The 72,089-nt window shown below is 47.4% G+C and overlaps 1 protein-coding gene across 5 annotated transcripts; it reads right to left on the bottom strand.

Annotated features, from left to right (window-relative positions):
- Window positions 1–20,201: 20,201 nt before the first annotated feature.
- On the bottom strand, window positions 20,202–55,462 carry ppargc1a (peroxisome proliferator-activated receptor gamma, coactivator 1 alpha). 5 transcript variants are annotated; one of them, XM_048971019.1, is made up of 14 exons: window positions 55,260–55,462; window positions 51,854–52,033; window positions 40,856–41,050; window positions 39,642–39,764; window positions 38,501–38,843; window positions 37,598–38,395; window positions 36,767–36,812; window positions 36,494–36,567; window positions 31,516–32,428; window positions 29,130–29,204; window positions 27,605–27,725; window positions 25,808–25,929; window positions 25,274–25,425; window positions 20,202–23,041 (listed from the first exon to the last, which is right to left on the bottom strand). In XM_048971019.1, exons 1-14 carry the CDS (start codon window positions 55,305–55,307, stop codon window positions 22,938–22,940), a joined length of 3,294 nt encoding a protein of 1,097 aa, XP_048826976.1. In that variant the 5' UTR covers window positions 55,308–55,462; the 3' UTR covers window positions 20,202–22,937. The 5 variants fall into 5 exon arrangements, with proteins under 5 accessions (XP_048826976.1, XP_048826977.1, XP_048826974.1 ...); XM_048971020.1 differs by having other exon boundaries at window positions 37,598–37,687; window positions 55,260–55,459; XM_048971017.1 differs by having other exon boundaries at window positions 37,598–38,843.
- Window positions 55,463–72,089: the final 16,627 nt, after the last annotated feature.

The following is a 72,089-nucleotide window of genomic DNA, read 5'->3' as shown; positions in this document are numbered from 1 at the left end:
GATTCAGTAATACATGATCGATGTTTTCTATACCACAAAACATAAGCTGACTTTAGTGGAATTTGACTCAAAAAGACAACGATAAATGTTCAATTTTTCATTTTAACAAAAGAATATGTGGATAAAAAATATACAAAATGTCTCGAAAACACAAAAATGTCTGTAGAGGAAACCTTCTGTCTTATATTCATATTTTAACAGCAAATACCAATTTCTGGTCATGTAGCGCTTACTCTCTGAAAACATAGGAACATAGAAGTACTACACTACACAGAGTTTACTGTAATGTATTGGTTTCTACTCTGTACTAAAGCAAATCTCTAGATTGCTTTGCGTGAGATATATTCCACATATTTTTTTTTCAGCAGCGTTTTAACATATTGTCATAGTTTAATGATATGGATCGATGATTTAATCATATCGTGGGCTTAACAAATCAATATATCAATTAATATAGATACATTGTTGCATGCCTAGTTGGGTGAGAGTCAGTTGGCCACACTCAGTCTTTGAATTACCTCTCCCTTAATATAGGCTGGCTGTGCATCAAACCCTAGGATGTCCATTCTGAGGTAGGGCTTAAATTATAAGTTCGGTAGGGGGTGGCATGGAGGAGCGGCTTTTTCTTAGTCTAGCTCCTTGCCAAAACCCCATTTGATCCCCCATACTGGAAGCTCAGGCTCCCATAGCTTGTCTCTGAAGATCACGTACCTGGAAGATAGACAAGGTAGATTCCGGAGTGTCGGCGGCCTTCTCTCTTTCGAGCGTCAATGGGAAAGTCATTGCCATGTAACATCACCTTCTGTTCTGGAATTTTGCCACTGCACCTAATACTAATAAAATAACTGGTACCTGCAGGTAGCCTGCAGGCTCTTTCAAATGAAAATTTCAGTGCATTATGCTGCAAGGTGAAGGCAGGATCCTAAGTCACAGCTTTTATGTTAAACAGAAAAATCTGTTTCGTTACACCAGCACACAGCAGCGCATACAGAGAAGTGTAATAAGCTGATTTAACACGATGAATTGCTACACAGTGCTAGTGCACAGAGATAACATGTTTGTTAATACCCAATGCTACTCCCCGCACGCGGGCTTTTCAGAAAGCACTGCGCCCAGCTGTCTGTCTGTTAAATCCGCGACCGCTGCTTAGGCCCGATACAGAGAGAGTGCGGCAGCCCAGAACCACTGCATTCGTTTAGGGACCTCGCTCCTGAGAATGATCACCACGGAATCCTAGCACCGAGCGTCTCTCATTGGGCTGCTCTTCTTCCACAGTCTGTCGTACCGACATCCAGCAGGTCTCATGCACAGCCTCCCGCAGAGCGTGCCTGCGGTCGCTATACCCACAAGGCAACAGGCCTGAGGAGGTAGGGCAGTCGATGCGATCAAAGGGCTATTTGTGAACACATTCCACAAAAGCCCGTAGATTATCTCTCCAATTGATTTTGATGTTCCAAATATTTTTAGAAGCCATTGATTTTATTGTCAAGTGCTTTCCCGTAAGCATTAAAAACATTTCCCACCGAACACTGCAAAGGGCTACGTATATATTTACATCAGAGATAGAGCAGATACCTGATCTTCGAAGACTGGCGATTTGTCTTTGTGAATCAGTTACTCCAGCCATGAATCTCCCTTCCTGGGACTAATATTAAACCCTCTTGTTTTTAGAATGACCCTTTTGAGGGACAGAAACAACAACAACACAAACCAAAAAAAGTAGTTTAATTACATGCCATTTAAACCAAAGCCATTGCTGTTGTGATATAGCCTTAAGCGAGTCACAAAGTCCAAATGGCATCAGAAAACATCTAAACATACACATGGGTGTATCCAGGGAAAATAAGAAGTAGGCAGGTCACTTTGGATAAAAATACGCTCTGAGCAATTAAAAAAATAAATAAAATAGAATGGAGTGTCCCAGCCTGTGCACCCCAGCTGCTAGTCACACCTGTGAAAACACCAGGCATCTCGCTAGACAGCCTCGGGGGCCTCAGACACTGTAACACACTCTTCAATCATTATGGCAGCATCTAGCCCCCCTGTCTAAAAGCTGTTAAATGGTGCAAATGGATACTTTCAGAAATGGATTTTTTTGTATCAAAATCTGCGTATCTTTTAATGAAAGTATGTGGAATTCTAACAAAATGTCTATATGATGCAGAAATAATGGATTATCATAACACCCCATACAATATAGATCATAAGATATGGTATATGTGAGTTACACCACGCAGCTGGTAATCTTGGAAATGAAGTGGTCTTGATGGTGGTGATAGATGTTGTGCTTTGGTGAAATACCTAAAGTTAATTTCAAAGTATATGTGTACGAACAGATTATCTTCTTGTAGTTCTGTAAGATGACATTTGAAGTTTCTCGGAGATACTGAGATGTCCCTTAGGATTCCTGCCCCCAAATCCCAGTAACGTCCGAAGTACAATCCTTTAGCTCAAAAACATGTTGGATAAACTTCCATACCATTAAAAACATTTAGCTCCCAATTTGCATTAGGTAATTAATAACACAGAAAGCAAAAGGAACCTATGACTGTTTCTCAGTACCAAGAATGCAAAAATCATACTTGCTGGCCTTGGCAAGACCGGTCTTGCTAACTTGCCTCCCAAGAACAAACTAGGGGCGCAGTGAGTCATGGGATTGGTTGGGTTCGGCGAGGATGCAACTGATAAATCCTTGATATTTGAGGCGGGACACAAATGACATCCAGGGATTTTTTACTGTCCTCTGTGCTTCTGTTCTGAGTATTGGAGCTGGTCTTTGGCAACGGAAGATGACGTAAAACAGGTATATGAGGACACAAGTAGGGTCAAGTACACATGTTGAGAAGCACCCTAAGTTTCACCCACTCAGCAGATGATGAGGCAAATATTCTACATCTAATTAAAGCTCATCTGCTTTTGTAGATTCAGACACGTCAGGTATCAGCCTCTGTACTGCAGAGCGGTCGTCCTTGCAGAGTACAGTACAGCAAACATAAAAATCAAAGAAGGCACTGTTCAGAATAATGCCTGGCGTAGAAAATTAAGATGCAACACAATCTCTAACAAACTGTAACTAATTTTTGTAAGAAAAATATTTTAACGTTTCCAAAGATGTATTTTCATGTACCTGATATACCCTCAGACATATGAACTGTATTTCATAACTACTGCAGCGCTAAGTTAATTGCTTAATATTCCCCGGGATATTGGTGTGCCAAAACCTGGGAGGGGGGGGCAGCCAAAATTAAAAACAACAAAATGGCCTAATTTAATTTCCTCAGAATGTGATCCAGTTTCATATAAACCAATGGTTACTGGAATAACGGTCTAGATAAAGAAAGCATTTATGCCACAATCGAAACCACTTGCCCCTCCCTCTGTGGGTCTTATTTTTTTTCGTTCAGTGCACATTTGTTTTTAAGTCAGCAAGAATTTTATCTGAAATAAAACCAGAGGGCTGTAGGATCAAAAGAAACATTTTAATCAGAATTCTATTTGTCACACAAGCAACAAACCAGAGGCACTGACTCCATTTACACAAAAAAAAAATAAATAAAAATCAAAAAGCTGTAAATTTCTGTTAAAATAAACCTGAAAATACTCCAGAAAGCATCAAAATTCACTCTATTTCTCAACTTGACATATGTGGAAAAATGATCAAATTCTATAATTTCTGGGCGATGTCATCTTTAATAACCGACAGTCACTTTGCAGCTTTACAGTACGTGCCATCATACACTCCCCGTTCATATTCAGTTAACTGAAAGTTGTGACCCTGCCCGGGACAAACAGCTGGAAGATGTATGGGTGAAGGAAACCTGCATGAAATACAGCTAACTGGCACCCTGGCTTTGAAATAAGCCATTAATTAAAGTTTTATATGAAGCACGTCTAGGAGGCTGATGACGTGGGCAGGGTGCACTTACACTCCATTGTAAACCCAAAATAACTATGCAAGGCATAAAGATGGAGCAGAGAAAATTACACGGCTTATACGACTGGTACATTTCTGTTTTTAAGTGGATTTATGAATAATTCATCAATGATATGTCTTTTGCAAACAATAATGGAAATTGTGCATATACAGTATGCCAAAAATACAATTCTCTTTGTTGCTTTTATATTTCAATGGGAGACAGTCATTGTGAAAATAAACCAGTGTAAATAAATTGAATTAAGGTGTGTATTTCTTATGCGAAAGGGCTTACGGAAATACTACTGAACATGTTTCTGGTTGTGGTACGTGCAACTTCAGATTTCAGAGAGTATTCAGAGAGTGTATAGAAGTCTAGGCACGCAATACATAACAGGAGATCGGAATATTTTATCAGATTTCTTTGACAATTAATTTTGAAAAAGACAATAGCGTTTGATGTGCACCTTTATGGAAATCTATCTGGGCCCTGACAATTGGAAGAGTGACCCTGTATGTAGTCTTTAACCACAGAACCTGCTCTCTGCTCTCAGGGTACACAGCATCTCATTGTCCTTGTGTGTTAGTGTATACTGTACATTGTATATTATGGTATATCGTGTGAATGGCATTGTTTCTCATCCTGGTGTTCGGGGAACCCCCAGACAGTCCATGTTTTTGAGGAGGGAGCAAAAATGTGGCCTGTCTGGCAGGGAGCGGGGAGGGACCAAAAGGCATGAACTGTCTGGAGGTCTTCAAAGATCAGGGGGAAACACCTACAGACACAGACCAAAACATGAAAAAAAGTGCACAGATAAGTCTGACTGTCATTATGAAGAATCAAATCACATGCCATTAAGAATCAAATAGATGCCGTTAAGTACAAGATATTTCTCTAGTTTTTGCAGTTGCGAATGTAAAAAAAAACAAACACAATTATTGGGAACTTGCGTAATGAAAAATCGTCATTAGTACTGTCCTTTAAAACATGCATCGCCTTTGTATGCTACTCCATTACAAACAGCACCGTGTAATACAATCAAATGGACTAATGTTAAATTAATTTATTTTCCAAAAGACAGACAAATTATTGAAAATTGTTCCCTTGAGCTTACTTTTACTTTATTGGTATTTTTCTTGCCAGTGTTCAGGTATTAACATTAAATATTACAAGGTGCCATGGAAAGAGCCTTAACGAAGCCGATTGTGATGGCTCTGTCACAAAGATTAGGCTTCAGTACTGAACACTGAAGCTGCTTTCCGCACACTGAACACAGCTTGCAGCCTGCAAATCATTTTGAAATCGTCGTTTTCACACGATACAACAGGCATAAATACTCAAACTTCTAATAAGAGCAGGCCTGCTGTCATAAGTAACATTGTCTTCGCAGGGATCTAGCTGACCAACATTGGTAATGGATACACTTGGGTGTCTAGTCCTTTGAAGTTTAGGTATTGCGAGATGACGAGGACCCATGGAAATGGAATGAAATGATAGAAGTTACAAGACAAACATGACAGATATATTCTACACCGCTTGTGCTACAAAGACACTCTGAGGAACCTGGCATCTTCCTACCTACATCATCTACAAGACTTACTGGTAGCTCTGGAGAAAGCTGACAAAAAACATCTACAGAAAGGCAAATGTTGTTTATTAGCTTGTCCTCAAAGCATACATTTAACAATAATTGGTATCCTTTAACTCTTATTAACAAAACTTAATAAACATGTATTTGCGTTCATATTTTACCTTTTACGAAGACAGCTGATTTGTTAGAGAGGTGATGCATGACTACCTTGTGGACCTGGTTATAAATATGAGGTAACACACATTCCAGATCCCCTCAGTTATCCATCAACACCATATAAGACCAGACAATACACAAATGAAATGAGACAAAAGGTTGCTGACCGACATAAAACAAGCAATGGCTATTAAAAAATAGCTGCACTCTTGAAATGCCAATTTCCTCGATTACAGCAATAATTAAGTCTTCTCAAACAACTGGAATTGTAATGAATCTGCCTGGGAGGGGGAGGGGGGGCAGGTCTGTTTTGCCTCCACTCACAATGATGAGGACATGCAGAATCTTCTGCAAGGTTCAGGGACTATGGAGGATCTGGAGAGATTTTGCATGGAAGAATGGCCTGTAAATGAGGTTCTCCCGTCTAATTCAGCATTATAACAGAAGATTCAGTGCTACTATCATGCTACAGGGATGGTTCACAAAGTACTAAATGCAGGGCTGCCAATAATTGTGACACATATGAGGATTAATTTTCCATCCATCCATTTTCTGAAACCGAGGGGTCTGGAGCCTATGGACACAAGGCAGGGAACAACCTAGGATGGGGCACCAACTCATCGCAGGGCACACTCACATACCAGTCACTCACACACACGCCTACAGGCAACCTGGTAACTCTAAGCAGTCAGTACATTGGACTGTGAGGGGAAACCGGAGTACCTGATGATGACGTGGGAGAACATGCAAACTCCACACACATGGAACCTTGGTAGTGACTTGAACCCGGGTCCCAGCGGTGTGAAGCAACAGGCATTTCTCTCCCTTGAGTCAATTTACCTCAATGAAAGGAAAAATCTCTCATAATTTGAGTGAAAGATCAGGGTAATTAAAAAATGAAGACACTTTTTTCATAGCCTTTATTGACCGTTTTTACTCAGGGTACCAATAATTTTGGAGGGCATCCATCCATCCAACCTCCTACCCTGCTAACACAGATTATTTAATCTCAATGATTACACAGAACACAAGCAGAAAAAGTTTGGAAAAAATTTTTGAAAACCACGCTGTACAATGGGTATCTAAAAATGCTCATTAATTAGCTTCTTCTTAATATGCAAACTAACTTGAACTTTGACCTCAGGGAAACACAGGGCTATTTTCAGAGAACAAAAGAAATGAAGCCAATTCGACAGACATACTTCCCTCATCCCTCCTTTACAGCCTTGACCTCATTGCAGCTCAGCAGTCATATCGTAAAATGCACCCTCCAAATTGCAAGGGAAATGAAATTACCTCCAAAAAAAATATATAAATACTCGTGCCTTATTGAAATATCCGAGTCGTTAAGTGATTCCATTAGGTTTTCAAAACACTCCAAAGGGTGCGATTTCCATCACCTTTGACAGGCAAGGTAAGCAAATGAATTCTCCATTCCTGGGAGTTAGTTACATCTCTTTCGGGTTGCAGCACCTGATCAGAGCAGCTCCTGGGCCCCCAAACTTCCTGTCCTTCATTTCCAGGTTGATTAACAGCGCCTCCGCACAGCTGGCCCACGCCTCCAGCCCCCCAGAGACCACCGCTCGCTGCCTGATGTTATTGGGGAGCAGGGCAAGGGACAGATCTGTCATGACACAGATCCCCCTCATCAGCATGCCACCCCAATACTATTCTATTACAAGGAATAATGCTTGCAATTTATCAAGCAAATTATCAGCAGGCAAGTCGCTTTTTGAGCCCAAGCAGTGTCTGATTCACATCCAATATTAATATGGGTCACACGGAATCCGTTTTCTCCAGCATAATTCCACGCCCTCCCCCCCTGCCTCGCTCCCAAAACCCTTGATGAAAGCATTGTCACCTGTAAAGTCATGATGTTCGGGAATATTACCAAACCCCAGGGGCTGTTTATGGAGCATAAAATCCGGGCAACTTGATTCATGCTCCCCTTGGATGCTTGAGGAGTTCTGCCTCGTGGTGGTGGGTGGGATGGAGATGGAGGAAACGGAGCCCACAGTAGCATATGCAATTGATTCGCAAAATGTGTTTTTCTTAAGCAACATATTTGAATTAGCCTGGATTTGGGCTATGCTGACTCACTAATACTGCCAAGTCACCAACTGTAAAAACTGCTGAACACATCTTTGTTCTATAGTTGTAAACATTAAAAAGTTTGTTTTTTTTTGTACATTAAAGAAACATTAAGTATAATCTTTGCTTCTGTTCACATTTATACAGCTCAGTTTTTATTCACACCCATGGAAAATATAAAGAAAAGGTATTATTTTTAAAAAATACTGACCTATTTCTTCTTCTCAAAAAAATATACATCGACTAAAACATTCTGTGACTTTACAAGTATGTGTACTTTTTTCTCTGGGAAATACAGAAATTTCACCCCTAAGATGTTGGTACTTGAGCCAAATGGATTTTACAGAAAGACAAGATGCTACACAACAAGATCAACCAGGAACCATTTGATCGTAAACACTCTGAAATGTCCTTTGTAAATCAAGTGACAGAATAGTTTCGAGCTGACATGAATCACTCCACTTTTGGAAATGGAATGGTCTAAAGGTAGGTAGGTAAGGAGCATGCACTGATTACAGGTCTAAAGACTGTAGAATAATTCGCAAGGAAGGAATTTCACTAGAGCGGCATGGTGTTGTAGCACTATTGCCTCACTCTTCTGGGACCAGCGTTCGAGTTTCCGCCATGACTCAATGTGTGTGGAGTTTGCACATTCTCCTTGTGTTTTTATGGGTTTTCCTGTGGGTACTCTGGTTTCCCCTCCCCCTAGTCCAAAATGTGCTGAAGGTTATGGCAGTTACCAAATTGCCCATGTGAGTGAATGGTGAGTGTGAGTAACTGGCGTGTGAGTGAATGGTGTGTGAGTGAATGGCATGTGAGTGAATGATGTGTGAGTGAATGGTGTGTAATTAACAAGCGTGTGAGTGACTGGTGTGTCAGTGAATGGCGTGTGAGTGAATGGCGTGTGAGTGAATGATGTGTGAGTGAATGGTGTGTAATTAACAAGCGTGTGAGTGACTGGCGTGTGAGTGACTGGTGTGTCAGTGAATGGTGCGTGAGTGAATGAAGTGTGAGTGACAGGCGTGTGAGTGAATGAAGTGTGAGTGACAGGCGTGTGAATGAATGGCGTGTGAGTGAATAGTGTGTGAGTGACTGGTGTGTCAGTGAATGGCGTGTGAGTGACAGGCGTGTGAATGAATGACGTGTGAGTGAATGGTGTGTGAATGTGCCCTGCACTGGGTGGGTGCCAGGGTTATTTCCTGCCTTGTGCCCATACGCTCTGGACCCCCTGTGACCCAGAATAGAACAAGCGGTTACAGAAGATGGATGGAATTCCACCAAAAAAGATCCGTGTCCTCAGTGAATCACCACTGAATATGACTTAGTGAAAAATAAGGAGTACTGACCGCATACAAAAATATTGATTTTTCCCCATCTGTCCTGCATTTGATATTTTGATGTAATAAAAAAGTTGCATGTTTGATGCCATTGTGTTATTATAAAAGTGGTACATGTTTTTCCCAATTTTATAGCAGAATAATGCCTCAGTAGATCTTTTTATCATTTTGTGTTTTCTAAGCATGCAATTGCACATAAAATACAAGTTAATATCGTCATGACGCTACCGCTGGGCCTGGCACGCGCTTGCATGACCTGCAGCACCACGGACAGCGGCCACCAGTCAGATTCGGCACTGGACCTCCGCCCCCGTTACTGCACCCACTGCAGCCACACACCTGGCATCCGCACTGCTCATAAACCCGCCCCCCTGCCAAGTCAGTCCCTGGTCACTGCATTGGGTGTTACCTCCTGCCAATTCATTGCTGCAGATGATCTCCTACTAATTTCTCTGTTTTCAGGCAAAATCACCACTTCATACCTCCTGTCTCCATCCCCCTATGCTCTAGGTGAACAAGGCACCATGTGAGGATGCCAGCAGCTGTCTCCAGCCACCCTGCGATCCCCATCTCCGCCTTGGAAGCCATTCCCCATACGTATTCCACCTCGCTCTTCCCTGCAACCCCCTGGTTGTGTGGAATAAAACTCACCTCTGTGGGGCCCATTCTCCTGATACCATGGCTGCATGTGTGCATTTACCCTCAGCACCCCCAACCAGCACTACCGGCACAATATTTATTACAGTACTCTGCCTTTTGAACCAGATTTTGATAGATTTTTATTGTCTTGGCACCGTGAAAAGATTGGGCTTGTAGATCCAACATTTATCTTTTACAGAACAGTGCAATAAAAGTAGAATCAGACCACCGCTGTACATTATGGTATTTCAGTGTATCCAAATAACTCCGCACAAACTAGGTCAGTCGCAAGGGGGGAAACAGTCATAACAGATTCAAGGAGTCTACCTTGACAGCTTGTCGAGATGCAATTTATTTCCAAGCATCTTAAAATTCCTCACTAAATCCAAAACATGACGCGGTGAGCACACAGATGATAGACGCGAAACGAGGTATGGCGTGCTTTTCCGAATCGCAGCTAAAAACTTGTCATTTGACTCGTAGAACTGGTGGGGCCATGAGGGAAGATATGTTTGATATATATCACAATCTTGGCTTCATGGTTCGGTAATTATTTTGGTATCCTAGTCAATAAACTCAGGCACAGCTGGGGAAAATTACACCGTAATTCATGATGTCAGCCCCTTTGACAGTGATTCCATCAATTACCGCATCAAAAATGTAAAGTTCAGTTTAAAATTAAACAGCACATTCTCTGATTACAGGTCTTCTCGTTTTACTAAGTCACTGAATACGTCCTGAACATTGCCCTCCACCAAATGTCCTTGGATTTTGTTTGGTCTGTATGGATGACTTGGTTTTAATAGTACAAGCTGTAGTGGGAAAAGCTAGAATTAATTGTCCCTGCATCAATACAACATACATTAATTTTAGATAACCATCAAGGCTTCTTCTGTGTTATATCAATGGTTCCCAAATGTATTTTTGTACCCCCAGCACTTTCATTAAACCTCTAGTACCCCCTCCCCCAAACCAGACCAATATAATCATAACAGTATTTTAATCCATCCATCCGTCCAATCATCCACTTGTCCAGTTCAGTGTTGTGGGGGGTCATGAGCCTACCCTGGAGGCTATGAGTGCAAGGCAGGGAGCAACCCAGGATGGGGCCATAACGTTATTTAATAATTACATGTATATTATTACACTTTTATCCAATAGAGCAACATTGTTACAGCGGCAGGTAGCTTCACCTCGCTTTGCTTTGACTTTGACCTGAATTCAGACATATTTGCATCGGAGAGACGCGCCCGTAGGGGGTCCGCTGTTCGGGTGGCCGGGAGCTGTCCCTTAGCATTTAGCACTTCGTTAGCACTGCAGGAAAAAAGTGCATATCCGCATTTTTGCAGCTACTTGAAGCGGCAGCAGCGCACCTGTCGGCAGCACAATATGTAGATTGATCAGCGTAATACGCTACACTGCAATAATGCCGGTTGTCATTATTTTTCCAGTTGGAATTAAGCGCAATTTGCCTTTGACAACAGGCTTCCTTAGGATTTATTTCGCCAGTAATTTCCGCATTTCTGTAATTGAATTCCACACTCTTTCCATATACCCCCGTTAAATAGTCACCCCCTCCGTTTGGGAATCACCGAGTTATTCATTCCTTCGTTCACAGGGTTGCCAACTCTCACGCACCTGGCGCGACAGACGCGCTTTCAGACTCTGACACTCATGCAAGAAATCTTACGGCAAATCTATATTATTCCATTATAAACCTAAGATTGGCTACATAAGAAGCGCTAGGGTAGTTAGCAAAACCTACACCCTATTTACGGTAAGGTAATAAAACTTAAATACATGTAAATGCATTTGTCTTGAATTGAAAATTGAATTGAAAAGCCAGCCAGCACGCCTAAGTTGGCAACCCATTGTTCATTCATTCATTCATTCATTCATTCATTTATTCATTCATTCAGTTCTTAAAGGGCAACAGTACCAAAATCACCCGCAATATTTCAAATATGTACATGCTGGAATACTACTGCAATTTCCAACCATTTCAGTTAATAAGTGGAACTCTTTTCATATTAAATAAATACAAAGGAAACATCCCAGCCCACATCACACAAAATGCTGGGTGAAAGATGTTTGCATCAGAAAGCATGTTGTACATATTTGATAATTCTTATCTTACATCAGTGTCGTGCCCTAGTGCTTTTGAACTGTAACTTTCTTTACTTAAAAGCAATTCTTTTATTGTTCCGGGGTCAAAGTTCAAGTAACATTTGCCTTGACTGTAATATAATTTTACGCGATACTGCCAGTGTGGCGTCGCTCAGTAGGTGTCAGACAATAGCCTGGCCCTCAGCGCGAGTTAAGCGATGCAGAGTGCAAGAGTGCTTCACTCAGTCGGCGACATCCTGTGCGTCAAGATGCCATGAAAAGGCCTGGAATAGACGCCAGCAAGGATCCTCACGACAAGAGGCAATCGATCAAGTCAGAAACACAACCGTGATCCGTTTGACAGCTCGCCAGGTGGGTCTGAATCATCTTGCGCCGGTTCTCATTTCAATACTCAAAATATTAAACTTTTTGATATGAATCCTTTACAGTTTTCCAACTGTAGACTTTTAGAACTTTAATCACCACCTTCCAGTATGTATCGAGACATTTGCAGGTGAGAGTTAAATAGTACTCAAACATAACTTTGCAGAACTTACCACAGGTGCTGTACATTGCAATCAGATACAACAAAATTGGGGCAGAGACAGATAAAGGAAGGTTTAAAGTCACTTTATAACAATTTTTTTTTCATATGCTAATTCTACCATCTATTTATAGACTCATTCCGAAATATATCAACAGTAATCGCTAAATCTCCGCTGAGAAGCGCCTGGTTCCCAACAACCAGAACCGGACGCATAGTACCTTGCCTAATAAGAAGTGGCATGTTTGTAAATTTGCATCCCTGAAATGTGCAGAAAGGTTCAAGGTTCATTAATTAAACTCTTATCGTTAGTGGAGTCCACCAGCAGCCTTCAGAATTTCTGAAAGATATTGGAAAAGGCCGATTGTGAGGTGATGTTCCCAGCTGTCCGGCACAGCAACTAGGTCAGCCAGAAGTGGTATGTTTGAAACGGAAACAGCAAGTTGCGTTCTCTGGGTAGTGGTCACCGGGGAAACCTCAGCGTGGCTGGTATTAAGCATTCGGCCGCACTTTCCTGTTAACGCTTTTTAAGTCTTTACACAAACGTCACTGCCATTAGGGTATAACTGCAGTCGTATACATGTTTACATTTTTTCTTTTGAGCAAACGCTTTTATCCAAAGCCATGTGCATTCGAGGCGGCAGGATCAGTCAGTCCCTGGAATAACTGCGGGGTTAAGGGCCTCGCTCAGGGGCCCTGACGTGAAATCACTCTGCCGACCCTGCGATTTGAACCGGCGGCCTTTCCGATCACAGGGACACACACGCCTCTATGTTCAGACACACGCCGCAGGAGTTTAGCTTACTCTCATCCTATGTGCACATGACAGCCATATCCGCACGTTCTCAAACGTCCTTAGGAACGTCAACAGAGCAAAGGTCGGTATTGCCGCAAACAGGCGCCGCTGTCATTCACGCTTTATGACACCCTGGGAAACCTGAGATTGCAGGGGGCTCTAACATCATGCCGTCACCTGCGTAATTTCTGACTGGCGTCCAAGCGATGCGCGCGATCCCAATCAGGTGCTCTTGGCGCAGGGAGAGCCTCAGAAGGTTACCTTCCCCTACTAGCGGCCGCCATAATGCAGGGTCGCCACTGAGCGAGTGATCAAAGGACAGGTTTTATATGGAAACCTCTTAAAATGCTTTTGATGCTCAGCGCAGCTCCCGCTGCGAGAAGAAGTGGCACAGGTGTGGTATTTAGCAGGTAAAAGGGTGGGTCACAGTCAGGCGGGGGGGCTTGGCGACCTTGCATTCCTTATGTGATTGTTTGCATAATTCTCCCCTTTCAGCATGTTTTAAAAATAAACTAACAGAAAGAGACACCCTAGGGGGAGTGAGCTAGCACGCACCCCTGAACACCACCGGCGTCTTACCAAACCGTGCCGCAAAGTTGTGGCCGCTTAAGCGTGCCATCTCACAGGCATTCCATTTCCGCATAAGCCTCTTCAGTCACCACTCTCCCCCAGTACGTGCCGGGAACAACGCGCTTGAACGTGGGGGCCGTGAAGATGGGGCTGGGGGGGGGGTTTGCTGGGGATGAGGCGTCCTTCACACTGCCTGATCTGCTCGAGAACGGCGTTCGCTGCTAATGCTAATTCCGACGACACGTGGAATCCTTGGCTCGCTTCCAGGAGACCCAGTTGGCGGGGCCAGCCCAGGGTGGTCCTTGGGGAACAGAAGGCTCGCGGGGGTTAGCAGGCCTAACGTCAGGAAGCTGGGGGAGATGAGGCCGGGCCCGTCAGGTGTGCTGGCCGAAAATGCTCTTTTGTATCATTTTAAGTGATACAGCAAAAAATCCGCAAGGCGGGGCGTGCGTTTAAGTGTAACAGCTTGTGCTCCTCAGCACGAGTCGTGCATTCGAGATATTTTTAGATGCGGGCGCCGTCATTTCTGCTTGCGCTGATAATGAATGAGCCCTCAGTGGGATATCTCACTCTCCGCACCATCTATATGATGTGACCCGTAGGCACGTTATGCTCCGTTACGATAAACAACCGATGGCCGCACATTTCGGAAACAAATTACCTCCGATGCATAATTACTCTGAGTGAAGTAAGTTTTTAGCAAATTGGCCTTCTAGAACGAGTTAAAACAAATGTTAAAATAGGGTTAATTGAATTTTAAGCCTTGTCACAGCAGATTATGAAGCCCATAAAACAGAGCTTTAATTATGTGATTACCATGTGGATTAATGCGTAGCGTTTTTTAAGAGTAATTACAGTCCGGATGCTGGTGTATTTTGAAGTTATCGTCTGAATTTGCATTATTATGGTTTTAGTCTTCAGGCTTTCGAAAGGCCAAACAAAACAGGGTTCGGCCTGTATTCTTTTAGGGTTACGTTTGTTTCCTACATGCCGCAGAGCATTTTCTGGCTCGGTTCATTGAGTGTTATCTGACCCTAGAAGCACCGACTTCGGGACCAAATTATCAGCGCAACAAATACGAGAGCGGAGGAGCCCTGGGCGGCCTTGACACTGGGCTTTTCTCATTTCATTTGCATTTGTTTAGATTAAAAAGTTACATGAATTACTTTAATGCCATTCTGTAGGTATTCCTCGTCAGTCCTTTAATGGGAGCATGCATAAAAACAGCAATATCAACTCCAGCTGACTGTATATAAGGTGAGATTAGATTACAGCACATACCCAAAGTCCTTTTGATAAATGGTACACTTGCCTTTCTCATTCCTGATATTTTGACATCTTAGAGGTGTGACAAGACCCACTGCACTCGTAGCAGAGTCACCGTGTCTGAGGTCAAGGGTCACACAGAACAACACCGTCTGATCCAGGGTAACCTGCCTCATAAACATTCCTTCTCCCAAAGCCTAAAAACAGATGCCGTGTGAGCTGTCAAGAAGCCTGAGAAGGAGAGTTTAAAACCTCCTCAGAAGGTCCCACACTCATGATCAACATGTAGCCCAGGAAAAAAATCTGAAAGAAGAAATCAGCTTACTGCATTGACTGCGGGTTTAGGATGTAGACTTTTATTTAGACAGTAACCAGCAGCGCATTTCCATTTATGGAAGCAAATCGCAGCGACGAGTCACGACAGACTCTGTACCAGAGGTACTGGCTGTGGTCTCTAAACCCACTGGAAGGCCAAAAAATTTCGGATACCAGTTACAAATAGGTAAAAATAGCTTCGGGATTAACAGCTACCGAGTGTAGGCTTTTACATTCTGCGTGTCCGAGATCTTCAGACTCGCAGCACGCATCTCCTTCCCAGTTGGTTCTGGAATAAAAACTAACAGAGTAAAATCATTGTCAGAAATCCAGCAGTGACAGATGTATGCTGACATTTGGTGACAGCCATAGGTGTCCCTCTTCCGGCTCTGAAAACAAACCCAAAAATTTCAATAATTTTTAAGTTTTACACCATTTTTTATTTTCATGTTGTATATACTGCAATGGACTGGCATCCCCTACAAGGCTGTCCCCAGCTTGGTACCCTGTTTCCTTAGATAAACTACAGGATCACTGTAACCCCTTACAGGAGAAATGCTAACGGGAGATGTATACCAGGCTGGATGTTGTGTATATTTACTAAACATGCCACTGTGTTGGCATAGTTGCCTCAGAAACTCTTTCTTTTAACATCCAGTCCTGATTCTGTATCCACCCAGAACATCACCGATGGCTGCTTTCCTTGTTTACTCCTGTGGGTTGAAATCGTACACTAGAACACCATTGGACTCATGGTACCAAGAAAAGGAAACATTTTCCATCTCACCATTAAGCAGCTGATGATTCATTGCAGGCTGCAATTTGTTTTAAAGGGCTAAAATGTACCATTTTTACAGGCCTCTACTGCATGTACTTAAGCATTCCCCCAGAAGCCAAAAACTCGGTTTATCATAACAGAACGACCATGCGTAAATTTCAATGCAACTTCAATAGGGCTATTTGCCCAATACCTCAGACTAATTAGCTATGCATTCGGCAGGAATAAAAACCAGCATGTGTCTAGTGATGGTCAGATCCAGAGCCCACGTCCCCCACTCTGGGTTATCTTCACCAGGAGCGCAATGCATGCTGGGGTCTGCTGCAAAGCGGAGATAAAACCAGGTGGACGTTTTTAAATGTTTGGCTAGTCAGCTCGGTCCTATGAGTCCCATACAACAGGAGAACATGACAGTGCTTTACTGTACATCCGGTTAGAACAAACTCAGTCGGAACATTCCGACAGGTCACCAGCCCCCCCCCCCCCCCCCCACATGGTTTGGACAATCTGTGACCTACTGACAACTTCGCTCTCTTAAAACTGCCTTTCCGTAATAACACGAAAACTTTGAACTCATCCTAATTAGTTTTCAACGGACACATACTATCGACATGTCGAATTTGTTCACGAGCTCTAAATGTCTCGCTGTCATGGAGCCAAAGCACAGTTATGTACGAGGCTCGTGGCAATTGTCAAGTTAGAAGAAAAAAAAATTGTTAAATCATGTAAGTTTCCATTTCTTTTCCTTGGGGCTTTTCGAGAGCAGAAGAAGTTCGGTCGTGTAGTTACACCCCCTGTCAGCCCGAGTCCCCAGAGACCCAGCCCTGGAGTGACGAGTTTGGGCCTGACAGCATCATCTAAGCAAAACCAGTTTTCAGCTAAAGTTCATTTATTTACTCTTATCCCCCCCCCCCCCCCCCCCATGCCTAATTCGTTTGATCCCGACATTCCTTTGTTTTCCTTTCTTCTTCCTTCAGAAAGGTACGAATGTCTTTGGCACGTACAGAGTAATTAGCGTTGCATTTTTGCTGTGGACGCACAGCAGATGGTGATTGAGAGTAGAGGGATGACTTGCTCAATCAGCCGCCGTTCATCTATAGCCATTAATTATCTAGAAGAACACGTTCCGTAACAAAGTTGATGGTTTAAGGAAAAAAATAATGCCATCCTTCTGTTCCTCATTACTCTTAAAAAACGTAAATAAAAGATTGCCGCAGTACAAGTGATAAACATTTGTTTATAATGACTTGATCGTTATCTACAGCGGACAGTCGGAAAGTCCTTCAACTGAGACTCAGTAGCAGACTGAATTCCTGCTACACATGTAAGGATTAGAGTTTAACCCTTGCCTGAGGTCACATGGTGGAGAGCATGTTATCACTTCAATGTGAGCTACACTATTAATTGCTCTTTTCTTTACACCCTTCCCTTCGCTGATCTTCAATCAACAATCCAGCATCACTTGAGACGGTTGATATTTGCATTAACGCACACGCTGCATAATACTCATTGTGTCACAAATGCGGTCACTCTCGTTCTATTTTTGCTGTTTGCCCAGCAACGATGGCTGTCTATGATATTTCAGGGATGAAGTTCAAATTAAAATAAGAACCACGGATGATATTTTAGCTATGAAGTTCACATAACGATGCCTGCCAGGGAGGGTGACACACGCCGTCCTCTGTGACACCTCTGGGCAGCGTAACGGGGGCTGGTGGCTGGCTGGCTATGTGGTCACAGATCTCAGAAACGGGATTCGGCACACCGGCTGGAAAGCAATTGCCTTTTCTATCGGATCATCTGCAGCACTCCGAGAAAAAGTGAAGAGGAAGGAGGCATGTTTTAGATGACGCGTGGAGCTCACAAATCAAAGGATGCAAAGGAGTTCATCAGCAGACCTTCCATCCCCTCTCCGTGTTCCATAAGTAGTCTGCTACTGTCAGAGGCTCCTCATGCTTGTTCTTGGCATTCAATAATCCATGTACTCATCCCCATTACCTAGATCTAATTGTATCATTTAACTTTAATTATTCAGATGGAATTATACAGACCAGTGGCTTTACTAGAGAAAGACGGTCACACACTGTCAGTGAAAAAAACACACCTCTTCCCGGGTAGATCTTCTCCAATAAAACTTCCCCATCCCCAGGAAAAAAAAAATGTTCCTAAAACTAAATTACTGGTAGCTGTGCACATGTTATGCCTCAGAACTTTCAATTAATTAGTCTTGCATAGGCTAATCTTATTATCGCAGTTTTTTTTTTTAACGACAGTCTTCGTGATCAGCATATATCAACATGTAACAAAAACTTTGGGGTAACGGAGATGCGCTGTCAGTAGACACGCCCCCCCCCCACACACATACACACTCCGCCACAGGTGCAACGAGCTTAGACTGATCACGGAAAAGCAGACAACTGGCATCTCGGAACGACAACAGAACCGCCGAAGCCAGAATGCCGCTGAGGGAGTCTCACACATTGCCCGACATACCGAGACGCTAAGAGAGATTTGCCGGAGCACAGAGACGTCACGGCTGCCTCGGTGCACAGGTGACGGCTGGCAGCGCAGCTTATCTCGTTTACAAAAACAGCGAGCTGTGTCCGGCTAAATTTCAAGAAGCCTTACGACAGACACTAGGTGGTTTTAACGAAACCGAAGCCAATTAAAAAATTATCAATAACGATTTAGATATTTTTTTTTATTTCGCAGTAATGATCCCTGAACACAACATAGCTCAAAACGTGATGGGGATCGATAACGCAGATTTTTTTGTACCGTTCTTTTTGTGAAGTTTGCTTTGTTGAGGGAACAGATACAGATCGAACAGACCAAAAGCAGATTTATGGGAGACAGGGAATATACTCCCCTCCCCAGTGCACAGACTGTTAAATTACATGCACTGGGGAGGGGGGGGGGCGGCGGAGCCAAGGCATTAGTTTCCACATAGAACTGACATATGCACACATGCCACTGGTGAACAAAAATAATAAAGGAAGGGCCAGTTAGGTAACGTCTTCAGGAAAAGAAGACTGGCATGGCGTTTCATTCGTGAAGAAGGGCAGGCTTCTCGAGACCTTTTCCTGTAAATGTGCTACAGCCGAAATGAAAGCGGGGGTCTTCCTCCAGGGCTAAAAAAAAACACAATCAGACCAACCCCCCAGCCTTAAAATTTAATGCACATTCCCTCGCGCAAAGAAACAAACCGTTGGTCCAGCAAGGACAATGGTGCAATAATGATTAATAACAGTAATAACAACAATAATTAAAGGAAAATTTGACACTGCACTCTGCAAAATGGCACTGCCACATATTAAACTGTTCCCATGAACTCAGCTCCCGCGCCTCGCTGAGGCTTCTAAAGTCGTTCCAGGCTCTTACTAAATGATTGTGACAGTCTGAGACTATCAGTCATTTGCCTCTTTATGCAGAGTTTGCAGCAACATCAGTACTTGCCAAAAATAACTGCATCCATAAACAGGCCATGGCTGAAAATGTGCATGTTTACTGCACTGGGTGCTGGCAGCTCCTCTGTATCTGGGAAGGTAAGTTAAAACCAGCGACAGAGGAGAAAAGAACCAGCAAGTGAAAGCACCAAATGTAAATACAGGACACCAACAGTGAATTAAATCACATCAAAGGAAAGTGTCCAGAAGATCGTTATTCAGAAACTGTAATTAAGGCTGATATTCTTCAAAATAAAAGTGTACTCGCACATACAAATGAAGCAAACTGTTTATTCTCTATTTGGTTATAGATAATGACAATGCTTAGCCCTGGGAGTTTCCCATTGACAGTTAATGCAGCAAGTTCTTCCATCAAATCCAATGATGCAACGTTTATCATTTTCAAAATTCCAAGCATCAGAGGCGTGTTTGATAAGGCACATGTGGAGTTATATCCCATTGAGACATCTTCTACTGTGCTTTCAGTTTTCCATCCATCCATCCATCCATCCATCCATCCATCCATCCATCCAACTGGTTATCCTGGTCAGAGTAATTTTGTTTTTCCATCAGAGATGACCCTATTTGTGTGTGTGTGTGTGTGTGTGTGTGTGTGTGCGTGTGCGCATGACAGACAGAGAAGAGGAGGCACTTTGTTGTTTAAAACATTTTTTCCTTTATTGGCTTGGTGAGGCTGATGAGAAAATGCACATCAAAAATAAAATTCACAAGAAATTCGTAAGATAGGTAGAACCACAAAGGCATTGGCAAGGAGATGGCAGAAGGCAACGTGGATAGGACACAAACAGAGCCCCCCACCCCCCTGCATACATACAAACAGACAGACAGACACACACACACATTCACCCCCACTTTCTATATTGTCCTTCCAAAAGAAACATGATCACCCACAAACCTCAAAGCAGCGCCTTATTCCTCAGTAATTCACATTATTAAAAAGTTCAAACGTTGAATCATCAGGTGTTATATTATATTGCTACTCTAGGCGATTTACAAAGCAGATTTTATATTACAATGATCAAAGCCACATCTACCAAATGGGACATGACGACATTACCCAACCTCTACACAGAGGGAAAAAATATATATATAAAAACAGGTAAGGATTTTTCACGAGAATAAGCAGTTTCATTTTCACACTCATCCCTCATGTAAGGTGAACTGCGATCAACAAGCAGAAATACAAAGAACTCCAGTTCCTCTGATGTGACTGGATTTTCACATTCCCTGCTGCTCTATGTAAACAGGACACAGACTGAATCCCGAATCACAAGGTTACCTTCTGCGTCACGTTCAGCTGATGCCTCAACCCCACTGCAAGGGCAGCTGCAGGATGTTCCGCAACACGTAGCGACTATGATGTCAAGTCGCTTGGTTGTGCCACAGAACACGGTACCGCTACAGCCAAAAAAGTACTCGGGATTCTCAAAATTAAAAATATCTGTGGGATTTTTTTGAGTCTTGGGTGCAACACAGATGTTACGTACGCGGGATTTTCTTTGAGTCACACTCCAGAGTGTGAGTAATTACACTGAGTGAATAATTACACTGGAATATTTAGTCAGCATGTGGTAAAGTCATACAAGCCAACGCACATGCACACACACAATGGAAGGGCAAACAGCACAATGGGAAACATTGTTTTTCGGCTGAGGTCAAAGCTCACGTGTTCCGTAAGCAGCTGGGTAATGAGTCCCGTCTCAAACCACACAATGTTATGAGCTAAAATATGATACAAAAAAATAATTTATTGCTTCTTTTTTAAACATTTTCATAGAATTATTATTTTGTCTTTTTATCATCATAATAGTTATTCATAGCGACCATAATATCTTCTCTTTTTTTTTTTCTTCTTTTATATTTACAACAAATGCAAGATTTAAAAAATATTTCCAGGAAAAATAAGACAGTGTAAACCTCAGTTTGGCATTCGCATGAAGCGTGAAGAGCGTATGGAGCCGAGAGAAAGATCACCGGAGTACCGCATAGTACCGCTGAAATTATTTTATTGCTTTATGACTAGTGAGTTATACAGGGGGAGGTATCTCGGGAGACAGCCGTTTGTGAAACCCACGGACGGCGCATTTGCAAGACACAGTCACCACTAACCAGGAGCAACACATTCTACACGCCACGTGAAGGTTATTAGATGTACTTCATGGCTTCTGGAAGGCGTTAGAAAGGATGATACTCAAAATATGTATTTATTGTATACCTGCCCCTGCTAATAGCATTTTTTTTTTTTAAAAAAGAATAAATACTTAAATTTGCAAGCGTCTCCATACTCAGTGGGGACTGCATATTATTTTTTCCCCCCCCAAAATAAATACATAAATAAAGGACTGGCAAGATAATGGGACCAGTGATCCTCAACAGTGGCTGACAGAACTGCCCGTTCTAGACAAAAGTGGTCAGTCGATTATCAAAACAATCACAGAGCAACGATGAGTTACAGAAACAAAAATCGCAAGCATAAATGTTGCCTATAAATGGTTTTAGAAGTAAGAAAATGTGAACGGAAGTTCTTACAAAAAACACATTAGAAATGTATTTTACATTGGTTGTATAAGTAAAACACTGATTGAGAACTTTTAAAAACAGATAAAATTATACATGGGCAACAACGCCCACTAAAATAAATTAAAAAAATCTTGTCAGGTTCTCCGCTATAAGTCAGCTCCGTCCTTTATGTCGTTACAATCGTATCATGTCTTCTGAATTTCATGATGGGGCACAATGATTTATATCATCGCACGACTTTAGAGATGACATTCTTAATTAAGAAAATTTCAATATCGTTTTTAAAAAGAAGGCGGCATTTTACAGTGCATAGCTGTAACAAATAAAGAGTTTAGTCTGATATGTACACAAAATAAAAATACTCCATTTATCAACGTCTTTAAATACGCTGCTACATTTTCTCCGAATGTAGACAGCAATGTTATCTCAGATGCCCTGGAGAGATCCCCTATCCCCTCAAACTCTCAATAATAATATATCACCACCAAATCCAAATATCAAGTAAAAACAACAACAAAATAAAACAAAAAAAGAAACTGAACAAGCTGCACATTTTCACCAGTAACAGAACTGTTGTTGCTGTCAGACATCGAGTATTTTTTTGAGTTTAGTTCCTCTTGTGTTTACAGTGTATAGTAAATCAGAAAGGCCTGTACACAGGGTGTGATGGTGGACTGGCTATCCCCACTAAAAATGTCTCTTCTCTGTTCATTAGCAGCTACGTTCATGTAAACATTGTTTTTGTCATATATTCATATGTAGTGTATTTTTAATACATAAAGTGTAAAACTTGGTAGGCCTTGAGGTCAAGGGACAGAAGCCTCTTTGACCTGGGGAGAGTCTCCCGTTACCTCTTCAGGCTGCGCTGGGCCTCTCGCAGCAAGCTGTCGAAGTCCATGGAGTCGTACTTGCTCTTGGCGGAGGCGGGGTCAAAGTCATCGCAGTGCGATTCTGCGTGGGACAGGCACGTACAGGCATTAACGCCGGTGCAGGTCTTCCTCATGCAAGCTGTCACAGTTGCACAGCTGTCTTCTAAAGACCTTGACCTAAAGAATGTTCTGCTTGGGACAGACTTCCATTTATATGGACAACTGCATCCCTTCCTGGAGTGAGCCAACCTCCAAACCCACTCGGTAAAAGATCTGGAACATTCCACCACAGCCTAGACAAGTGTGCCCCATGCAGTAAGAGATCATTCATATTTGTATTGGATTGTAATCCCCCCAATAATCAGAGCCGGCTAATACAACCCCCCCCCCAATATTCAATTAAAAGTTATGCCATTGGGGGAGACATTCCTGGTTCCCAACCGAACTGTGTTCTCAGGTTCTCACACATTCACTTCACATTCACCCCCAATGGATGCTGCAGGAGAGCTTGGCTGGTTCTATCTGGTGCTACAAATGGCATTTTTACAAATAAATCCAAAAGCAACAATATGCATTTATGGTGAACATAATTCACAATAAAAACACCGGTACGCTGAAAAAGATTCACCCCGGCTTAATTGTTTAAAAATCCTTGTGTGGCGCGGACGGCGTTACTTATACTCTGCACATTTCAGAGGTGCAGGGGGGGAAATGGAGCTTTCTGCGGCAGACAGGTGACAAAACGGGAAACAAACGCGCAGCGTATATTTTGATCCACGAGGCGATAATAAACGGGGGCGCCTTATCTTCCGTCGGCAGACAGATTCACAAATGGGCCCCACATGCATGCGGCATGAGCGATGGGGGCGACCGTGGCGGGTGCGACGCGCCAGCTGTGATCTAGCGCAACGACGGCGGGGTGGAAAGCCACACCTTGACAGATGAAAAACACTCCGGCACAGTGTAAGGATAGATGGACAGAGTCTGGCTAAGCGAGAGCCAAAAAAAACTAAAGGCTACAGAGGGAGAACCAAAGCCACGGTGGCCTTGTTTCCAGGGGCTTCCATTAAACGCGACACTTCCCTCCACCTCTAAAAAAATCATCAGCAACAGACGTCGACTTTGTAGTTTTCACTTTACGTTCCTCGGTTTCTTTTTTCTTTTTACTAGAAAACCGCGTCAAACTTTGAGGTCAGCACACGTACATGGAAATTATAGTCGCAATTATGTTTTATTTATGTCACCAGAACGTATTTGAATTTAACCCGTGCCCTTACGTTATTATTATAGGATGTCCTGATTATTTCAGGACAGATCATTTCCCCAGAGTAGCTGGTTATCTTCTTGCCAGTACGTAGCGCCTCCACTCAAAGGCATTGTCTCGTACGTGAATAACCACCAATAGCTGCAAACAGACGAACAACTGAAAACCAACCGTCAGTGGGAGTCCCTGAGCCCCGCCCCGATCCGAGTCACCCGGCTCCCCCTGCTGGCATGCTAAATCAATGCGGCGCCCCCCATTAACCCCTCCCATCCTCTCTCAATGACCCTCCCCACCAAGCACCTGGAGACAAGACCAATCGCTCCACAGGGGGGCTAACGTTGTGAAAATCTTAAGCATGGTCAGACCTGAATTATTTATCATATACACCCTGCACTGAACTTTAGCTACTGCTCTGCTATCCCGGAGTGTCGCCGCTGTTTGCACGGCAAGAGCCGTTCCGTCCTTGTCTGAGGACCGCGTTCTTCTGTGTACTTTCATTCATATTAATACCGTGATGGATTCCACAAGGTTCCTCCGCAGCTTGTGGGAGCACGTCTCTCGCACACTCGAGCGGGAGGCTCGATAGCTTATGATAATAGCTTTAAAAAAAAAAAAAAAAAAGTGTGGCCTTTTTTTAAGTGTTAATTATGCGTCCATCAGACCTTCATTGTCAGTTCTGGCTACTGCCCCAGCTTACCACGCTGCCAGGGAGGTGTCACAGCGAGGTCCAACCTCCGCTTGATATCCCAGCAGCTGGCAGCAGATGGAGGCGCACTTGGAGAGGAGGCACTGATGGGACTCGACCTTGGTGCCCCCCCCCCCCCCCCCCCCAGGGGAACTTAGTCACTGTACCTATATGGTACTCGTGTGCGGCCGATCTATACTCCTGCTGCTTTCTGCTTGTGAGACAATCTTCTTTCCATCCTTTGCATCGGGAGCATATTGGTGAGCGACATGAATCTATGTGAATACGCAAGATCTGAGTCCATTCGCTAGAGGTACAACGGTGAGATAACGGAATAAATGTGGACACAAAAATTAGCGCCTCACCCAACTCCGTGTAGCTCGACCTGCAGAATTGCTTTCGGCCTCCAAAGCAGAGCTCGAACGGAGGCTCGTTGGGCTGGAGGAGTGTGTGTCCGTTCTCAAGGGCGGTGAAGGCGTCACAACTGTAGCGGTAGGTGATAAACCCGAAAGTGTCTCTGGTGAGAAATAGAGAAGTTGTGTCAGTCCATTGTTAATCATTAAAAAAAAAAAAAAATTGCTATAAAATAAAAATGCTATAAAAATCAGACAAATACGTAGTAACCGGATATCTTTCACCAATGAACGGTGCAATTAAAAGGTACTTTTGAGGAGATGCAATTGAAATTGTAAAGCTCTCCTTGGCCTTGTGTCTGTCGGCTTTCACTCGCCGGAATGAAAGCATCGCTCCAAGGTTAATTACCAGCCAGTAGGGAGAGATATATAAATGAACGGGTCTGGAAGGTTCCTATTATTTCACCCGCTACAGGGTGATTGTTCACCTTGCCGCCCGGCCTGCCCTCCACCCCACGTGGGCGCGCGTCACCTCTGAGCCATTACCCGTCATCGCGCAGGCTGACCACACACTCTTCGATTTCGCCAAAGACCTCGAAGCGCCGCCGTAGCTCGGCCCTGCCACCGTCGGGCCTGAGTCTCCCCACGCAGAGCGTCCGCCGCTCCTCCTGAAAAGACCATAGGCGGGATGTGATCAGGTCGTGCCTCAACCTCCATCTCAAGACCACGACTGCAAGGACAGACGAAGAAGTTAACCCAACCACTACTGTCAGTCTTAGCCTCCCATCCACCTTAGATCACATACCATCAACCTTGGTTTTTATTCTACACAAGATCTTGGACCTACTTGATAACCTTGGACCATATTTTCCTACTTCTATGAAGGACAATCAGAATTTTCAGACTGCATGGACTAAGAGGAGTACAAACAGCCAACAGGAAGTCATTGCATGTTGGGTATAGTCATAATTAAATATTTTAGGACTTGCAAACAAAAAGTTTCCAGTGTAGGGGTGGGGGGGTGCCAAGGATTATACCCTTAAGAAAGGAACATACCCTGAATTCTTAAGCAGAAAATATCCGAGTACATAAATGACCTTGATGTTTTTTTTTAACGATAAGCACATGCACATTGCTGTTGGGTGAAAGCATTCCCTAAACAAGTAAACTATAAAACAGAAACGGAAAACGAACAATTAAATCAAAGCAAAAAAACAAAAACAAAAACAAAGGGCTTTTAGGCTAAGATGAACAAAACAAAAACGGAAGAGAGGAAGAGATCTCCTTGAACTACACAAAGCATTAAGGTCATGACAAGCTTGTTAGTGAGTAGCAGTCATATTGTTAGGCTGTGATTATATTTTTGGAAAACAATCTAATTTTGTTTGCTAATTATTTAACACAAAACGAACCCCAGGGTGTTTTGTATCGCTAGCATTGTTTATTCCTTCATTCATTTAGTTGCCATTACCCGCATTAGGTCTACTGAGATACAGTCAAATTCCACAGGGTATCCTGAGGGCATGAGAAACTTATACATACAAATTAAATTGCCTCATGCCCGACGCAAAGTTCAGCCCTTTACAGAGAAGTCAGCAGAAGGGTAAGGCCCCGATGAAGTATTTCTTGAGGAAAAAGGAAGACGTAAAGCAGAGAAGACCGGAGCATTTAATTAATCCGTTTCGTCATTCTTTTCTAAGCACGCTTTGATGCACGAGTGCTAGCTAAATATAACATGGGGGGGATGGGGGGGTTTATGTAAGCCAGCAAGCCTCGCAAAACACGCCGAGTCCTCTCAGAGGCCCCTCGCTGAGAGCGCCGTGCGCGGGACCACAAGCGCCACTCGGCCCGGAAGCCGGTGCGGACCCGGACAGCTGAGTCATTCGCTGCGAGCGCGTATTACGCAGAGGACTGCGCTGGAAATGAGACCGTTCTGTTCATTTCACAGCGCGCCGAGAGGGGTGGAGTTTGGGGAACTGAATCTCATCTCACTTAATTCTACTTCCACCCACAAAATACATTAAGAGCTGGGATGACACAACACGGCACTCAATTATAGCATATATATTTTTTTTTCCTGACTAGTACCGTAATATTTACAAGTCGGTGCCATCAATTTCATGTGACACGGTGTTCAGTACAAATGGCTGCATCCGCAGGTAATATCCAGCTTGTGCGGGGGGCTGTGATGGAGCTGGGCTTCTGACCAAAGAGGTCACCTAAGGTTGCACCTTTGATCGAGGCAGTTAACGAGAATCCCCTCCATAAATCATCTGGCGCTGTAAATTTGCTTCGATGAAAGCGCTATGCCGAGAACTTCCAGCAGGGCGGCCGGACACTCACAACTGCTTTCTTGCGCTGCCCCTCCCACTGCTGGACCCTGTCGGACTCGCAGTGCTCGTGGTCCCGCCGGTGGTCGTCCCTCCGCAGACACGCGTGCTGGTGCTCCTCGTAGCTGTCACACCTATGGGGGGGGGGGGGGTTGAGGCAAATGTAACCATCAGTGTCTGGGACCCACCCTCCCTCCTGGCAGCCCCACCCCCTCCCTCCTGGCAGCCCCACCCCCTCCCTCCTGGCAGCCCCCCCCCTCAGGATCTGAACAAATAAACCCGTTAATGGGACCTTCCCTCATCGCAAAGGTTAGGGTTCCCACAGGAAGGGGTGGCTGCAGCTGCTTCCATCAGCATGGTTTCACATGTCGTTCCTTTCTGCTTAGATCGGAGGCTGGGGGGAGGGGGATCTGATTGGAGAAAAGCCAGACTCTCCACCAAAGTTCTGGTCATTAGGCACGGCGCCGCTCTCGCCGTTACCTGCGACTGCCATATTCAAAACAATCCTACGTCTTAAAGGAGCCCGGCCGTGTGACCCTGTGACCCCGTGGAGGGAAAGAGGAAGCGAGATGGAAAAGCGAAGTCACATGGCACACGGGGGCCTGTTACGCAACGCGAACACACACACGTGCGTCTGTGTGTCACCCAGCGACACAGCAAAGGCACACAGACAAGAAACGAAGACCCAAAGAGGTTGCCACTGATTGACAGATGGCTATTGTAACACTGTTATTGTTATGGTTATAGTAACAAGCGTAAGACATTGCTATGCCCTGTATAATCCACGCTTTGTGTGAACCATATTCAGTACGAACCACAGTCTGTAAGAACCACGCTCTGTACAAACCACTATGCACTACGCTCTGTGTAAACTACACTCTGTACGAACCACGTTCTATATGAACTACGCTCTGTATGTACTACGCTCTGTGTGAATCATGTTCAGTCTGAACCATGCTGTATATGCACTATAATGTGTGAACTCTGCTCTGTACAACCCACACTCTATGTGAGCTACACTCTGTACGAACCACGCTCTGTACGAACTACGCTCTGCATGCACTACGCTCTGTGTGAACTACGCTCTGTATGCACTACGCTCTGTATGCACTACGCTCTGTATGCACTACGCTTTGCGAACCATACTCTGCGTGAACCATATTCTGTACGATCCACGCTCTGTCTGACCCATATTCAGTATGAACCACTCTCTGTATACCATGCTGCTCTCTGTGCAAACTATGCTCTGTAGGATCCATGCTCTGTGTGAACTACACTCTGTACGAACAATGCCCCATATGCACTATGCTCTATGTGAATCATACTATTTCAACAATGCTGCGTGTACGAGCCACACTATATGTGCACAACGCTGTGTGCTCAATGTTCAGCGCTAAACACACTCTGTATACACAATGCACTACGTTTTGTATGCACTACGCTTCGTTTGCACTACAATCTGTGTGAACTAAGCTCTGTGTCCACTATGTTCTGTGTGAACTATGCTCCTTGAACCGTATCCATTCAGAGACACTAACCTTGGCCTGCTTTGCGTCTGCGGGCTCCTCTGGGTCCGAGATTTGCACGTGCCGGTGTCTGCATGATGACGGGACCTGTGTGAAACACAGCGGCTGGTTAACGACTCAGCAGAGAATCGGGGGCCTTGATGAACGGTGCTGACATTTAGCTTTATACCATCGTTATAAATGTAAGCGGCTGAGCAACTCTAATTAGCAGCGTGAGGAGATAACGAATGCGGGGCAAAACCGCAAGGCAGGACAGTAACATAAAACATGCTCATCTGATCAAATATATGACTGCAGGCAGGGGCCACTCAGCCACTACAGCCAAGCACTGGAAGGGCTCGGTCCGGCACCCACGACACCGGCTCTCGTCTGGCTCTCTGAATCCATTCGATTAATTATTGAAGGACCCCGAGAAGCAAGGAGGTGAATCCCAGAATGCTGGAGCAGAGCCAGTCTTCTGTGGCTTTGTGGGGTTGCTGGATGTCAAAGGAAAGAACGATTTATTGAGAATATTCCAGTTCTACTGTGCCGGTCCCCTTTCCAAAGCACTCTGGACAGCTTTAGAGACCCTTGAGAGAAGAGCTTTTGAGGGTCTCATCTCTGGTGCTCGCTTGGAGACGGGGGTGGGGTTTGGCGGCTTTGAAGGGAACACGGTGGGTGCGACACTTCCGCCTGACTGACCCTCAGCAGTGGAAAACGATGGAAAAATGACTGCGAGCCGTGGATCGCCCTCGACGCGGAGCGGGCGACCCTGGCTGGGCGCCAATTAACCTCTCAGTGATAAAATAAACAGCCGCCCTTCCCCCCGCCCTCGACCAAGAAAAGCTCCGGGCTGCTTGCGTGACAGCTGAGATCTGCCATGAGCTGGAGGGGGGTATGTAAAATTTCACATCTGACATTGAAAATGAAGCATATTCTTGGTGCTGTTGTAGGTCCGGAAGTAGCCCGTGGTACCAGTCATCACATCGTAGGAGCGGACAGGCCGTGCGGGACGGGGGGAGGGGGCAGCGAATCGGGACTGGTTTCGGCAGGCGGCACCGCGAGCAAAAGCCACGTTCCTCTGGTGGACTAGTATCACAGCACACTGCCTGCCGCTCTCGGCACAGGCCAGCTAAATAAACAAACATGCTCCAACCCCCCCATATGTTTGAATCTGCTCCCCCCCCCCCCCCCCCGTCCATTTCCCACCCCCCAAAAAAAGCCTTTTTTCTCTGTTCCAATCAAAGCCAGCACTGTAAACACTGTCCCCCAGCATATTGTGATGCCGTAACGGCCTTCAAAGCGGGAACCGGCCAGGACTCTGTGCTCCGCCTTTCATCTGCACCGGCAGACGGGTAGCGCCGATAAGCGAGACAACAGCTGTCACTAAAAAGCGGCACCATCAAATATAGATGTAGAGAAAAGGATGAAGGGAGAAGCGGGGAAATTAATCTCGGATTTGGCGAGGACGGGCCCTGGAAATGCGGCCGCTCCATCGGCTGACCGCCGTCTCCTGGCGCGAGTGCTGGCGGACGTGGCAAATAAATAGGACGTGCCCGTTAGCCTCCCAGCATGGACAGCGGCGGAAATCCACCGGGGGGGGGAGTGTGGGGGGGGCCTTTGGCGATCACTGCACCTAGTTTCTTACGTTACAGATCTGGCTCATTAGAGCTACTTAACCTTCACACCCTCCGCTGGGGAAAGCTGACAAATGAAGGGGGGGGGGTGGCGGCAGTTAACACCTAACGGCCCATGATTCCATAGGAGTAGGGGTGAAGTGATGCGGGGGTTCCCTCACCCACAGTGTGACGCAAATAGGAACCCTCCCCATTGCCAGTCTCGAATGGATTCTCCCTACTGATCCAGGCCTTTTCAGAAGTGAAATATTTGAACCGTTCTCATTTGCATTATTCATTCATTCAGCTGCTTAGCTGATGCAATTTTACTCCTTCATCCAGCTGGATAGTTTTCAGGAGAAACCGAAGTGGGTTTCTTGCTTGTTTTCTTATAGAGGCACCATATATCTGTTAACATATGGGTATCGGCTGATATCCATTATAAATATCGGTTATCAGTAATGGTCCAATGTGTCAATTTTGCATGATATTGCCTGGCCGACTTTTAAACTTAATCAATATTCAATGTTAACAGCATTGGAGCTAAAGCTAACTCATAGTTGTTGCTTGGTAAGTTTCATCCCTGTCAACCCCCGGCCATTATCAGTATTGGCGACATATATCAAAATATATCAGTATCCCCCACGGTGCATCACTATGATTTATGGTTATCAGTTACCTGCTGCAAGGATTATGGGTTCACATCCTTTTCTAGCTTTGCAGCTCCTACGCTGCTTAGCATAAGAGGCACATGCAAAGCCTGCTGGGATACGCCACCAACACACACCGTTTGGGAGCCTTACCGTGAGCCAGAGTGGCTGTACGGAGAGCGGGAGCGGGGGCAGGGTGACGGCTGGCGCCGGTGAGACGTGGACCGCGAGCGGGGCCAATGGAAGCGCTGAGGGGAAACTGCAGGGGGCGACACCGAGCCCCTGGATGGGGAGCAGCTATATGGGGAACAGGATGGCGAGCTCTCGAACAGCAGGTCCAGAGGGGAGGTCTCCCAGGGGCAGAGGAGGAGCTCACGCTCGTCCTCACTGTCCTCCAGGGGCAGCCCCGGGGGCAGGTAGTCATCCCAAGCGCCTATGTCCTCGGGTGGGTGGGGGCGGTCCGACTCCACGTCGACGCTCACAGCCCGCTGAGGAGGTCCAAAGTGCCTATTGAGTTCAGCCCGGATCTCCTGGTCCAGTAGCGGCTTCCTGGCAGTTGAGCTCGGCTGTCTGGCAGGTGCCGGCTGGTCCTCTGGAGTGTCCCGCCTGCCGAGAGCTGTCTCGGACTCAGAACCGTTCCCCGACTGCCCCGCCAGCGAGGAAGAGGAGGAGGAGGAGGAGGAGGAAGGAGGCAAGGAAGGCTGGCCAGACTCCGCACATTCCGCACACCTTCGCTCCGGGCCGGCAGGCCGGGAACACAGGGAGACGTCCCGCCCAGCGCTGGTGCCCGTGGACTGGCAGTAGTCGTGGTCGCCCATGGCTCGGGGGGCACCCCGCTTCGCGCTGGGGGCCGACGCCTTGCTCAGCTGGGCATAGAGCTCGCCATGTTCCGCGCCCTCCAGTGCCACCGTCCCGGCGGTGGCAGGGTGGGGCGTGTTGTCGCAGAGCCGTGCCCGTTTGCTGCCCACGGCCGACGAAGGGCACGAAGGCAACTTGGTTTTCATCGACGGTTTGAAAGGATTCTCTTGACTGGTTTTGTGAGGAGGTGTGGTGGGTGGTGTCAGACCTGTGAGGGGGGGGGGGGCGATAAAACAGAACGGAATTATAATAATAGGATGCCTTGCAGCCTGTTTACAGACAGCGGACGCGCAGGCTTGATTAAAATATTCACTTTCATCGCACTTAATCCTCATCCGTATTTTACTGCAACCATGACAGATTAATGTAATGCTCTGTGTAACTTAATATAGCAAAGTAGTACATGGCGGAAGCACTGCACCCTATCCTGACCTTGGCAAATCCCGGCGCATGAGAAGTCACATGCTGAGTACAGGAATAACAAGAGAAACCAGCATGCCGGCATCACCACTCAGCCTTTTCCATGATGACCTACGTGCCACGTACCTTTTGCCCAGTTAAAAATGCTATCATCAAAATACAGAACCCAACAATCCCTAGTAATGATTAGACAAATTTTTTTTTTATAGATTTAGAAGCACAGGCTGCAGGAGTTTGATCCACGTTCCAGCCCAAACCATCACTACAAAATAAACTATCCCTCACTGAATCTTTCCAAGTTCTCCCTCCAGGTTTTGCCCCCACGACTCCACCACACTAAAGCCAATTCGACTGACTTTAGCGAAGCCTGGTCTTGAAATGATTCCCGCCGACTGCAGGGGACGTTAAATTTAACGCGCGACAGTGTCGGCGCTTTACGGGGGAGATACACGCCGGCTGGAGGCGGGCAGTCCCGTTTGCCCTTTACCGCGGATGCCCATTGCCGCGGCGGACGATAACAGCCATCCCTCCAGCTTCAGGGCGCCAGACTGCACCTAAGCTAATTAGTGACACCCGTAAATTTATACACACATACATATATGATATTAAACTTGCAATAAAAGCACAAGCTACTGAGGAATCCTGTGGCTCCTCTTTGATTCCCCCCCCCACTGCCCATGCCACGGCTACGCCGACAGATTTATGCCAAAACAGATGGCGATTATGCGCAAGGGCCGGACAGGCAGGGCTTTATAGGACGGTTAACGCACACGTGCAAACAGCCAGCGTGGGCGCCCCACTTTCTCCCCCGTTCTGGAACTTTGGGAGTTTAGAGGTCGGGACTCGAACCCCTGTCACGTGATGCTGTGGCACATCTGACGCGGAGCCCACATCCTGTCCCTAATACTCATTTTACTGGATCGATGGATGGAGGCATCCAATGACAATGGCATTGGACAATGGCCCTACAGAGACATCCAGACAGGAGGTGGCAGGCGGTAGGTCCTGCAGGGGTGCAGACCCGACGCTTTTTATGGCTGCGCCAATGAAATGAAAGGTGAAAGAAAGGGGCGGGGCCTGGGAGGGGTCTGCCAAGGCAGTGCCATCTGTGCACAGAATGTACACAAGGCTGTAAAATAAGGCCCATTAATGGGACAAAAATAAATCAAATGAGATAAATATGAGCCTCGTGGCGGGAGAAACGCACACGGCTGCTCGTGACGCAAAGCAGGCAGCTTAGGAGGCTCAGGCTCACTGTCCTCCAGCTGTAAATCGAGCCACCTCAGCCCGGGCCAAAGCCTCGTCCTCCCCATATTCCACAGCGGCTAGCCAGGTGCTTCAAGCGACTCCCATTAGCTAAATACACGGACACGCTGGCGACCCACACCGGCGTCCTAAGTGGAGAGCCTGAGGCTGGCTATGTAGCCTGAGCCTTAAACTGCAGACCCTGAACGAGGCATGCCGGCACCCCCCCACCCCCCCCCCGCCCCCACCTCCTGTCTTCCTTTTGTAGCATCCTGACAAAAGGAGCAGGTTTCCAATTAAACCCCAGCGCTCCAAGGGACATGAGCCATTGTTTGGGTTCTGTAAGTCCGGGGGATGCAACGGCCAGCAGTGACACTAAGGGTAAGAGGGGCTGCAAAGGGAGCATTAATTACGGCCCGGGCTCCTTCCAGACACAAGCACAGCAAGCGGGAGCGCGCTGAGGCCGGGAAACAGGACTACTGCACACCGTTAGTGCAGGAAAATAAAAAAAAAAAAAACAGCACACCGTAGGCATCAGATAACTAGGAATGCTGGAAAAGTAGTCAGTCACAGGACACTAGAACAGGTAAACTGGGAAAGGCAAACCGGGACCATAAGAAACAGAGAATGTGGGTAGGTGGGCCAGAATGATGGGACATGCATGGTTAGGTTGAAGAGTCTGAATGTTAACAATGATGCAGGCGTCCACATTGGGCCTGACTACATTTCCGGATTCAATATTTTATTCACGGAAAAACCATGACAGAACCTGGGAACCTCATCGCCGTCTTGCAATATGTTCCGAACAAAAAACGGCAGCTCATTTTCAATTCAGGAAGTTCACAGTTTTAATGAAAAACAATATAAATGTGCAGACCATTTTGCTAAAGACGAGTATCTATGATAATTCACTTCCCATTCTAATCCCTGCCTGACTGGTTCATACGAAGACTAAATCTCAAGTGGCGGTTCGTTCTCCCAAAAACTGACAGTAACAGAAAGCGCGGACCTTTATTCGCTATGAGATTTTCAGCAGGGTCACCGTGTCACATGAACAAATTAATCCCAACGTTAAACTGCATATTTTGCCTTTAATTTTCTCATGTACATGTATAATAAATATTAAAAAGGATCAGCAGAGCAAGGCCCCACAGATCAGGCTTGTAGAAGCAGGGCATTGAGCTGAACTGAGTCCAATGACACACATTCATTAGCTGAACTCCTGAACTTGACATGCTTTCCACTGAATGGACATACATAGACATGACCTGGGGGGGGGCGGGGGGAACAGGTTCTGAATGAAATGGTAGGTGTTATAAAAATGGAAAAGCACCAATGTGACTTTGCATGGTCCCTGTAACCAGGGAGAACGACATCAAACGTCGTTTTGAGCACTTGGACCCCTTATTCCACGTCGCTCTGAAGCGAAACTCCGCTCGTCTCCCTTCCCGTAATTCCGACGACCCTGAGAAGCAAGCTCCTTCCAGACACACATGGAATCCGCCCGGCAATTTCTAGCGCAGCTCTGCAATACACTCGCCCACAAGTTATTCGAAACGGTTCCTGCCCAACTGACCGCTTCGCTTTAACCTGCGTCCAGGGTCACGCTAGGGTTCAAACGACTCGTTTGTGAAAGAGAAACAGAAAAGGAAAAAAAAAATTCTTTTCATTAACATTTTGCTTGACCGGAACGTCGAGCACCTAAATTACCCACCAACAAAAAAAAAAATAAAAAAACAAAACAAAACAAAATAATAAGAAAAGAATTTAGTTTTAGTTTTTATTGACCTGGAATGAATGATTAATCACAGCTTGTGGGACACTGATGTAATTACCCACTTGGCTCATGCAGAGAGAGTGGAAACCATCGCCCTCTGAAGCCCAGTATTTTAACATCAGCTGCCATTCACTTCATTAGGGTTTAATTACCTTTGCCTATACTATTCACGTACACTCTTAATTATTAAATAAGCAATACTTGGGATGAACAACAATAACAATAACGCCTCCCCCTGCATTGACCTCATTTAGAAGAAGGCGCCGTTTACATAAATATCAGCCTCAACACTGGAAATTACCTCAATGTCTTTAATCAAATTAGCAGATTGTCTGAAAAGGTGAAGATAATATCAGCAAACTGAATTACATGGCAAAACCAATTAAAACAGTGATAATGCTACATCAATTTGCTGGCGACGTATCAGGCGAAATAGAATCGCAGTCAACTGGCATTAGGATCCAGGCCAGACAGAGAGGAGAGATATTAACTCCACAGTTGAGAGACAGTATCCAATAAATCCACAGAGATTGGAAGATATAATCAATATGGCGGCACATAAAAACACACGCAGGCACGTGCAATGTTCCTTAACCTTGAACCCCTGAACTACAGAACTATCAGAAGGAACAGAGAGCCTGATAGAATAGGCTCCTTTTAACCATTTACAGACCATTTCACAGGGCAGTGATTTTCCATTATCAGCAGATTCATCTAATGCCTGGAGTCGCGGACGTGCAAATTGAGATTTCGTGGATTCCCCGTCACCGAGAATTAATGGGATAGACACTTGGTAGTCATGTAATTACCCAGAAATGTCGGCTCTCTTACCTGCGGTCCCTGACAGTTCCACGCTCAGTGTGCGTTCAATGGTTTTGTTTTCAAACGGTGATCCCTTGTGGTCACTGAAACAGAAGAGGGACACATTTTGCCACTAGAGTGAAAATGTTGTTTGGTTTTGTTTGCTCAATGGTCTTACAAATGGAAATGAAACGAACTATGTGCCTCAGTTTTTAGTTTGCTTGTTTTTTTTTTTGTTTGCTGGTTTGTTTCGTTTCTGGTTTTCGCTTGTCTATAAAATGTTTGAAAAACTCTCTCACTTACTTTGGAGACTCTGGGGTCAAAGGAAGTGGCAAGATGGTTGGTTTGGCTGTAGAACACAAAGGAGCATGGATAATTATTTAACTAGTCCACACTGAGCGAGGAAGCAATCACTTCCACAACTAAGTTCCAGTCTCAGATCTGATCACTGATAGCGGTGTGGTTAGAAACACAGCCCTATAAGAGTAATGTTCTGAGGTTTATTTTCTTTAATTTTTTAATGTGGTTATTAAATTGGACCCCGATTTTGGCTGAAAATTCATTGTTTGAGGCAGGATGAGGTAATGACATACACATTCTCAATGTGAAACTAACTTGGCTGAGCAGGAAAAACAAAAAAAACAACACAAACCTCGAACAACAAAATGTCTGAAACCTGACTACAAGACTTAGAGGTAATTTTGCATGCAGAGAAACAAAGCAGAAATAGAAAGAAGAGTCAGAGAAGCTTATGCAGTTGCCTGAGGTGCTGATTATCTCCAACTGCAACTAAGGAATGCTTTCCAGTTAAACAACTATGTCATTATTGCAGTGCTTGGCTATACTGGTATACACAAACATTCAGCGCAATCTACCCAGAAATGGGTTGGCTTCAAATGCATTAACGCATTAAGACATAACTGCATCCTCCCGTCCCATTTACAGCGGCTGCTAGTGCTGCGTGAATTGAATGCGCCTTGCATCTACACAGCCTGTTTTTACTCCTGTTTTGACGCACACACTCAGACTGGCTGTTAGGTTTGGATTAATGCAGCGGTTAGTAGGTAGTCAAACTCGGAAGCGGTTAGAGTAGGAGAGGGGAGGAAGGAGGGACAGGGATGCTGCGATGATTACCTAACAACGGAAGGACCTGGTCGCCGGGGTGCCTGCAGAGTGCCTGCGTGTGTAGGTGCGGCTCTTGTGTGACGGAGGGCTCGAGGTCTCCTACAGGAATTACGGAGTCCGGAAAGAGCGGGCTCAGAAAGCCCGGTGAGTATGACACGGGGCCGCCCAAGACATCGCCATCAACATCGTCCTCGGCATGGCCAACCCGCTCCGTATGCCCGACCGTCACCTTCATCACGACCCCTTCACCTAACTCTCTGGCCCGATAGGCTGGCTCGCCTGGACCCTCGGATATTTGGTGTTCTGGGGCGTGCCATCTGGCCTGAAAAAGGCCCTGGCTCCCTGTCATGGCCTCTTTGCCAGCCTGCCTGGAAGACCCATCGCTTTCCCAGGCCCAAGGAAGCATCTTTCTCGCCGGAGGGCTTGCAGACCGACCCCAGTGGCCCAAGGGACGAACCGCCTTCCGGTCTGACGTTAGCAGCTTGCTAAGCAGAGGGTGTTCCGGAGCCTCCCTTTTCCTGATGGTCACCGTGATGTGCCTATCTGCATGTCTGGCCCCGCCCAAGTTCCGGCTAGCCAAAGTGCGGGCCTCCTCACGGCAACGCTCACAGCTGTCAGGCTGACCCGTCTCTCTTGGGGGGAGAGAGTAAGAATGCATGTACCTAATGAACCTAGCGGCAGGCAGGTGCCCCATATCCAGGGAGGACTGCTGACCTGGAGGCCTTCCTTCTCTGCCGGGCGGCCCGTGCTCCGGTCTGGGGCACATGTGGCCGTTCCTACGGGGTCCCGGGGCGACGGGAGAGGGTGCTGCGGGTTCAGACCTTCCCTCAGTGCCGGCCCCACAAACGCAACGGCTCCACCGCCCACCGCTCACGCCTGCCACCCCACATGCTCCAGCAGCCCGGCTCTCACCTCGCTGGGGATGCGACGGCTGCCGCGGAGGCAGAGACGGCACGGGCGCGGGGGGCGGCTTCGTCTTGGAGGAGGACGATGAGCAGGAGGAAGACAGTGAGGAGAAGGAGGATGTGGAAGAGGAGGACGGGGACGACGAGGAAGAGGAGGCTCCTCCAGCTTTGTCCTTGCCGCTGTTGCCGCTGCCGCTGCCGGTTCGGCCGCCTCGCTTTTGGCTTGCTTTGGTCCGCAGCACCTCATCGCTGGCTGTGAGGTACTTCAGCAGCTCGGTACAGGGACGCCTCACTGGCCTGTTCTGCTGCGGGATGGAACTCCTCTGCTTGCCGTTCCAGGGGTTCTCTGTCTGCATCAATTCAAGAACTCAAACTTAACAAGATATGCTTGAAACTATCCCCCTCCCCAACAAAACAGTAGCTGATGCCTGCCACTTGTGCTCCCAGTTTGATCTTGGGGGTGGGGCGAGAGCACAGCCTCCTCAGGGAGCCCTCGAGTCATTCTGCCTCACCGGCGAATGAGTCAAAGCCCCGTTTTAAAATAGACTTCAGAAACACATCAGCGAAATCACAAAATAGCTTTTTCTATATTTGCCAATTTGCAGAACTACACTCGATGTCTCATATCAGCCATGGTCTCGGATTCGCGACTGATTTTTCCCATTTCTGCTTCACGGAAACTTGAGAGATTCGCCCATTTCTGAAACCATCTCCTGCAAAGTGGTACTTAATTTTTAAAAATTATTTTCTGCACCCTCATTGATAATTTAAAACATTCAACTAAAAATGTCTTAAGATATGGTCACTCAGCTTCTGCCCAAAGTTGATGTAAAATACACGCAATTTAAATGAATATACATTTTGTCAGAATTCAGGTTTAAAGGCATAATTCCCTTTAACTGGCTCCTGTGAATAATGTGACAATGATAAGGAAGAGGCGAGACGTTCAGTTTGACGGCTTTCATATGTTTATAATTTCAGTCCATGATAGTGATCCTTTTTTCTTATTATCATCATAAATAGTATTTATTACTGCCTTATTCCAGCATGTAAAATCGTAGGGTTTCATAAAAATTTCATTCTGCTCACAGCAAACCGCAAGCGGCTTATCTGTGGCCTTGCATGGGAGCGGCGCAGCGTGCGGCTACCTTTGCGACGCCGGGCGGCGGTCGGAGCCGCTGGCCGCCTGCCGCATGGCCCTGCGCCTTGCTGCCCGGGTATTGACCGTAGTCGAGCTGCGAGTTAGTGGGCGCCAAGAGAAGCTTCTTCAGCTGCGGAGAGAAGGTGGGACAGGAGGATGAGTGAGTTCTGGCTAAGCATGACCACAGTTGAGGATACCGTCGCAGTCAGTGTCTGACCAACTTTTTCTGAGCAGTGCTGTGGGTGCTGGGTAATCAGGTTTATTTTTGTGGGGGAAAACATGCACTCAAACAGCTCACGCAGGCTCAGATCTTACAAATACGTCCAGCAGCCGCCTGTTGACACAACACAACATCCCCAAAGGGACCGAGTGTCCGAGGCATGTGTCCATGCAACATGGATGTGTGCAAGCGGACCAATGTAAAGCCAAATGAACCAAAACTGAAGCAAAAGAGAGTTTGGCTTCCAGGGCTGACGGCCTACGCTGTCTGCTGATGGAGAATCCCAGCTGTGGGCGGCAGACAGAAAGCCCTCACTACCCACGCTCCTCTGGGGTAAACGAACGGACATGTAGAAGGGCTTTATTTGAATCCAGCCCGCAGTCAGGCTTGATTTAGCACGGCCGGACTCGGACAACCTGCATCGCATGCTGCCTAGCAACGACATACAGCGAACGCAGATGTCCATTTTTGTGACTTAGATTTAGGTTGGGCAATCCTGCCCTGGGGGGGGACAGTCAATTAATTAATTTAACTTGGACAGACAATACCGTCACCTGACTGTAAAGATCAGTGAATGATTCACATGTACGAAAAGCAGGTGATGTCATTTTCTATCCAAATAACGACTATAGTTAATCAGTCGAAGGCTGGGCTTCAATAAAAGACTACAATGCCTACAACTAGCCTGGGATGCGATTGGATACCGTTGGCTTAGATCCACTACCAAGGCCACCCAGGTTAAATCACTTCAAACCAGTGTCCTTGCACCATGACAGCATCTTGCTGAAAGTGTCGCATGCTACCAGAATCGAGAAAACGGAGTCCTGTTCGTTGAAGGCGTATGAAGGACTTTCCTATAGCACCTGTCAACATGATACTTAACCTGAGCCGCTCTAGTTAATTATCCGGCAGTATCATTACCCGCCTTCAGGAGTCCAGGGACAGGAAGTGGATGGAGGTCGTGGGTGGACATTGATCATTTCCAGCTTTAGGTGTCCTACCAGAGACGGCTCCTCGGCTTCCTGCGCAGGTGGCGAGCCGTCGGGCGTGGAGGGACAGCTCTGCTCGCTGGTGTTGGTCACATCCCCGTCCGCCAGGGCCTCGAACGAAGGCAGGCCATCCTCGTCCACCGGGATGCTGTCCAAGGTCTCCGTAAGGACTGCCAGGAGATTGGCCTCATTCTCCTCATCTATCTTCTTAGGAGCGGAAAAGGGGGGGGGGGGGGGGGGAATAGCACGGTTTAAGAGAGTTATGATACTTTTTTTTTTATTTTAGTACCATGTTTTGTTAACATGGAAATATCTTCTTTTCCTGCAATAAACATCCGCATTGCCGCTCCTTTTGAATTCTCTCTCTCTGTGTTTTGCCATGAGTCAGATCAGTCACTCACGCGGAAGGCGCGCGGCTTAGCGGACCAAAATAATACACGCCCAAAGAAACCCATTAGTGCGGCAGACGTGCGCTTACACATCCCGTACAGCCGGGGAACGGGGGGGGGCACGCAAGACAACGGAGAGGAGGCTGACTGGCTTCAATCTCTGACGCTCTCTGCGGAAAGGAGTGATGGCGCGTCGACAAGATGTTCGCTAAAAGTCCCGAGATAAGAAGAATTATGGTGCACTAATGCCGAACAAATGCCGTTAAAAGTATATCAGGAGTCACGGGAGCTGAAGGATTGAGCAAATGAAAATCTGTCACTTCTTTTCTTTGAAGATGCCTTAGCCTATTCATGTTGTATTACAGAGCAAAGTAATAACAGCAAAGATGCACTTTGTTGAGGAAGGTACAGGTTCCAGCATTAAGACTATTGGACAAAATAGGCCAGGTTCCAGTATTAAACCCATAGCACTCAGCTTGGCCAAGTTTCAGCATTATGATCACTGGATAAAACAGATCAGATTCCAGCATAAATCCCACAGGAATCACAAGCCAGGTTCCAGCATTAAGATCTCTGGATAAAACGAATCAGGTTCCACAATCAATCCCCTAGGAATCACAGGCCAGCGTCCAGCATTAAACCCTCTGGACGCCCAGGCCAGGTTCCAGCACCAAACCAAAAAGCACCCAACTAGCATCCCATAGGACTGGCAGGCCAGGTTCTCCTTGGAGGAAAAGCAGTGTACAACATGATCCTTTACAGTCACGCCTCTTTAAGTTTCCATATGGTCACATGCTGTTGGCCACATTTTAAATACACCGAGAAGAGATAAACCTACAGGCAATCTCAAACCGGCCGTGTGCAGGGTGACCGTGTGTGCTGGGTGACCGCGTGTCCTGGGTGACCGCATTTCCAGGGCGACCGCACACCCAGGGTGACCATGTTTCCAGGGTGACCATGTTTCCAGGGTGACCACGTTTCCAGGGTGGTCATGTTTCCAGGGCGACCGCACACCCAGGATGACCATGTTTCCAGGGTGACCACGTTTCCAGGGTGACCACGTTTCCAGGGCGACCGCACACCCAGGATGACCATGTTTCCAGGGTGACCACGTTTCCAGGGTGACCGTGTGCCCAGGATGGTCATGTTTCCACGGTGACCGGGCACCCAGGCTGACTACGTGTTCTACGACATGCTGTACAGAGCCCATACATGGGCACCAGTAATCTCTAGTTAACATTTCAGACTGTTACCCAAAATGCCAGCAGGGGCCTCGCAAAGCTGCTTGTAAGTACTTCCTAGGGAATTAACGTGTAGTTATAATGCAAACACAGAGGCCCAGATCAACACTAAGCGAGCCAGATGCCAACCAGGGGGGTCATGACAGAGGTACCCAAGCGTTGCCATGCCATTCCGGATCATTCCGAGGCACAGCTCCGATACCTGGCCGCCGTGAAAGCGGCCAGTTCTTGTACCCGCTGGGCAGCGCAATTGATGCACGGTGATGCTGTAATGCGCCGTGGCATTCCTCATGCTCGGAGGGATCCGCGTGTGTGCGTCCGAGCATGTCCGTAGTTGTGTGTGTCTCTCTTCATGGGTGTGTGTGCAGAGGCGCGTGAATGTATCTGTGACCCAGTCTGAATATCTATGTATGCATGCGACTCTCTGCATGTGCATTCATGCATGTCTCTTTGCCCCATTAATCTAATGTTTCCCAACCAAGTACAATCTCCATAGCCCAAAATCTAAAACAACATTACATACATGTAACACATATATCTCAGTCTATAGAATCCCTCACCAAAATGATCAGTTTTCTCAGAGTAGAAGCTTCTAGAAAAATAACAACCACTCCCCCCCCCAGCTCTCTCTCTCTCTCTCTCTCTCTCTCTCTCTCTCTCTCTCTCTCTCTCACACACACACACACACACACACACACACACACACACACACACACACACACACACACACACACACGTAGTAAATGGACCTCACAGAATTAAAGAGATCTTAGCAATCAAGAGCTTGCAGTGAGATCACAATATATTAGTCTAATTCAATTCTAAAGGGTGCCATTCACACCATTTTTCTCAAAATGGTTCAATTAGCCATAAAACACCCAGGCAAATGGAGAGCACCTTGATTGCTCCGCCTCTCCCAGCCCCCCCCCCCCCCCCCCACAGAGACAGGAGGCAGACCATCAGCCATTCATCATCAGGTGAGCCCCTTCCTTAACACGGGGGCTGCCGCAAAAACACTCCTCATTCTCGTTCAGTTTCACGAGCCACTCTGTCCTGTTGGTATTCAGCACGTCACCCTGACTCCACGCCCATTAGAGGCCTCAGACGACTGGGAATGGGACCGGGGATCAAATTTCACAACAAAGCGAGAAATATGTGAATAGTTTTAACATCATCTCCTCCGTCCAACAGAGGTCCAACAAACCAAGCAAACTGAGGCTGGATTCTTACAAAAACATCCCTAATCGCTCGTGTGACCAGACCGCACAGTCGCGTTCACATTCTGTCCCAAATACGAAGGGAGAAGGTCCACTCACCTAGAAAATGCGACCAATAAATTGACGAGAGCAGCGCATGGGTGATATTCCCATCTTGACAGTTTAATTGAGGTGCTGCATTTTCCAGGTTTCTAAAGCATTTCCTGCGATGAGGTCAAATGAAAGGGTACGCTTCCCGTACACGCCATCATTGGAATTAGGGACAGGGGGCGACACGTGTGAATCCCACTGAGAAAACGCATTAGATTAGATAAACACATAATGTCATTCCCTATTATTACTCTGGTCACCGATTCCAGGGGAAATAAATCAAAGTTGCCCATGACGAGACAATTGGCCTGCTCGCGAGACGACAGGCACCGGAGGCTCATCTGGGCCCGGCTACCGGGAAAAAAGCATGGGGTCTCCCTGGACCTCGTGTGCAGGGCAGGCTGATGGAGTAAACACACTCTGGCCAGCTATAAACAGCCTCGTCTCCACGGTGATGAAAAGTCCAGTCTCCCGTTCCATCCAAATAAGGCGCTCGGAAGCATCTTTGACCTAACGACCTTCCGACTAAACCCCCCCCCCCCTTTTGAAAACTTCTTAAAAAATAAAAAATGAGGACCCCGCAGCCCAAAATCTCAGAAAATATGATCAATTCCTTCACGGATTAATTTTTGATGGGCCAGTCAGTCCCACCTGCCAAAAAGTGAAATCTAAAAACAGCCCCCCACCCCCGATCCCTGCCGCCCATTCCATCCCCTGGGGCACGCTGACATTCCCAGTCTTCCCTCTGGCTTAACTCGCTGGCCGTAGATAAGGAGAGACAGGGGACCTCTCTGGCCCACTTACACACCAGCGCCTTCGGTGATCCGGTGTGCTGATTTCTGCCGACCTCCGGCTGGCGGCCCAGTGCTGCAGCTCGCCTTTTTTCCACAGATTCCAGCTCCGGTCGGAGCGAAAGTGGAACGAAAGGTCAAAGGTGAGGAGCAGCAAGAACCTGCATGGCCTTTCCTGAAAGCTCTGTGGATGCAATATATAGAAATAAGAACGTTCACTGGTGCCCGTTAAAAACTACAAAAAAAAAACAAGGATAGTACACAGTAAGTCTTCCCTTCTAATGTCCATCTCCCGGGGGTCAGGACTCGGGAAGAGCTCAGTAACTCTCACTCCGTAAATGAGCTCGCGAGCCAAAGGAAGGATTCCTGACAGCCGGCTTGATCTTAGCGGACGACACGTGATCCGCTAACCTGGCAGCAGGATAAGGAGGAGAGAACAAGCCCAGGTCACCGGATTCTGCTGATTCAAACACCTTATTAGTGTGCCAGACCGTTAGAGAAGCGAATCTGACAGCTAAAAGCCTCCCAGAGCCGAGATAAGAGCCGGCAGGGCGAGTCACGCATCGACTGCAGTGGAAAACATGTAAACCATGGTGGCTCATTGGGGAACAAGAGCAGATAAGGTGCAGGGGATGCATCTGACATTGGAGACTGCGGAGCTCCGAGGCGAGCCGCCGATCGGGGTGTCGGAAAGGCAATATTGGGAGATATCATTGGGGGGGGCGGCAGGAGCGCAAGCCGGGAAAAAATATTTTATCGTGCTTTTGTCATGAAGGTCGGCAAATTCCCCAAACTGGCAAAATAAATGAGAAATCCCAGAGGAATTGTGCAGAAGGCCGCTGAATATGATTAAAATTTCAGCTTTCTGCATGACAGAGAAGTGAGGCCTTAACGAGAGGCGATTACACAACATGGCGTCATTTGGAACTCGACGGAAAACACTGCGTTTTGTTTTTTAACACTGAAGCAAAGCCGGGTTGAAGAACAGAAGTGAAAATGAAATTTGATCACTATAGGGGACGAATATTAATTTCGGAACGTGCCAGCAGCACTTATCAACAATTCTAATAGATGTACGAAAATAGCGCGACGGGAAAGTGCGATTTCAAATAACACGTGGAAAACTATTTGCCCAAGCGGGCGGCAGTTAATCCTCTACTGTAAGTGTCCCTTTAAAATAATTAAATGGTGGATGATAGTCATCGCTCGGCAGTGAGAATTTCGAGGTTTCTTCACGCTGTCGCCGTCCACGGTCACGTTTCACTGTATCGTGTGTGAACTGATGGTGGGAGGGGCCAGAGGCTGGCCGAGGGGGCGGGGATTGGATTTGGAGGACAACCCCCTTACTCCTGAAGTGTGCCGTTAGCCTCTGCCCCTGGTAACCTTTCAGGTGTTACCAAAGATGAGTGGCCTTCCGGACGCGAGAAGGGCGGAGGCAGGGCTGGGGGTGGGGTGGGGGGCCCACGCCCACACAGAGCCAGCAGGATCAGGGAGGGAGAAAGTATCAGTTAACAGGACAAAAGTGATAAGATATTGTTATGCAGGAACCAGCGTGTGCAGGGTTACGGACCCAATATCAAAAATTTATGGTAATTGAAACCACAGAATCTTTGGAAATGCAGTCAATTTGATTCAGTAGCGAAAGGTCACACTATTCAATTCACACTGGAGTCGGAGTACAATAAAGAGAAAACACCTGAAAGCAAATCACCTTATCAGCATCCAGACCTCGGCACTTACACACTACATAAAAGCTATTTGCTGATTACTAAATAAACGCATTACCTTTTACCTTGACGTCTCACCCCCCCCCTCCCCCAACCCCCCTGAACAGCATGCATTCAGAGGCAGCCTTGCTGGAGCCTTGACTTTGTAAAGAGATTAAGCAGCAGTGCTTTAATACACCTTCTAATTGCGCTCCTCAGACCACGGCACTCGTCGCACACTGCAGACACACTTAAAAGAACTTGGCAGGACCATAAATAGTTCTATCTGCAGCACCAAAGATATCTGTATCTCCAGAACCCAGGAATGAGCATCAATGGATGTGTGTAAGCGGGTGCCGGCCAGCGGAGGATTCGTCTGCAGCATCAAACAAAGGCTGAAGGATTAAAAATGAAAGGGGGGGGGGGGGGCTGGCATTCCGACAGCCTGAACTCGGCACACGCAAACAGCCAAACACAAATGGAGGGTGGAGGAGTTAACTATCCAGATGAGAGTGAACAGTGAGCATTTGTCCCCAGTGCACCTTTAAGGAAAGGAACGTGTCACCTTACCTCCCCCCACAAAAGGTGTCACAACAGTAATATTTTCCGGTTTCTTCTTTAAGCCCATTATGAAACGTTGCAAAAAAACTGCACATCACATGGGGGGTGGGGGGAGAATAACGCAGAATCGCAGTTTTCCTGCAACCGCCGTGTCCTCGGTCCTCGCTTTGCATTTAGCTTCTCCCTGGCTCCAGGTATCGTCTCACGTTCACCTGGCTCTCACTTCCGCGCCTGATTCATCCGCCACGTTCGGTCTTGGATTTCAAGTCAGTCACCTTTCGGAAAACAAACACCCGTGCCGGACTCAACGGAAGCTCCGGAAAAAGGAGCCGCATATTAATTGGACCTTCCATCTGATACCTCTTTCCTGATCCGAAGGCGTTTGTCGGACTATTCCCACGAAACGTGTGCCGTGACTGACAATAAGATGGAGCCCTTGATCTGAGGAACCCGCCCTGACCTGCAGCAGTTTGGCAGTTAGCCTGTCGCTGGGCACTGTCAACAACACCACCACGTGCCCACTGTGCTCTTTGCAAAGGCTGTAACCACGGGTAGTGCACTGCCTCTGCTCAGCACCACTAAGAGAACATCGCCACTGCGTCTCTTACGGTGTGCTTGCTGGTCTTCTGGAGATGAGTGTGGCCGTTTGGCGATGTGACGACGGTAATAGGAGACGGCAACGGACACTGAAGGGAACATCTGCAGAACATTTGAAGCCTTCACCTTGACGTCAGCCTACGGGTGGAAAGAATGAGATGCGAGGATCCAGCCAGGTCACGGCCAACCTCCAGAGCCAGGGACACCCAAAGAGCTTCCATGGGGCTGATGGGTTAATAGCCACCCAGCGAGTCACCGCACAGTGACACCCCCACGATGCCTCTACAGGTGAGGGAGGGGAGGAACGGTGAAAGACGGATTCCTCTCCATATCTTGTTAGCGCCCTCGTGCATTCAGATGGAGCCCGAGTGAGAGGTATCCCACGGCGCAAAAGCTCTCAGAATTCGGCACCCATGGGGGGGAATACACATGCCGCCATCTTTATCAGTTTTCTGCTTCCTCGCGGGAAGGGAACGACCAGACAACGTGGCTTATTGGCTTAGTGCTCGTGGCCAGGTTACAGCGCTCCTGAAAAGCTCTTAAAGCAGATTACATGCTCATCTAAAAATACCCCCCCCCCAACCCCCTGCCTGCCCGTTCCCCCTCCCAGAGCGTTACAACTATCAATCCACTACATGTAAACACAACCACCTGATATTTAATGTGCTAAACAGCTCCGGAAATCCCCGGAAGACCCCAGCTAAGCCCCCAGCGGCTGTCTCCAGGGGACAGCTCTTGGTGTGATGTGACTCTGCCTGAGAGACAGCCCTGCCGGAAGACTCAGAGTCAGCAGCCTGGACCCTCAGAGGGATGCTTGGGGGGGAGGCAGGATGCAGGAAGAACAGGGACTCCGGGACATTGCAGGCAGTAGTGAAGGAACAAATAGGATGGACAGGCGACCAGGAGGACCAGGTCCGACTCTTGGTGTCACAGCGTGTCCTCCAGCAGGGGAGCTGAAGACTTCCATAAACAGCGGAGCCCCCCCCCCTCCCCCCAAAGCCGGCAGAGTCACCACAGGTTCTGGCAGGGGACAGGTGAGCCCCCCCAACCCCAGTGTGAGGAGGATAATCCGGCCCTGGTCTCCGTCCACTCAGGTGGGTGCGATTACAAATCGCCGCAGCCCTAATCCCCAGTGGCCAGGCACCATGGGAGCGTGTCCGTGGGGGGGGGCGGGGGGGCCTAATTAACTCACTCTGTTTCCATACACAGTCCCAGGGGATGAGGGAAGGGCACTCGCCTACTGCAAGTGCTGACTTGTCCCCCATTTCCTGTCCCTCCACGGCTGGCTGCTCCCTTTTTAATGCCCCCACCCCCTGCCACCCACCGTAGATTTTAAACTTTAACACCGTTTGAGCAGGACGGGCCCAGGAGAGCCACGGGCCACTTCGGAAAAACAAAGGTGGGGGCCCGGGCACAGGAGCGGAATTGACAGCCACTTAAAAGATAAGACAGAGTGCGGCAGGATGGCCCGGCACTGCCGGAATGCCCAAACAGCCCCCTCCCTGTCTGCCCCCCCCCGCCGTGGCTGCTGCGGTGCCGCTTTTAAATAACTCCATCTGACACTCAATATTCTCGACTGTGTCAATATGCAGGGTCCCGAAAAATGGGACCCCTCCCAGCCCACCCCACCCAGCCCACCCCACCCCCTTTCCAGGCTGTCCGCCTGAGAAAATCTGAATTATACAGCACGGTGTGATAATCCGGCACCCCCCCCTCCCACCGCATGCGCCCCCCCCCCGGCGGCGGCGGAGGCTATTGGTGGCACACTTTGAAATGTCAGCATAAATTTGCAGAGCAAACAACGGAGAGAACAAAGAGGCCTGGATCACGACGTGTTTGAAGGTGGGGGGGGGGGGGGGGCGCACTAATCAATCCACAGGACAGTCCCGTTATGCTGATTGCCAGAGAGCGTGAGCAGGAAGCAGCCAGGAAGTAGGACTGACCCAACGTAGCTGCAGGCCCCCCCCTCAGCGGCTAATCCACCGGGCCTCACAGGAGCCGCAGCTTGGCCCGGATGATACCAGTAATGCCCTAAATCCCTGCATCTGCTCCCTGCCCCTCAGTGATCCCTAGGCAAATGTAAAGGTGTGTCTGTCCCGCGCTGCCATCCCCCCCCCCACTTCACAAAGCACAAAAAGAAAAAGGGCTTCACTTCCGGGTATCGGTGAGACTGCACGTCCCTTACGATGTGGGTCTGTAGCTGTTGGGAAAACTCTGGGCCTGCATAGTACGGATTCCCCGGCCCAAAATATCAGCCCAATGTGAGAAGACCCATCTGAACCGCGGCTCATTTTAACTCTGATTCTCTTACACTGATAATGATAGCTCTGCCATTCCCTGCAGGTGTTACAGTCCTCAGAGGCGGAGGGGGGGGGGAAGTAGGCCATCAAAATTCCCCGGTGTTCGCTAAAATGTTTCTTTGAATCGCCGGCATTTTGTTGACGCTCCCTCGTCGGTTCACTCCTGCAAACCTTCACCCCTCAGCAATAACCCAGCCGTGCGGTTCGAAGCGGCGATCTCTCCAGAACACATAAATAAATACATCAGCTACCTGTATCTAATCTCCAACATCTCCAAGCTGCCTGCTTACACATTGAAAAGTGCTTTTTAATTTTCCATGTTCTGTTACGCCAGTGAAGAGCGCAAACATGCCTGCGATGGCTCGGCCACCCCCACCATCCCCACCCCCCCCCACCCCCTCAGGCAACTCATGAATTAATAAGCAGCAAGTAAAACACTCAGATTCCACATATACCTTGTCTTTCTGCGGGTTTTACAGTTCGATTGGCCACATGCAATGCCAACAGGACATTACTCTGCCGTGAGACCACCATATGCCCTGGTTCTCAGCCAAAATTGTATTTTTAGCCATAAGGGCAAGTTTAGAACTGTGAGAAATGGCCCTGAACCATCATCTGCCAACCATTTCTATCTTCAGCTATTACCCTTGGATCAAAAATTTTAAATAGCTTTAACTGGCTCCCCCTGGTGGAAGGAGGGTGAAAAACAAGCTGCATCTCCAGCAGCTCATTTTCCAGACCACATTCCTCCAAGCCCACCTGTAACATGCACACAGACCAACAGGTTGTGAATTAGGGCATATGCAGCATGCGACACAGCGCCCCTGTCTACCTGATGGACTATCCAGGACAGCATTTGGGTTCAAGCTGGGGTAAGATGGGGTGTAGTACCACTGCTGGACCATAGGGGAAGCAGAGAGCAACCCTGCATTCTCAGGGCAGGATGTGGTGCCCCCCCCCCCCAGAAATCATATACGTATTATCTAATTAGCAAGCAGCTCTGCTCTGTATTTTTTGGTTTTTCGTGTTTTTGCGTTTCAGTTATTCAAAAAAAAACCCAAAAAACCCTCAGAGTCGAAGGGAAACCCAAAGTGTCTGAACACAACGTTCCGATGAATCAGCACTGACAACTCAGCCCCTACGCTGGGAGGTCCCCTCCTGTCCTGCTCAACCCCCCCGGGCAATGCCTCACAGAGAGCATCACATCACATTACACGGCTAGCTACAGCTATGGGGAATGGAGGGCACTGAGGGGTTGGGGGGTAGTTTACGTCAGGGCACAAGGTCAGCCTGGAGCAAAACCGTGTTTACCTGTCACTCAAAGAGCACTACCCCCCCCAGCTGAGCAGAACAGAACTGACCGGAAAGCCAAAAAACAAACTTGACCTGAAACATCCTATAATAAGCGGAATAATTACTCATACGCTGCCATCCATGCATCTGTCCCAACTTCAGAAATAATTGGCAGCAAGCCGCTCGTTAATTCAGATGAGATGACGTTCGACTTGTTTCCTGAACTTTGGTATGGAGACGCGGCAGAAGGCCCAGGCAGTTAAAGATTTACCGCGGCCATTTATATTTCACAACATGAACTATAATCAGGGGCGGATTTTAATTCCATGCTTCCCCATCCCCGTGAGAAGACAGTGGGGCTGGATTCTGAATAAATGACGGCAAGTCTGATAAACCTACATCGGCATGAAGACAGGCTTCAGGTGAAAGATCGCACCCATATTGGCCAACGTTATCTCCAGCGGCAATGTTTCACTTTGAACTTTTGGAGATAAAAAAAAAACAGAGTTCTGTTTGTAAACGAGCCAGACGTACCACGTTTCCTTTTTTGCCAAAGAGTTTTCAAACATACCATGAGTATCAGCTTATCAGTATTCAGCAGTATTCCGCAAAATCCAAATATAAGTATAATTTTGCTATTTGAAATGCATTTGATTTGCTTTGATTGAGTCCTTTGGCAAATGATATGGGAAACAAAAAATATATGATTCATGCAACGGGCAGACAAATGCACATATAAAACAACTGTGTAAACTTATAACAAATGAAAATAAATAGTGGAGAAAAAAAAATTCCTTTTACATCATCACTGTTATGTGTTCTTACCTCAAACAGATTCGCCGCCTCATTGCCGTACTGACTGGAAATGACTTCTGATTGGTCGCTATACCACTTGAATCCGCCCAGAAAACTGTCTGCATCCAGGTCACTAACATCTAATTCGGAGAGGTCAAGTTCTGGGAGGTCTGGGCAGAGAGGTTGGTCTTCACCGACCAAGGCGGCACACTGTAGGGACAGAGGCGGGGAAGGAAGGGGGTGTGTCACTGAAAGAGCGTCATTAGAGCACAGGGGGACGTTTGGTTTCAGGTTTCCTTGGGAGGATACACCTGAAATCTTTCACCTGTTTATAGCCATTCTTCCTCGTTTTTCCAAAACTAACAACTGTAGACACATTTTCCCCAAGTGTCTAGCCCAAAAATCCACATTTGAGCAGAAAGGATTTATCGCACGTGTTAATAAACGATTAATTCATTATGCTAATTCTTGCAGTGCCACAGAACTCAGACAATATGCATGTGCCCACTCTTGCAACCGATTGGCTGTGCGTGTTGAGGCCCCGCCCACAGTGGCACAGCTACATACAGCACAGCTGTTGCACCCACATACCCCCCCCCCCCCCACATACTGAGGTGGAGAATTTATTTTTCGTTCTTACCCAACCGCACATGGAGCCGGCCTTTCCAAAGACCGCCTGCTGACATTTCCTGATTTGCGGCCTGCTTTTGAGCAAGTCTGACCAACAGCTGCTATCCCACTCTTCCAGTTTGACGGGCAAGACCCTTTGACACTTAGACTGGAGGGCCCGAATATCAGAGAGACATCAGGGATGGCCCACGGGGGGGCTTTTTCATTTTTATGACCCCCCCCCAATACTCAGTGTAAACAGATTACGTTACATCCTTTCCATTAAAATCACTACTATTTATTCGTGTCAAAGATGCTAACCAGCAAGTGACTCCTTACTAAGTGTTTATGCTATATATTTAGGCATTTAAATCCTAAAACAAACTTAAATTAAGAAAATAAACCCAAATTAAACGATCCATGGTAAAGCAGACAGGAGTGTTCTGATGCTGAACCCCCTGAACAACCCCCCCCCCCCCCCGCCTCTCCCCGGATGCCCCCCCAGGGGTCACTCATGGTCAAACTGCACCGTCACACACAGAGGGAGATGTGTGTCATGTATGGTGTCCCCCACTCCACAGGTAGCATGCCCCCCCAGGAGTGTGCGGCTGGCCGTCACATCATCATCGGCTGCCACATGTGACAAAGGCTAAGGGGGAGGGGGGGGAGATAGCGGCTGTGTAATAAACACAACACATGCCCAGCTGGTGTGATGTCAGCTGCAGTTGTCACCTTGTGACAGGACCTGGGTTATCTTCAAGGGAAAGGTCCCCGAATCTCACACTCCACCAACACCCGTGGCTGGCACTGCTCGCCTTCAAGGGGGTTTATTTCGAACGCGGAATGCCTCGCCACTATTTGCCCGGCCAAATGTCTTCCAGGGGGAAGGCTTGGCACATCAACCGGCACAAATGGGGTGAAAGTTCAGCTGGGGGCAGTAGCTACATGTAGGAGGCATGCAGAACGGCAGGCTAGCTAATACACGGGGACACAGAAGGCGTCCCGCAGCACAGCCGCTATGTGTGTGCCGTAATCACCGATGCCGGAGTGCGCATTCACCACCCGAGCCACGGTCTGCCCCTAGGCTGTGATTAGATGCTGATTAATTGCGGCCCACAAGCCCACCAAACAAACAAGAAGACATCACTTCATTGAGGAATAATAATAATAAAAAAAAAAATCGGGCACTTAAAAAAAGATTTTATATTATGTATACAGGAAAAATTCCTGAAAAGGAAAATTTCCATTCAGTCTTCTGATTGGCCTCTTCTAAGGACACTAATGGAGCGGCGGGGAGGAGGTGGGGATGTACTCGCTTAGCTCCAACGCAACTCGCACAGAGGTCGCCTATAGCAGCGGGGCTGCGGCCAGATGACGAGCACCGCGGAGCTGCCAGACAGTCCTCACTGTGGCAGCCTTTAATAATTAGACTGCGTGATTTACACTTCAACCAGTACAATGCCTGCTGCTGGACCAGTGGCCATTTCAGCAACACCACCAGACGTCAGCAGAGCTGATTCCGCCACTGGGGGGGTTGCTTTCGTCAAGGCAGACTTATTGACTTGAAGGCAATTAAAGCACTGATCTTCTATCGCAAAAAAAGGCAAGAACATATACAAAGCCTTTTTGATGCAAACGTTCGATGACGGAAGCGTCACATCCCACGTTTTGGGGGGGAAATGGATTCTGTCCGCAAAACACAAAATAATGTTGCACGAAACGAAACACTATAATTACTGTCCAAAAAAGGAACGACTGTTATGAAAAGCACAGTTACGACAGTGCAGGCGTCGGTCTCGATAATGTTATTCCGTATATCTCCGCTTAGAAGGCGATAATTAATGAACATCATGCAAATAACAAGCCAACTTATCCCACTGACCACATGCCAAATACGGCACTGGTCATACGCACACTGTAACATTAATAACACCCATGCCCAAGATTTTAGGCTACAGATGATGCGCCGTAATGTGTGTTTGGGATGGTAGGACACTGAATACCGCAGCATTAAGACCATCTGAAGTATTTTTACCCTTATTTCGCGATGCCATACAACCTGCAAACAGCTTTATTTCAGGAGAATACCTCTCTCGGTATGTCGAAAACGAATAGTAAACCTTGTCGTTTCCTTACCACATTACCAAAGTAGGGAGATTTTTAATGCCACCGGGGCACGCTTTATATTTAAATGACACTATTTGACTTTTTCAGTCCCTTGTAGATGATGTCCTACAGCGCCGTCCAGAATAATAAAACATGCGTTTCTTCTGTTTTTTTAATGAATAAGTGGCCATTTGTAAGATCGCTGCCGACCGAGATAAAAAGTTGCACTGTACAGATCCCGACTTAAAAATATTTTTTGGCACTCCGCCGCACCAAGTGTCACTGGAAAGACTTCGCGATCGCTTTCGTGTCACGCTATTCGCACGGAGGATACAAACCGCAGATGGAAAGACTCCCGTAGGCATGTAAACATACTTTCCAATTGCGAGGCACCATAAGCAGCACACGGAGTCAGCCACAAGCGAGCTCCGGCGCAACGCTGCACTGTATACCGCTACAGCAATCATAAGGTGAGGAAACAGCGCATTTGCAAAGTGACAACAACAAAAAGGGAAAAAGAAAAAAGCCGTTTTACTTTCCCTCCGCTGCTTATATTCCTACGCTTTGTATTATATTTATTTCCTCATCGTGTCTTCGGCACTGCGGGATAAAATGCACAGATCATGCGAGGCATCGGCGACACTAGCGCTGCACACTCCGTGGTCCATCTTCGCTAAATTGACTGGCGACCAACAGTTGAGAGCCGGGGTGCGCTGCTCACCTCCAGTTCCGTCCACACGGAGTCCTGATTACACCTGTCCCACGCCATCCAGACACTGAATGGCGCTCGGAGAGTCAAAATCGGCCGAGAGGAAATCCACCCGCTCCGCCACTTGCGCTCACTCAGGGAACTGCCCCCCTTACTGGGAATGAACTAGAGGCACCTGTCTTACAACCGCTCGCCGTCACATGACAAAGCTATTAAAAGTAGGCAGGGGAGTAACTCTGTGAAGCTCCCCCCTCCCTAGTACTCATCAATGACGTGCGAACCAACAGGCGGGGTCTGCCGAGTGCCTAGTAAATCTTCGGTCCAACATTTTTCCACAATTTTAGCACCTTTGATATTAAATACATTTCAAAGGCGGTTTACAGGCGCCGCCAGTGTGCTGAGAGGAATCCAGCCGAAAATCCAATTCTGCATGACCGAAAGCCGCAACAGTGAATTTAAATATTCATAGTGTAGCCTATATTTTATTTTGCAAATAACATACTGTATGTAGGCGGATTTCAATATGAAGACAGGACAGCGCTTGAAAATGTATGCGCTAAACATAGGCGGAGACGGAGGTTATTTTAGTCGGTTACTATGCGAATACTGTTAAGTCACAGTGAACATCTTGCTAACCTCGTTTTTTTTCTGGGAATGTGAATTATTAGCTTGTATTATATTAACTAAACACTTGCTCGACTGGTTACGCAGAAAACCTTTTTTTAAACTGAAAAACAGAAACAAGTGTCGATGCAACATTTTGACCATCATAAACACGTGTCTTTATGGCAACTGTTCAAGGTAAATAAGTCGGAATGGTGTGCGTCTATTCGCAAATGCACGAATATTGTTCTCTCTTTTGCAGACAGGTTTCCTGAAACTGCCGGATCGGAGTACTGAAATACCTCCAATGGTACCGCGTCGGGCAGCGCTGTTTATACGATATTCACGCGTTCGCGTTACGCACGTAATGTGCTAATCCACAGAAAGTGCTGCGGATGATGTTTAAGGAAGTGTGCTGCTGCTTCGCCTCTCGATGCACTGCGATTTACTTGGCGATTTATTAATGCATATTATGAACTTGACTGGTCTAACACCAGATTTCAAATTTGTCACGTTTTCCCATTTGAGGTCGTGCCCCAATCCAAATTACAGACTACATTTGTATCTATCTATTTTCATATGTCTCTCCATAATTCCATTTACATTTAATCCCCGAAGAGGTCTGACGCGTTAAAAAAAGATATAATATATACGTCAGGTCGTTTTGCGGGGAAGTGAAATGAATCGATGGTGTTAGGTTAATGAAGATCATTTTATCCCCAGCCCATTACAGTCTACCGGCAAGTGGCACAGTGTATAGTGTCAACACGCCGTGTGTACTAAACGTAACTACGGCAAAGAACAACAATACGTCTGCGTGGTTACTGAAAACACTCCGTCGCCATCTAACAAACATCCGTTGGATGTCTGTTACCGTTTCTAGAAAGTGCGAACGCCTCTTAAATGATGTTGTACTAGACTGGATGTTGACGTTACTAAATGTAGCATACAGCAAATCTGTGTACATTAAAATAGCTCTCCCGATGCGAAGAGTATTGCTGTTATCCTCCAAGACGTGCCATCTGTCAGTAACACGCACAGGTCCTTTTGTTGTACGCTCCAATGGAGATGCATAAAAAGTTTGTTCCACCTCCATTTATCACGAATTACCTCTCCTGGTTGCGTAAAGAGAATGGGAGGAGACCTTTGATAACAGGCTCTTTTTGACATCCTATACGATTTTTGTAATGTCAGTTGGGTTATAGACTACGTTACTTTTCTGGTACGGTTTAAGTTCATCTGACCATTCTTTCCGAAAATCAGAAAACCACGGAATGCTAATTAAATGTTTAATCGCACAGAGACCTTTAAGAAAAGGAGCGAATTTGTGAAATGAACAATGTTGGGACGGCCGCTTATTAAAGCGGGGCGAATGATGGATCACGCGATCCATCCCATTCGGCGCCGGCCTTCGGCTCCTTGCAGCCGTGTAGCGGCAGCGGTGGCACCGGATCGCATATGAAGACAGCTCTTGAAAACAATTTCACCAGCGGAAACCCAGACTAGAGCTGTCGTGCCGAGATTCCCCCGCTGCATTTTCTGTACCGGCATACGCCTGTGACTCACGTTGAATCATTTATCAGATCGTCCTCTTCACGGCAGATTAAGATAACCGAAACAAAACCGGCGCATAATTGAATTATTTTTTATTGAAAATGACATTTTTATTCGCGTGTTTTTTTTTTTTATATATATAACGCGAATGGTGATGTATTACCACACTCCCGAAGGCACGCAGTTATTTAGGTGTCGATAAGCTTACCTTGCAGTTTGGTCACATTTATTCCTACAGTTTTGTTGCGTTAGTAGGCCATAGACCTGGGTTTCAAGCGGTACCTACAAAGGTGTCCTCGCATCCCCTGCTGTTCACAATCTGCTGGGTGTAAGTGGTTTTCTGCTATCATCTCAGGCACACTGACTAAGTGGGATTGTGTCCATTTAAACATGGCTATCTGTAATATAACACATTGAATTAGAAGACTGCTTTGATAGCTATGATAGTGAAGGATATGTCAAAATTATTTCCTCCCAAGGAAAAAAAAAACATCTTTAAACAAAAAAAGCATCTTTCGGGAAACATAATTTCTTTGCCAACCTTCAACATACTGGTTGAGACCATGATCGATTTTGCCCCAATGGCACTAATCTCTGTGAACCATTTTACAGTTAAATTAAATGAAAATATAAGCTTTTTGTAGACTGCCATACTCGAGAAGTAAAAAGGAGCAGAATTTGTGTGACGGTGAATGAGTGCTGGTGAAAAGGCAGGATTATAGAGCAGCTATGTCTGTGCCAGGCATACAGTAAAAAGGCAGCAACATGCATATCGAGTACAAATTCGAATTAAAAAAGGCTCATTTTCAGGGAGCGAAGCAAAACAAAGCAGGGCTGGGGGAAGACACTGTGGAGGAGTCCCTGGCTGTGGTGTTTCCCAGGGCCGACGCTCCACGCGTGGGATTCCAGGGGCCCACTCCCAACGTGTGGGATTCCTGGGGCCGACTCCCAACGAGTGGGATTCCTGGAGCCGACTCCCAACGCGTGGGATTGGGGGGCCGACACGCCTGTGTGGGACTGCCGGGGCCGACACGCCTGTGTGGGATTCCCGGGGCCGACGCCTGTGTGGGATTGGCGGGGCCGATACGCCTGTGTGGGATTGGCGGGGCCGACACCGCCTGTGTGGGATTCCCGGGGCCGACACCGGCAGTGTGGGATTGCCGGGGCCGATACGCCTGTGTGGGATTGGCGGGGCCGACACCGCCTGTGTGGGATTGGCGGGGCCGACACCGCCTGTGTGGGATTCCCGGGGCCGACACCGGCAGTGTGGGATTGCCGGGGCCGATACGCCTGTGTGGGATTGGCGGGGCCGACACGCCTGTGTGGGATTGGCGGAGCCGACACCGCCTGTGTGGGATTCCCGGGGCCGATACGCCTGTGAGGGATTGGCGGGGCCGACACCGCCTGTGTGGGATTCCCGGGGCCGATACGCCTGTGTGGGATTGGCGGGGCCGACACCGCCTGTGTCGGATTCCCGGGGCCGATACGCCTGTGTGGGATTGGCGGGGCCGACACCGCCTGTGTCGGATTCCCGGGGCCGACACGCCTGTGTGGGATTCCCGGGGCCAACACGCCTGTGTGGGATTGGCGGGGCCGACACCGGCAGTGTGGGATTCCCGGGGCCGACACGCCTGTGTGGGATTCCCGGGGCCGACACGCCTGTGTGGGATTCCCGGGGCCGACACGCCTGTGTGGGATTCCCGGGGCCGACACGCCTGTGTGGGATTCCCGGGGCCGACACGCCTGTGTGGGATTCCCGGGGCCGACACGCCTGTGTGGGATTCCCGGGGCCGACACGCCTGTGTGGGATTCCCGGGGCCGACACGCCTGTGTGGGATTGCCGGGGCCGACACGCCTGTGTGGGATTCCCGGGGCCGACACGCCTGTGTGGGATTCCCGGGGCCGACACGCCTGTGTGGGATTCCCGGGGCCGACACGCCTGTGTGGGATTCCCGGGGCCGATACGCCTGTGTGGGATTCCCGGGGCCGACACCGCCTGTGTGGGATTCCCGGGGCCGACACGCCTGTGTGGGATTCCCGGGGCCGATACGCCTGTGTGGGATTCCCGGGGCAGCACGGGCCACTACCGAGGAAGAGGCAGATCCCAAAAGTGCAGCATGTTGCTTAGTTTCTGTGACAGGAGGTGGCTTGGAGAGAGCGGGAAGGCTGAGCTGGAAGCACCATGGGCCCCACGGCGGGCCCTGTCACACCAGGGGCCAGATGATTCACGTGATGAGGAACACCACAGAAAAATTACCAGGGAAAAGAGCTGAGTGACCCAGTTTCTGATCTGTGTGCTCCACTGTTAATTTACGCTGTTTGAAAATGTCTCAAGACCTGGGCACGGGGAGCTGTTCGGTTTGACTTATGGCTCATTTGGGAGGACACTGTACTGTGGCGATCTTGACAACGAAAAAAGAGAGAGATGACCCCTCGCAGGACAGATACTGTGAGCTGTCTGATCGCAGGCCTTTTCCATTTACAGCCATTGAGGCAGCGATCTGAAAACTGAGTGGGAGGCAAGGATATCATGATATGTTCCTCAGTGATACACGCAGGGAGCAGCTTGGGATGCAGGTAGCAGTGGGTCCAGGTATCCATCAAAACTACCACGCACAATACCTGTAATGGATCCTCCACCCGTCACTGGGATTTCGCGCAGCTCAAATAGTTGCGGCTGCATGATTGTAGAGACCATGATAACAGGAAGGGGTAACAGGAAGGGGATGTCCTGATGGTTGTCATGACAAGGAACATGTCTTTGGGAAGCTGGAAGACCCACACAGGACACAGAAAGATTAATGCTGTCTGTCGCCATCAGCTTCATGGCATAAAATAATAATAATAATAATAATAATAATAATAATAATAATAATACGAGTAAGTCGGATCTTTTATCCAGGAGTGGTAATATCTGGAAACAATCAGGGCATGACTTATTGTTATCAACAATCACATCTTCTGTTTTACAAAGCAGGACTTCTTGTTTAGCTGGATAGCTTGTCAGATTGAAGGTACACCAGTTTAAATGGACTTTATCTCTGTTCACTTGCATCTAGCCCAGACTACTTTAAATCCAACAATAAGCAAGAATTCCCTCTCTGTGAGACAGGCTCCAGGCCTGGTCCTCTGTCAGGACACTACAACCGTAAGCTGAAGCTCAGGAACATGGAGAAGAGAGGTTGATCATTCACAACCTATGAAAAACCCTGAAGTGGGCCTGTCTCCCTAGGAGAAATGAAAAAGCCGAAAACAAGTACTGAAACTGCACAAAAAGTGGGACCTGGTACTTTAATCCTAACTGCAGGTGGAGACGGACATGGTAAATAAAAAGGGTTCTGTTCGATTTTAGCGGAACCGCCTTTTATTGGACGTGACGCAGTTTGTCTGTGGCTGCAGCTGAGCTCCCCGGGTGACAATTCGGGTTAGGAGTGTGGTGTATATCCCAGAGGGTTCTGCCCTATATGGACACTATTACAGTCCTGAAGTTTGGATCCACTACTGCGAAACGTCGCCGTTGTGGAGGCTGGCTAATTGTCACAGGGCGCGAGAGAAATGCTGCTTTTTTCTCCTTTGGTCCACATGGACATGTGCTGAACCACAGCCCACAGACACCCTCACGCCATCCCCCCTCCACCCTCCACATATCTCCTCCACAGACAGTGCTTTTCATCATCAGTCGTCCAGCCGCTGTGGGTAGCCGTCAAGGCAGGAACAGGAACAGCTGGGAGCACACGGCACAGTCATCACCCACGTTGTACTGGGCCGTTCCGCCGGCAAACCATCCGCCCATCCCGGGTGACAACCGGAGCGAGAGAAAGGAGGAGAGAGAGAGGAAGAGAAGAATATGGGCCCTTCAACGGCTCGGGATGGAGCGGGTCGGCTTGGCTGCCGCGGGGCGGCTCATCTGAACACGCGCGGTCCACTACATCCCAGACTGTTTTATGCTTTCCCTTCATACTCCGGGTGTCCTGCATCATCCATTTTTTTAAATATAGGAAGATGTGACACCTCGCTCTGCACTATATATTTCCGGTGATGCGTTTATCGCATCGCCAGTCTTGCCACGGCTCCTTTATAGCACTGATGGTGTAGGTGGTATATTAGGGTGTGTCCATCACTGTTTTGACGCGTCCCTGTGTTTGCATATCAAAGCTCCCCCTCTTTGTCTCTGGATTTACTCGGTTCCACACAGTCGCTTTTCTGCCACAGAATTTGCATGATAGCCAGTGATTTTCCTGGGCCTCTTCCCGTGGCCTTGCCTCTAATTGTATGCCTTGCGATGCATGAAGCCATCCTCAATCACATGCCCCGCCCACACGCTGTCGCCGGCTGACACGGCGAACGGGCGCCGGGCCACCCAAACACTCACCACGGCAACGCCACTGGGTAGGCGCCATCTTTGGGTGATTACAACATCAAAGCCATTTCTCTCTGAGATCTCTCTCTCCCCCCCCCCCCCCCATCACAGGACCGCAATCAGCTGCCCGACGACACCCCCACCCCAAAATCGGCGTGACAATCGGAATTCTTGTCAGCTCGGTAAACTGGATTAATCAGCGCCGGCTATCCACACGCTCAGCCAGATGATGAGGAGTAATTAGGGAGTAATTGGCAAATCGTCAGTACATCAGGAAAAATGATACGGCGGATGGAAACCTGGTCACGGGCGGCTGCCTCTCGCGCCTCGTTCCTCTGCGGCAGCGGAGGGGGGCAGCCAGAAACCTGAATCAGGCCAAGCGGCATCATTCAGGGACCTCGGTTTGGGGGTGGAGCAAAGGGCTCAAGTCTGACAGTGACGTCTTGCCAGGTTTCACGGGTCAGGCCGGCGAATCTGCCTAGCGTGTCGGACCTTGACCTCAGCGGTCCGCTCGTGCCTCCCCCAGTTTGAGCGTGTCCACCGTCCAGTTCGTCCAATGCGACACGTGCGGATGCATTAAAATTGCCCACAGGAACTGCTGCCAGCCCCATGTTAACGAGATGCTAGTGATGTGCACATGCGACTGACGTTCACCACTGTGAACGTGTAAAAAAAAAAAGAAAAAGAAAAAAAAGAAGTTATAAAAGACCAGTTGTTGGAGATGGAGGAAACTTTTCTGATGGGGGGGGGGGGGGGAGCAGGCTGGGGTATTTCAGGGGTGTCCACCAGCTGATAACCTGAGATTGAGGATGGGTAATTTGCTCTGTGTTCTCTATCACAGCGGCGTCCGAGCTTCACGCTGAGGAAGAGAGGGACACCATAATAGCAAAGCAAATGGCTCATAGAAATATCCCAGTTGTTTTTCATCACATCAAGTTCACGGTCGCAAGGCCGGTATTCTATACGCTACAGAGAGGAGGGGATGAAAGTGGTGGTGAAGGCCAGGGAGGAGGGGCTTCTGCCTCAGCCCCTCCCATATTACAGACCAATCAGGACCAATCTGCTACCCAATAGTTATTTGTGTGTGTTTTCACTGTTTATTTCTAAAGATTCTTCTGTGGTTGAATGTATGTTTCATCTAGATATTTAAGAGATTTTGGATGGTGTTGGCCAAGCACACTCACTGAAGCGGAGGAACCAATGCATTCAGCAAGAAAGGAAAATAATATATTTTTATCCTGAGAGGCGCTTGTGAATTGCAGCGTTGCGTATATGGAAATAATAACATTATGGCTGACACTATGGAAAAAAACAAGACTTATGAGAATGCATTTGAGTCTGATTCCCAGTTATTTTTGGAAGAAAGACACATCCTATCTGTTGGAATATCTGTCATGCTGTTGCCATATTCGACGGGTTCAGCGGTTCTCCAAAAGGTCGCGTCTGACTGGCAGACCTTATCGTGGTTTTGCACCCAGAATTTTCCTTCAGAAGAGTTTCCGTGAGCGTGGAGTTATCTGCCGTTCACATCTCTGCTAGAGACAGACTTGCTTATCTAGGGTTAATATCGCTTTCCGAGTCTCAGCTCCTCGTAGGGGAAGGACCGCCGTAAGGTGCGAATGCTTCTGCGATCCCGCCCCAAACCTGAACCCCTCTCCTTACAAGAACAATTTCATTACTTGATGACAAGCACATTTATAGTTTTTCGATTTCCCTTACCTGTTTTTTTGATTCCCATATTAGGACTCAGCTTTGGCGGGTCACTGTCCCCTTTGAAGCAATGGGGAATTATCGGTGGTCGAGTGGCAGCGACTTACAGTAAACGGTCTCGCAGTGGACGGCCATTGTTGAAGCAAGCAGGGGATGGGGGAGGATGCATGCTGTCCTTTCACGTCAAAATTAGATTCGCCAGCCAACTCCGACATTTAAATGGAGTCCGAGATCTAATAACGATGTCGGACCCCAGCTGGATGGATGACATGTGAGCCACGAGGGAGCATTAAGCGAGTAACTTCCACGCGAGGAACCCGCGCCCAGAACCTGCGCCGGCGGAGCCCAGTGAAGTCAGGAGCCACCATTCAGCTCAGCACCGCTCAGCCTGGCGGTCTCCAGTGATGTAATTAACGACAGCGATTTAGGACGGGCATCTCCATCGGTGGCCTCTGCTGCTTTTGTTTATCAAGTCTTGCTGAACCCCCATATTAGCAAAGCTAGGTTAATGACAGGGGTATTTACCTAATAGCTTTTTTATTGCTCTTGGTAAGTGTACGGCGATTAATTACCATTCTGTGAAGTAAGCTTGTTTTTATTACTACCTACCAGCATAGGAAATCATTACCAATTTCCTAAATAATTTGTAGGGTAAGGAGTCACGCTGAGTGATGGGAGGGGAGACTGAGATTATCTCCGCTGTCCCTGACTTGTCACATGCCACAACTGAACATAACGTGTGTGCGAACCAGCATGCAGCCCAGGAGGTGACATGACCATGCACTCTATAACATCAAAGATGCCCCCCCCCCCCCACCCACAACAAGACATTTCCAGCTGGAGCGTTGGTGAAAAGTTCAAGCAGAACAAATGTGCAGATGCCCCCAGAATACTGAGAGTAGGCCGTAAATTTGCTCACCTTTTCGAAGTAAAGCATACGTACATAGAGAGAGAATAGGGGCAATGCACAGTGTGTGTTGGGGGGTGAATATCAAGGGAGAGACTCCAGACACACAAGACAGGGCATAATCTTTTAAGCTCAGATCTAAACTTAATCTTCCATTTAAGAAAAGGCTAAAAAACAGAGGCACCAAGCAGAATGGTTCTGTCTTTCTTTTGTGGACCAAAGTGTGGTGCCAGTGATGGTTCTGTTACCTCAGTGTGGTGCCAGTGATGGTTCTGTTTCTCATAGGGCTCCGTTTATAGACCTCAGGTGTGGTGCCAGCGATGGTTCTGTTACCTGAATGTGGTACCAACGATGGTTCTGTTTCTCACAGGGCTCCATTTCTGGATCTCAGTGTGGTACCAGTAATGGTTCTGTTTCCCATAAGGCTCTGTCTGTGGACCTCAGTGTGGTGCCAGTGATGGTTCTGTTATATCAATGTGGTACCAACTATGGTTCTGTTTCTCAGAGGGCTCTGTTTGTGGACCTCAGTGTGGTGCCAGCGATGGTTCTGTTACCTCAGTGTGGTAACAGAAATGTTTCTGTTTCTCATAAGGCTCGGTTTGTGGACCTGAGAGTGGTGCCAGAGATGGTTCTGTTACCTCAGTGTGGTACCAGCGGTGGTTCAGTCTTTTAAAGGCTCCATTCGTGGATCTCAGCGTGATACCAACAGTGCTTCTGTTTCTCACAGGGCTCCCACACAGACGGCTTCGCTTCTCATGCCGGACACACACGCCTCAGCAAACACAAATGTTTTCCCATTTTGTTCTGACATGGCAAAAAAACAGGCAAAAATCTAAGTCTATTAGCAAAGTTGTAAGTCAATCATTTTCCCCACTTCCGTTAGATTTGTTTCAGTTTTATTTCTCTTTCTCTACCACTGGATTATGGCATCAGAACCCCTGGTTGTTATGAAACTGGACCAGTCTAATTCAGAAATGCAAAAAAAAAGACAAAACATGAAAGCATTCTTTGATATCAATATGAGAGCACCTGGAGCGACAGAAGACGGGACCGAGTGATGAGGAGCTTTGCAGCAATGGGTATGTTTATTGGGAAGGGATCTTCCTTTTCAGGGGTGACAGGGATGGGACAGAACTGACACAGCACCACAACTAGACAAGAAAAATAAAACTTCAAAACAAACGAAAGGAACAAAAGAAAAGTTTGCGACTGGGGCCAAAAATAAAAACCTTTGCGCTGCCACAGGTCTCATATTGGTTCAGTCTAGATTACCATATAAATCATGAACCTAAAACCATTATTGTATCTATACTGTGCAATTAATTATCATGAATAATCTCAATCATCTGCCTCATTCTCCTGAGACAGATGGCAGGCCTGTCCCCCTCTCCTTCACAGTCAGGGAATAATGTTTTATATATGGAAGGAATTTGACAGGAATTGTGCAGTGGTAGTGAAAGAGGGCCAATGGGAAGTATCCGGAAAACGAAGAATTTTCGTTATGCCACGAACATCACACTGGTGGTCTTTAGACCCCACTTTAAGCAGAAGGAAATTGTGTGTCTGGGCTGGGTTCTCTTCCAAACTCAGCTGAGGCCCCCCGCATGTGGCGCGGTTGGACGGCATGCCAGAGGTTCAACGCATCCTGCAGAAGACGCGGTCCGCAGATCCCCCATGACACGGCTCACGTATGTCAGTGCTGCCCCGGGCAGGATGAGAATCCTGGATGTGTGTGCCGTGTCTGGCTGGTTTTTTTTGTGGTTTAAGGGTACCATGTTTTCTTTGTCATATTTGGCTCGTAATTTGTTGTGTTTGGTTGGTAATTTGTGTTTTCGTGGGGAGTGGCGTGTGTCGTGTTTGGTTGGTAGTCTTGTGATTTACAGTTAACTTGTCATTTTGTGTTTGGCCGGTAATTTGTGTTTTGAGGGTACGCGCCGTGTGCCATGTCTGGCTGGTAATTTGTGATTACCTGCTGATGCTCTCTTATGCATGTCAGAATGAAACCCTCGGTGATCTAGATACCAGCTGACCGCAGAATGGAGGCATGTCGATTTCTTGCGCTTTTTCAGTGATTGTCTCACTTCCTCCTTTTTCTTGCCAGTAGGGTTGGGGGGCGGGGAGGGAGATGGAGCCAGGGTGGTGCTCCTTGCAGAGTACTGAGAAAGCCTAGTGAAACCGCATGTGCATGTGTGTATATGCACACTTTTTCGAGCGTGCAGGTGCGTGCTTGTGCGTGTGTGTGGGGAGAGGGGTAAGAGTGTTAGGCAGCAGACGGTCCCCTGGATAAACACCACCTACTGCAGCCTCACGTGCAGCCAGCTGGCTGGCGTTTACAGACGGTGTCAGGAAAAGATGGCAACGCTGCCCCACACACACACAGACAGCCCTCCCCCCACACACATACACAGGCAAGTCAGCCGTCATTAGGAACACGCTGAACTTCCATTAATCTATATGCATCTATGGCAACAGACTACTGCAGAATCCCCATTAACACAACAATTAATTCTCTGTTTGTTTCTGCTTTATAAGTGCTGGATGCAGATCAGAGGTAATTAATGACGAGTACTTTGATGAGTATGTAACTCATTGCTACTCGAGGCACAAACCCACAAGCTACATCCATCACCGTCCATGAGCTCTGCACGCGCCCCGCAAGATGTTTGGGTGTCAATCGCAACCCCCCCCCCCCATGATATCGTGAAACCATCCGTAAAAAATCCCATGGGGGTGGGGTCACCTGAGGGACGAGGACAGTATCTCAGCCCCATCCTGACAGCAGACCACGGCGTAGGGAGAGATAACGCTGTTGCCCCTCGACTGGCCTCACACTGCCGCTAACTTCCTGCTCCCTCCACTGCTCAGCCAGAACTTCCCCCCTATCTGGGGCCTCGCCGGTGAAAAAAGATCCACAGTGTAGCTGGAGTAGATAGCTACAGTGGACCCTCCATTCACACTGACCCATATACAGCCCCGCGGGGCCCCAGGACTCCCCATTCAGAGGCAGCCATGAGGCACAGCATGTATTATGTTGTTCCATTTCATGGCCTTTTGCTAACACACCTGTTACTCTGTGTTTAAAAATAATAATAAAGGTTTGCTTCAGTCACCTAGACCCTGGAATATATCTGTGAGACTATCAAGCACAGACATGAAGCATGTACATATATAATACTATATATAAACAAAACCTTAAGCAAATTCCAGCTAGCCTGCAGGCTCTAATGTCATAATCTGCGTGTTGGTTCAGCTGTTACAAGTTTTTTGGCCACTGGGGGATAGTGCTGAATTTCAGACAGGTCCAAAAAGGTACTGAGATGTACTATGCTGCCTGAAACCCCAAAACCAGGTGTATAAGCAGCCTTCTGGTGAATGATAATGAGTCTGGGAAGCCCAGGGTCCACCCACTGCCCTGAAAAATCAGGTAGACTCTAGATGATGTCGCAGAAGCAGGAAGTGACATCGGCAGCAGAAACACAGAAGATATCACTTTGTTGTCCTTTACCGAATTATTAATGTATGTCCAGAAATTTGTTTCTTTGTGTATAACTGATGTGAACAGTTTTTTTTTATAGAAATACCTGGTTCACTGTTGATATTTAAATAGTGCTTGTCTCAGCCCCTTTCTGTAGGGAAAAAATAGTAAAATTGGCTTGATCCGAGCCCTGTTCATGAAGCCATTCGGGAAAACAAGTGTGTTCAGGCACGCACAGTCAGAACTGCACCAGGTGTCTGCCTACCATGTCTGCAAGTGATCCTCACATCTCAAAAGAATGGAAATGGGCAATTGAGCTCAGAAGTCAATTCAACAGAAGTGAAAAAACAGCCGTTTTAAATAAAGAGCAGAAAAAGCAACAAGGGGGCTAGAAGGTACAGATAAAGTTGAATCTGGCCATTTCCCCCCCCATCCTATCTCGTAGACACTCCTTTAACAAACTATAGCTGGAATTGTGTCTGTAGTGTTCCAATACCTTTTTGTGCTGAGGTTAATTACTGGCAAGGCATGAGAAAATTACATTCTCAAAATAAAGCATTATGATTGGCTCTCTGTTAGCTATTTTAAGTCTGCATGGTTTTCATATTAGATTGCTAGGAAACCGGATTTGTAGACTTGTCCAATATCAAGTAACCTCATTTAAAGTCCTTATTAAACTTACATTCTGACATGCAAATTACCTCTCCCCCAAACACGACTTCTGCTCATGAAAATGAAGTTACTGTCTGTACTTCAGTCATTACAATACTTCAACAACAAAGGCTATATTTTTCTTGTTGTTGTTTTTTTTAAGCAAAGAAGTGCTTTCCTGGCTGATATTATTTCCTGGGATAAGCTGGTTATACCGACCTGTGATATTTCCTGGAGGACCCATCATAAAGATTTACAGTGTGCGCAAAGCATCTCTATCATGTGAGGGAGCAAACCAATGACCACTGGATTCTTAGTTACAGCAGGTAGCTTCACTGTGAACGATTTCAAGGGCCCCTGAAGCACTGGTCATATCCTGAAGAGGAGTGCTTCACTACACTGCAGCAACATGTGATTCCAGTTCCATGGAAGAGCGTGCTAGCGGAAGCCTGGTGGAACTCCACTGCATAATGATAATAATAGCGATACTTTATCGATCCTTCGTGGGGAACTTCTATTTTCGGCTACCCCATCGTGCTCTTCATGACACACATACATATACCGTATGAGAGAAAACCCGGCCTATAGACAGGACTATTCTACCACGACTGGGCTGAAAATGGCAACCTTCCGAGCACAGGCACAGATGCTTAGCCTGCTGAGCCACATGTCGAATTAAAGCTTAAAGGGAAGAGATGTGTCTATAGGCCTCTACGCCATGGGCCGCTACGCCTTCCAAAGCAAAACAGAACTAATAACATTCATGTCTGACAGGAAACACAGAGAGCAAACAGGTGTATCCTCTAGTTACTTCAGCACCAGGGGCTCCCAGACACAGTGTGCTAATGATACAATGCATCCAAGCTACGACCCAGGTGATAGGATTCGTCCTGCAGGTAGGGAAGCCAACTAAGTCACTGATCCACTTGGGCACCCTTGGAAGCCCCTTGCTGATACTCAACGGGACCAGAGCATCACCAGTGAGGCTGTGCCCTAGTCGTTTGATAATCCCCCAGAGCAACAGGCAGTATATCACAATATGCTGGCTGTTCAGCGATGGATATCCAACCGTTCAACCCATCCTGAAAACCCAGTGAGATGAGGGACAACGCTGATGCCATGGGCGTTGTTAGGTCCAATCACTCGGGGCTATAGCCCCGAGTATTTTAGCCCCGATGCCAATCTTCCTTCAAAAACAGCTCCCTGATCTTTTCAATAGCTAGAAACACCCCTGGCTGATGCTTTCCAGCTTTCACCAGCAAGAGGAGAATCAGAGGATTCACAGGCTCCAGACTGCCTGTCAGAGATTGGGCAACTCCAAACAGCTGGGGTGAGTCACATTTTTTTTTTTATTACCTGTGATTTATTATTAGTTTCTGCATAGTAACTTTCCCGTACCTGAGCCAAGTGCTTGCTCCGTGTTACAAGGAAGGCAGAGGGGAGCGTGCGAGGGCCCCCAGAGGGACATGGAAGACTCATTTGCCATGTGCCAGAGCTTCAGGGCCATCTGTGCCGAGAAACGAGAGCCTCGTGCAAATTGGGTACCCCCATGGGTCGCTCTGTCGAACCCGAGGCATCATTACTCACTCTTACTCGTCCTGCTTCATGCCTTGCTCAGTTCCAGTCTAATCCATGAGCAATCCACTCACAAGGATGTCTCAAGGTGCTCAAGACACCGGTCCAGTCGTGATATGGGACTCTCGCAAGTGCTTGCCAAGCAGCATCTCGGCCATTCAGTTGGATCACGAGATCACGATGTATGTTGGATGACCATGACTTGTGCAGACAATGTGCTTCACACAATGGCTTTTAATCATGACGAGTAACTGTCAATTGACCCAATTGTTGATTAATATCCATGCTCTGACAATTTCATAGCCCCATGACATGGTATTTGACACGTACCATAATTAGTTTCCTTGAGGAAAGGAGAGTTGGACTGGTGAAGACAGGGATATGTTATTAATGTGGCAGATTGAGAAGTATGGCTTGGAGCTCAAACACACCCATCATCAAAGCTCACCGGGGGGGTTCCCTGTGGCTCATGCTTCCGTGAATAAAGCTGGAAATGCCAACCACTCCAAACAACCCCTCTCACCCCAGCCCAATCGCCACTTTGTTGGTCAACGGTGACATGAATGGCACCTCTCTGGAAGCTCTTGGGGGGACACTGCATCTCCGTAAAGAGATCAATGGCTGGCCGATTCTTCTGTTTAAGATGCCTTTGCCACCAAGTGTCTGCATCGACTGTTCTGGACCAAGCGCTGTACACTGTACGGACGGATAATTAGGCTAAATAGCCTGAACAGATAAGCCACCAGAGAACATTCAGTAAAGACATATGAAGGAGCCCCCGGATATTCCCAACCCTCCAGCTACACGGAGGCGGGAGCTGCAGCAGATCAGGATGGGGAGGCATAGTTTTAACAAATGAGGCTCATTCGTTTGCAATCTAGGTTGGCATATCATGAAGACGACGCGAAAGGCCTGCTCTGGAGCCATCCAGCCATTCTGACAGAACCTGTCTTCATTGCTTGAGTCTGAACGCTCTGAGTGACCTGGCCATTTGAAAAACAAATAAAGCCCAGGCCACAGGCATGCATAGCAATGTGGGATTGTGATTCTTAAGCCCTACACATCTGTGACCTGATCCCACTGCTCTGGCTGAGATATAGCCTCTCAGTTTGCCAGACTAGTTAGCGTAGCAACGTAAGTATGTATGCTGGTTCATGCTTGTTCAAGAGAACTCATTTTCATCATGATAACTGAGTACTTTTGTCCTGCCATTCATATAACTGAATACCAGTAAACAGCAGTCACCCATTTCATAAAATTGGTGGGTAATTGCTGCTGAGGATTTGTTTATCAATCTAGGTGTCCTGCCTTTTTTAATAGTATAATCGAGTCTAGATCATTTTATTTCACCAACAGAATGTGCTAGTGTCCCTCAAGTCTGTCACGTTTACCCTCATTTGAGCAGACCTACTTCTAGGAGACAACTGGCACTCACATGGCTGCTGTTATGCCGGGCCGCTCCTGCTCGCTCACTCCATCAACCACGCCTCTTCACGTCTCATGACTCCACCTCACCCATGAGGTCCCGTCATTTTCCGTGTGGCCATCACAGATCAGTCTGCTCTGGGCCACCGCCTCTCCCTTGACCCTGAGTGATGTGGCTGAATCCTCATTTCCATCGGATGCATTTTGTTTTCGTTGAGGTCGCGGTTGTAAATAAAGCACCACGCTTTCCTGTTTCGACATTGCCATTTGTTAGCGCAAAAAAAAAAAAAAAAAAAAAATTTAGCTTCAGGGCTTTGCGTTTCTTCCTAAATTTAGTCCTGCTGTCAGTCGGCTTGAGTGTTAAGAACTTAACGTGGCGGCACTTAGGTTACGTCGTGATTTACAGGACCCAGGCCTTGTGGGAAATCCTCTGCATAAATCACAGAGTCTGCATTTAGGGAGCCTTTTCAGGGCGGCGTTCTACCTCAAGAAAAAAAAGAAAAAAACCATAACAATAATAAAGGATGAAAGTATTGAATGAACAGGAGCGTGATAAAGAAGCAAGGCTTTGGCTGTCCCCGC

The sequence above is a fragment of the Brienomyrus brachyistius genome, chromosome 12 (genome assembly GCF_023856365.1).
Source record: "Brienomyrus brachyistius isolate T26 chromosome 12, BBRACH_0.4, whole genome shotgun sequence".
In the NCBI taxonomy this organism is placed as follows: Eukaryota; Metazoa; Chordata; class Actinopteri; order Osteoglossiformes; family Mormyridae; genus Brienomyrus; species Brienomyrus brachyistius.
Note: the sequence above shows the minus strand (reverse complement) of the source record. Positions and strands in the feature narration are given on the sequence as shown.

What these genes read in the sequence shown, in the direction of transcription:
- ppargc1a (XM_048971017.1), bottom strand. Translation starts at nt 55,307, where the DNA reads ATGGCGTGGGACAGGTGTAATCAGGACTCCGTGTGGACGGAACTGGAG. An exon ending in CCGTGTGGACGGAACTGGAG is followed by an intron (nt 52,034 to 55,259) that starts GTGAGCAGCGCA and finishes CTGTCCCTACAG; the next exon opens with TGTGCCGCCTTGGTCGGTGA. An exon ending in CAGACGCAAAGCAGGCCAAG is followed by an intron (nt 27,726 to 29,129) that starts GTTAGTGTCTCT and finishes CCCCCCCCATAG; the next exon opens with GTGTGACAGCTACGAGGAGC.